Raw genomic sequence first — 72089 nt, 5'->3', positions numbered from 1 at the left:
GGAAAAGTTAGCAACCCTTTACATTGACAGCAATGTCTCCACAGGGGTACTTTGGCTGATCAACACACAAGAATGATTTAGAATGCTGATGTAAACTATTTGAAACAGAAAGGAATACTTTTTCTGACACTGATAATCACAAGAATTAAATATGGAGTGTGACTTTTTTTTTTTTTTGCTTTTTAATATTGTTAATGGATGTTCGCACAGGAACATGTCCAATGAGTGAAGGTTAGGTCGGTAACTTCAGTTGTGGGACTTAAAAGTAATCTACTGGCTTGGTATGAAAGTGGTTTAACAGTAACCTTCTAAGGGTTCTAAGAAGCTCACTCGCCAGTCTGTTTCAAAGACTTTAGTACCCATTCAAAGGAAGCATAGGGAGTCTGGACTACCTTTTATTTAAGATGACATACATCATCAAAATAAGAATAAAAACGTTATGATAGATGTATCATTAAAATGGGATGAGTCACTATGTCTCTTATTAGCCTACCCCATAGTGTTTAATTCTTAGCTTAAAATGTCTAGCTCTGCAGCCATAAGTGTGGTCTCTTGCTCTTTTTATCTACACACAAAGGTGTATTCTGATCTAGGCTGACTAGGCCTAGGTCAACAGCCTCTTTGTTGCTTAAGACTAGGGGGTGGTGTCCACCCTTTTGGGCAAGCAGGCTCATTTTTGTAATGGCGAGAGGGATCATGTACACTATGGAGATCTGAGCTTTGCTGTCTTGGTCTATAGAATATTGTATCTGTAAATAGGGCCGGCCCAAGACATAATGCCGCCTGGGGTGAAGTGTAAACTGCCGCCCCTCCCCACTATCTACTCTTCCTATCCCCCTCCCTTTGTACTTACCTTTCAGCAGTCCTGCAGCGAGTCTCCCTGCTCAGTCTCGGTGCCGGCTTGTAATGCTGAGCGCCGGAAATGACGTCATCTTCCGGCGCTCAGCATTACAAGCCGGCACCGAGACCGAGCTAGAGGGCTCGCAGTGAGAGAGAGAGGGGCGCCGAGCGGGTACTGACAACATGGTAAGCGAAAACCACTCGGCGCCCTCTCTCTCTCTGCGAGCCCTCTAGCTCGGTCTCGGTGCCGGCTTGTAATGCTGAGCACCGGAAGATGACGTAATTTCCGGGCAGTTGCCCCACTCGGCTCCATGGTAGGGCCGGGCCTGTCTGTAAAGATAATGGAATATCCTGGTGCGCTTTAGAAAGGATATTGATGTTGAGGCCTGCCTTCATACACCACTAACCACAGCCATGCTTTCAATGATAAACCTCCAACAAATACATATAAGGAATATGTGCATCTGTCTACAGGTAAATAAGGTAAAAGTGGCGGCCTATGCCCATTGCAATGCTTATCCAACAAGGCAGCCACATGCTGCAAAAGTGTATTATGCAGCTGCACATTAGTGAATAAAAGACTACTGAACCAGGGCTGGAACAATCACTGAATACAATGTGCAACTATATCATCGGTTGGGACAATGTGTGATTGTAACTAATATAAACAAACAAAATGAGCTAACATGCTTCTCGCAAGAGCTTGCAATGTAACACATCAACAAAACGTAGTCTGAACATAACCATGTCTACTCTAAATATAAAGCAAAAGAATCCAACAGGAGTTTTACAGCAGGTAGGTAAAGGCTGTCTGGATAGATGGACTAAAAACGTTCTACCTGATGTCAGCTCAACCTGCAGGAATTCTAATTTTGTTTCAACCTGGGGTATTATTGAGTATAACCTCTATAGACAGCCAGACTTCCTTCTTCCAAATAAAAAAAATGAATTTAAATCTCTTGTGCATTCATGCATTCCTACATAAAGTATCTGAGAGAGCTATGTAGGTTTGTCAGTATGCCTCTCAGCAAAACGTGGCATTAACCTGTCAAAACGAGATGTTTTACAGTACATGAAATTACTCTATTTCTATCAAACCCAAACTTTTACTGCAACTTCACAATACATTCTCTTTTAACCCATTGTGGATTACCTGGGTGCCCATGAAGAGTTACACAAGTTAAACCTTCTGATCACTTCTGAATGTAATTAGTAATTACCATTGGGTTCTGAAAACACTATGTATTTTTTTTATATAGCGCCGTCAAATTGCATGGTGCTGTACAATGGGTAGACAGGAAATAACAAGTAGTATATAACATAACAGTTTGACTCACAGAAACAACCGGTGATGATCTGTTTTATAAAACAGAAATTTAGGAATTTTAATGCAATTATAGAGACAGTAGACTTGTGCATGGCAAGCAAAATCAATTCAGATTTTTTTGTTTTACGTCAGCTTTAGTTTCCTGACCTTTTGGTTCAAAAGAAATTTGGATGCAATATTTTCAATGGGAGAGGACTCTGCTACCACCTGGACTTGAACTTCTCTAAAAATCAGGCAATTCATAAGAATTGATCTCTCAGAGTAAGGACGGTGATAGGACAGCAGTAGGGCACTGGCCATGCACTGGCAGACAGTTGGACACATCCAGCCATATGGTATGGGACTGAATTTTTTCAAAACCTAGACCGTTTAGATGAATTGATTCCTCAGAGTAGGAAACGTCATAGGACAGAAGCAGTATGGCACTGAGCAGGGACTGGTAGATAGAGACATCCAGCCAAACGGTATGGGACTAAATTCTCAGTCTTTAGGACCACCGCTACCTGCCCCATTAATGCCTATTTCCCACTGCACATTGGGTTGGACACCTCAATGTTCTGCTCAGAGGACATGAAGTTGAGAACCCACTGCTGCTCTAGGATCCCAAAATATATATTTTTGATTGTCAACACAACTCAGAAGCAATAAAAAAAAAAAAAAAAAAAAAAAAAAAAAAAAACTGACATCTATGGAGACCACAGAGTGTGTGCAATGGCGGAGCTGGCGCTGGTGGACATAACAGTACAGTTGAAGGACCAAGTGGACACACAGCAAGTACATAAACGCCTGCTTTGGCATGCCTCCTAGCCAAATTTGTGAACAAACCGGAAGATCAGATAATAAAACTTGGAGCCAATATCCAGAAAGCAAAGCACTTAATGGACACAAGTCTACTGAACTCTAGAAGAGGGTTGCATCCAATTAAATAATGGAGAAAAAAATAAACTGGTGTGGGGCTTGTAAAGTAGTATATATATCATTAGCTTTTTTGATTTTTGAATCTACAACTCATTCTTGTTGTAGAGGCAAATGTACACCTAATGTTTTGCTACTAAAAGATGGACCCATCAGGCTAGTTGTAATTTAGCCAAAGGATAAGCAATCATGAAGGTAAAATGATAATTGAAGGTGATTATTCTGTAACACTAAAGAAAGTCTTATTAAACATTCTTTCATTGTTCTACTGCATATAGACATTTCATTCATGCTCACATCACCCCCTGGATCCTTTGTTAATCTCTTACTGTCCTCTCCCTCATTATTCACGTTATATTGTGCTACCTGCGCACATATGTCTGCTTTTCAATCCTCTATTATTCTCACCTTTTGTTATATTATTAAAAATATTGCCTATACACTATTCCAAAAACTAAATAGTTGAGTGTTTCTGCAGATTAACATGTTCTTTAAATACAAGGTCCTTCTCTGCTTGTTCTGATTTCTCTGCAATATGGTTCTTCAGAGGAGAGTGAGTTAATCCAACACCATAACACCAAATGCCCTAAGGAGTCAAGGAATTCCAGTCCAATTATAGCTGCCTTCCTTACTTAATAGTTTTAAAATCTTCATTTTAATGGCTTTATGACTTCTGCAAATGTCAGCGATATTGCTCATAAATCACCGTCCTTTCTGTTAGCCCTCTTAGATTAATATAAGATCCCTTTAATTACATTCCTGCTGTGGGCTATCATATCTAACCCCTTCATAGGGTTTACCGCGCTGGCCTTAAAGAAGCCACTGCTGCCAAGAAATATATAGCGGCACATGTTTGGGTTATGAACAAACCCCCCCCCCCCCATTATGGATACACATGTTCTAATATAAATACATAACATTTTGTATAAACAGAAATAAGAGTGCTTGGCGTGTGTAAGGAACATGCGTATTGTTTGTGCATCAAACAGGATAAGACCAGGTTTGACCCTTGGTCTCAGGGTTTTGCTCCAATTTCAAGGTCTTAGGGAGAAGGAGCATATTTTCAGGGTCACACAGTCTGGAACTGATTCCTTCGTATTCTCCACTGCTGACTAATGACAAGTCAACATATCCACGAGGAGTGAGAGTGATGCCCTTTTTGTTGCCTTTTTCTGAATTAATTTCACTTATGTCAATATGGACATGTGGCATGTACACAAAGGCACAGGGTAAGTCAATTTTTGACTCCCTAACAATAGTTACATCAAATCAGGCCTGGTGTTTCTAATGCTGCATTTTGTTATACAAGTGTAAAGGCTACATTTAAATATTCATATGATTCTAAATGTTCATGATCAATCCACTTTAGCCATGTTAGTCACACAGTCTCCGTGGAGAATTTGTATATTTTGGGGACATAACATATTATTATTGGAAATAAAGGTGAAAAAAAAAAACAAAAGAAGAAAAAAAATGGCTTTATCAACCAAACAGGATGTGGATCAATTATCTGGCAAATTAATAAAAAACAGAGTTGACATGTAAAGGGAAGAGATGTGAGAATGTATCATTGTTCATTTTGTTTGCCCTTAATATTAAGGATAGGATGTTCTGTTTGGTAGCCATCATACCTGTAAAAGAGCAAAAAACAGGACAAGGAATAACTTGTGTTAGAAGAACTTCAAGATTTTCCCCATCATGGTGTGACCGGTCATTGTTCTTGTAGTCTTTTCTGAAAGGACATTTGATGGGCCTATCTATTGTTATAATATAAGAATGAAAAATAAAGCAGAGTGCTTGTTTGTATAGCAAGAGGCGTTAGTAGCTGAAAGAGATAGGAGGTTCTGCACCTTTACAGACGTCTGGTCTGACCTCACCTACAGTATTGTGTACAGTTCCCGGAGACCCCATCTACAGAAGGATATTGACATATGAGAGGGAGGCGGACAACGAGGAAATATCAGGAAAGACCAAGGAATCTCAATATTATAGCTTGGAGCAAGTTAGAGCGAGGGGAGATGTGATAGAAACATTTAACAAAGTATAGGATGGAAGTTTATTTGAAAGGAGCCGAAATATTAGGAGTAATTCCATGTTAATTATTTTTCCAGAGAGAAGCATGAAAATAAAAAGAAGGAGTGAAGGAGGGAGGATCTAGAGGGTACAGGCAAAATGAAACAAAGTCATCAGACATTGCCATTCTAATTTATCAGAAATAGATACACAGGACAAGCAATACAATTCCAAACATATCAATTTGTTTGAGATTGCAGTGTCAGTACGTACCTTTTGCAGTCAAGTTTATGTTTTTATAACAGAAGCTTAATTATGTTGGCTGTACAGTACTAGTCTAAATTATTTTTCTACATTTGGAAGTGTAAAATTACAAAACCTTGGGAAACCAAATCATTACTGGCTACTAACCTCTGTGATCCCTGCACCTTTTTGTACAGCAGGAATATTAATAATGTGTGGCACCATGGGATAGGCATCTCTTAATTAGCCCCATGTGGGCAATTTAGTATTATGGCTAATGGAGCTTATAGTGTTATATTCCTATGTCATCACTGATAGTAGGGATACAAGAATGAATAACCCTTCCTGCCTCCACCCTTTCAGCTGACAGGTGCAAAAATATGGAACGGATAAGGCACAAAACTTGTATTCGGGTGAGTACAAAACAAGGGCATGCATGGGGCCATCAACCACTTTGGTGCCAAGCCGCTCAAACAGCTGACAATCTATGCCATGTCCAGGTTTTTCAGAGGACTGTCTAAAGAAGCACTTATTTTGGCCATCACTGATCTCTATGTTTTAAGGTACATTTATTTATATAGTACCAGCAAATCATGTAGTTCTGTTAAAATAGGAGACATTGGAACAAAGACAATCCAAAATTGATAATAAAATTGATACATATTTTACAGTGGTACAGAAGAAGAAGAGAGCCCTGCTTTTGGAACCTTACAATCGATACAAATTAATTTATTGGATACCTAATAACATTGTGTGTAAATGTATTTATACTAAATGTATTTTCATAATTACTATTACTTTGTATGCTTATTTATTTCACTTGCCAAACTATAACTTAGTAGTGCGACCATTTGAAAACAGAGAATTACCGAGTAGCTTCCCAACGGTAACAGAACAATTCCCTATGTTCAGAGTACAATGAAACCAATACGTCTTTTAAGCCCTTTAAGTGCAAACAAGTGCTCGTGTTACATTAATCTAAAACAATGTTACCTTAGGATTGAAGACAATTAATGGAGACATAGCGTACGGTACAATTTATTATAATATGATTCAAGCTAAAAGCTTTCTCTGCAAGTATTGCTCTTTGTATTAGGAACATTATGCATTACAGCGATATAACTGTGCTTGACAGAAACTGCTAACCATAGCATGTGCTTCATAACAAGAACATTACTGGAAGTCATTTTACCCTTGTAACCAATGGAAATAACCTGGGCAGAATGCAACAAGAAGACAGGCAAATTCCACGGGCTCATGATCACTCTCTCTGTATCTTGTATTGGAACATCCAATGATCATGATCACAATATCTGTATTTTGTGTAGGAACTCTTAGAAACTTATACAATAAATAAGAAATGGAAGGAAAGCAATCTATTGTGTAAATTACCATATATATAATACAGAGGTAGGAAAATCTGGTCATCAAAATAATGAACATGTAGCTAGATCAAACTCCTCCTAAATCGTGATATTTGTGCTTACCTCTTCTATAGCACATAATATACTTTCCTCATTAAATATCCCATTTCATACAAGGTCTCACCCATTTTAATTTTCCCAGTTCAGTAGCATCCATTGACTTCAATGGTTCCAACTAGCCGTTGCAACTGGGAAGCAACTTGTGGGTTAATGATTTAGCATCAACTAAAAGTGACGTCAACTCGACTCTCCTACAATCATGTGTATTGAATTTGTGTGTGTACATTTTTGAAAATACAATAATATTTTGGGGAATTTTCAAGATGCTGCAATCTCACATTTTTAGCCAACTTGCGTGCAGGATGGCATCAGGAGAAATGAAAGACTCTGCATCTAAATGTTCCATAAAAACACACTAACATGATCCAATCAATTCAGACAAAATGCGACGTGGCCCAGATGATGCAACTAGATGCAGACACATCTACTTTGAGATTTGTGCCAAGCTTTACTAGAAAGCCCTGGCCCACACAAAAACCTTAGTTAGCTTGGCACCTTGGCCGCTTGGAATCTTTTTGGATTGTCTCCATTGTGTTTTGGCTTATTTGCTGCTCTTGCTCTTCTTGGCCTTAGTCTTCTTCTTTAATATTGTGGAGAGGGCCCTGCTCGCAAGCTAACAACCTTAAGGAAATGGTGTGAGGAAAACAAAGTATGGAGAAATGAGCCTTCACTGCCTGCTCTGACTACGTACCTTCTTACTTTATGTTTGTCCTATCTATTTGGTACTGCTGCTCTCAGGCTAATATGTTATTATTGGTTGATCATTGAAGCTCTTTTTGGATAACAGCAGTTGGCTCAGCTTTCTATCTGCTGCTGGGAACAAAAGCGGAAATGACAGCAGAAATGCCTGGAAAATAGCTGAAATGACCAGGCTAATTTATAGCAATAAAATGAGTGCTATCAAAGGATTTTACTTACTAATCAACTATAGGATGTAGGATAAACACAAAATTTTATCTCGCTGACCTAAAATGTGTTATGCAGGACCAATATCTACTATACTGGTCAAATGAGCCCTTCTCGCATCAAAACTTTACAGACTGGGCCCTCACAATGATTAACAAATAACGTGACTCTGATTAAACGTAGTGTTCACTCCAGTGACAAAAACGCATGCATCTAATTTATTGTGCAGACTCTTAAGTACATATAGGATAGAGTCTTGGCACACTGCAGTATATAGACTTCACAGAATAATATAGAATCTTCAGAACACTTTAATACAATGTAATATGAGACATAACTTGATTAATAAAGCCGTGGAGCCTATCCAGCTCCTCCATTTCACTCCAATTAAACACTATAACATATGACACCCTGATCTAGACACATATTCCTAATACAATATTTTCTCACCAAGGGCTTTATTTAATTGAAAGTTAACCCTTTGCACTCATAACCCCATTTTCATAAGTAATATGTGGTTATGTATTATGAGTCTTTTGCATATAAGTCCAAAACAATCAGATACATATTCTTTTCTCTAGACCTGGGAAAAGAGTGAAATTTGGTTTCCACGTGGGTTTTGAGAAAGGTTCTGCCAAAACCTAAATAATTTCTATTTCACCGGTCTGCATGGTTTAGGGATTTGCTCACGAACAGTGTAATGTTTCCACTGCGGCAGTCGTTAGTGCCGGCTATGCTGTTAGTAACACAAGTATCAATGGCATGGTGCTCATAGGGTTTTCTTAACCTACATCCAGCAATTTAATGTGCTAATACCGTACTAATTGTGAAATGTGGTCTTTGATATGAGGGTCAAGCATGGCATGATAACTCAATGCATTGTGTTGTTTGCGACCACTGGTAGCGGTGGCAGGCAATATCTGTGCACATAAGCAGGAAGGGAACAATACTCACTGCACCATGTCTATTCTCGTGGACACAACGGCTGTCAAATAAGTATTTTGCCCAAAATAATTTCTTCAGCTGTCTCTGTAGTGACCGTTCTAACAAGTACATGATTATATAATACAATACAGGGATAACCATTCTAGACATGACAAAAGAGCTAGGAGACCAGAGGTGTCAGTAATTGCCATAATCTTTTCTTTTCACCAAACAAAATGGTGAACATTCAGAACTGTAACATTTCTCATTGTTCTAAAAGAATAAAAAGTATTTATCTGCTACGCAGCCCTAGGCCTAATCCAGGGCATCATCACCCTGCAACCCTTAGTTTATATATTGTGGCAGGATGGCCCGACCAAAACAAGAAACTCTGAACGCCAGCAGCATAAAAGCAAAATGTGGTTTATTGCAGATTTGTATGGTCCACAGTGTGGCACTTCATAGTGTAAATAAACCAAAACAAAAAACAAATCCTACTCCATCTTGGAGACTAACTATACAAGGTTACACCACACCACACCACACCACACCACACCACACCACACCACACCACACCACACCACACCACACCACACCACACCACACCACATTTTGGACCGTACCTTTTTATACCATCTGAGGGCCTCTGGCTTGACTGCCTCTCTCCCTGTTTCCAGACAACTAATGCCTCTAACGGCCGCCCTTTAAACACCTGAGTGCAGGTTAATTGCTGCCACCTGCTGACCTCCCAGCAATTAACCCCCTCATGCTGGGAATAATGAGCGTTCCAACCTGCTACTGATATACACAGACTGTGTTACCTTGCCACAATATATATATATATATATATATATATACGTGCATCTGTGTGTGTGTATAATATTTGGGTATAATGACAGATCTGCCTTAGATCAGTGTGATTGTGTGAACACTTGAAGAATGAGACTAAGTGTGCAATAATGTGTCATGTAATATTAGAAGAAAACATCTGACTCTTCAGCAATGTACTGTTCCAAAGCCATTATTACAAGTAGCTATTACAGGATCTATTATTACAAGTAGAAGTGGTAAAGAAAAAAGCTACGTCTGCCTTAAAAGTTGTAACACATCATCGTCACCTTTATCATTCATCTTGGCTGCATAAGAATACTTTCTTTTATGAAGCCTTTCAGCTAACTCAAAGCTTCTTGCTAAAGAAATACACAACCATTTTGGCTCATCAACATATACTGGTAATTATGGTTTTTTTTTGTTTTTTTTTAAAAAGCAAAACCATTTGGAATAAATTACTAGCCTAAAAACTTATGTGTACCATTCCATCACAAAAAACTGTTAAAGCAAGGAAGGCCCTTGGATCCAAGTGGAGAGATAGTGGAATGGAAAACAAATGCAAAACCATGTTGTATATCTTTTTCATGCCACTCTTATAATTAAAGTAGCATTGGTTCATATAGTATATCCTATTATTGTTTACCTGTTAGCATTTAAATTCTATATTTAAAATGTTTTTTTTTAATTCTGTCGAAACAAATTCCCATATTTATATTTTATATACTATTCTGGCACCTGCCATCTTACTCCATGAATAATGTGTCCTTCACCAAGGTGTCCCTGGGAGAAGCAAGTGATTGATGGTGTCCCTGGAGAAGACAAAATGTGTATTTTATTTAACAGGTGTACACCCTAGTGTGAGCCTCAGAGCAAGTCAAGCAGTTGTTCTGCAAATCTGACAGTTCCTACAGATATACTCATCCCCTTAAAACGGAGTATAAAGAATGGTCATCTAGATCATTCTTCGATTTATGATAAACACATGCATGGTTGTTGATTTGCTGCTCAGAAGGTAGAACTCTTCAAAATAAAATAAGATTTAGTTCTGCGGTGAAATAAATAATGCCTTCTTAAATATACCCTTTACACCTCTAATAAAATGGTTATTTAACATATAGGCCTCATTCTGTCTAATCCCAGAAGCATAGACTTCTCTGCTTTTCGGCTCTAAAATAGCATCCTCCATGACGTCTTATGTTTTAAATAGGCTCCTGAACAAATGATATTTACACTTTAAATATGCAATTCTTAGTATACATACTTAAAATCAATAGATATAGACACTACCATGTTTGCTCGATTATAAGACGACCCCCCTTTAATAAAAGCTATGATTGAGAAAAATATTTTTTTGTTTTTATTTCCCTTTATTTTCCAACCTGCCCTCCAGTTATGCACATCTGCCCACAGGCTTGCCACTCTGCCCCAGAAATGCCTTATACCCCCTATATGCCACTGTGCCCCATGATATGCCTTTTGGCCCTCTATATGCCACTGTGCCCCATGATATGCCTTTTAACCCTCTATATGCCACTGTGCCCCATGATATGCCTTTTGACCCGCTATGTGCCACTCTGCCTCCAGAAATGCCTTATACCCCTATATATGCCCATGGGCGTAGGAACCCCTAAAAATCTGGGGGGGGATAGCATTTTTACTGGTAGGGTATATTCTTGTTCAGTAAACTGGGAATTGTTCATGGCAAATTTTATATAAATGTATGTGTGTGTGTGTGTACAATTTCCGCACAAAAAAAGTATCATGTTCAGTTTTCACAGACAAGCTCTTTATTAAACAAACAGGTCAAAGAAAATTAACCAAAAGTTTGGCCTATATTTCAGTTATTTCACTTAGAACAACCGGTAATAATACTTTAAGTAATGCACAATTGCCAAAATTTTAACAAAAGATCCTACAGAAATGCAATGATGCAATTAACCCTTTCCGCATTTGTGGTCTGGGAGCAGACAACACTTAAATGCTCTTATAGAAATATTTTATTAACTGTAGGCAGAGTAAGACCCTACAACCAACGCACTGTAGTGGTTATGGTGCAAAGTAGCTGTTTTGCACACTGGGGCACAGTCATGATCCCCAAAACTGTTCCCACAAAGTTAGAAGCAAAGTGTTGTCCAAAATGTCTTGGTATATCACCTTCAGCTCATAAAACGTTCTACTAGATAAATGGGAGAAAATTCTTACAACCACAGATGGACCGCACTGGACACGGCCACAGAGACTACTATGATGTATTGAAGGAACCATCTAAGACTCCTAACATGTCATACACACAGGATCATATCCACACACTTAAACACTTGAATAACATACACACGCATGCACACACTTACGTACACACACACAATGGGTTAAACATGTGTTACAGGGAATCATAATCTTCCCTTTAAGTACGACATGCCTGCTCATACCCACATATGCACTGCTCTTACGCATGCCTGCCCACAAAAACACACGTATACGCTGCAATTGCCTGCACATCCACACTTGCCAGTACTCACACTTATGCACTACCCTTATACACGCCTGCCCAAACATACATAATCTGCTCACACACACATGCCTCCCCATAAATATACACTGCCCTTGCACATACTTACACAGACATATACACTATAAGACAAATACACTCCTTATATACACACATATACACTGCCCATATAGACGTACACGTATACAATGCCCATACACACATACACATATACACTGCCCATACACACGTACACATATACACTGCCCATACACACATACACATATACACTGCCCATACACACATACACATATACACTGCCCATACAGACGTACACATATACACTGCCTATGCAGACATACACATATACACTGCCTATACACACGTACACATATACACTGCCCATACACACATACACATGTACACTGCCCATACACATATACACATATACACTGCCTATACACACGTACACATATACACTGCCCATACACACATACACATGTACACTGCCCATACACATATACACATATACACTGCCTATACACACGTACACATATACACTGCCCATACAGACGTACACATATACACTGCCTATGCAGACATACACATATACACTGCCTATACACACGTACACATATACACTGCCCATACACACACATATACACTGCCCATACACACACATATACATTTACACTGCCTATACAGACGTACACATATACACTGCCCATACAGACGTATGCACATACACGCACATATACACAGCTGCCCTATACACATATGCCTGCCCAAGTGCCCAAGACCCCCTCCCACCTTCATTCTCCACATCAGACCCCCCAACCCACCTTTGTTCTCCACATCAGACCCCCCCACAACCTTTGTTCTCCACATCAGACCCCCTCCCACCCACCTTCATTCTCCACATCAGACCCCCCTAACCCACCTTTGTTTTCCACATCAGACCCCCCCACAACCTTCGTTTTCTACATCAGACCCCCCCACAACCTTCGTTTTCTACATCAGACCCCCCCACAACCTTTGTTCTCCACATCAGACCCCCCAATAATCAACCATCCACCCACCTTGGTTCTCCACAAATCTTACCTTTTCTTCCTTCTTCCTCCTTTCTGCTTTCTCTTCCTTCTTCCTGCTTCCTCCTTTCTGCTTCCTCCTTTCTGATTTCTGTTCTAACTTTCCTTCTGTTTGCCGCTCGCAGTCTGTGCAGTGCGGCTGCGCACAGCTGTTTCTGCTGAGCGCCGGGGCTGGATATAAACGTCATATCCCGTCGCCCCGGCGCTCAGTTACAGACAGCTGGTGAGTGTGACCTTAATGCAGCTGCAGGACTGGTTGGGGAGATCACGGATTTCCCTAACCAGTCCTGCAGGCTGCAGCTGCCGATCGGGCAGCTGTGAGCACCCTCACAGCTGCACCCGAGTGCGCTCACCCTGGGGGGGATTTCTATATTATCGGTCCCCCCCGTCCCCCCCGGTTCCTACGCCCGTGTATATGCCACTCTCGCATTTAGGGGGTTAAAAGGCATATTATGGCACAGTAGTTCACAAGGGGGTTAGTGGCTGCGCTCTCACGGATGTGTATGAGATATATAAAAGAAAGAAAAACACAATAGTGCAATATGTCTCAAAGCTTATTTTTGTTTGAAATGAAGGCCACAAAGGGCTACTCACATTTGGTGGGGGCTTCTTCAGTTAGCCCCAAAGTATACGCTTGGGCGATATAATCCTCGCCTTAAAGATTTCTTTGGCAGCACTATGTAATATGGGCTTCTTCAGTTAGCCCCAAGATGTGCATTTAGGTGGTATAATTCTTGCCTTGGAATTTCTTTAGCCTCAGCCTTTGAAGCAGTCTGGAGTGTCCACAGTTCCTTTTTGGTGAGCAATGATAGAATTGCTCACTCCTCAGCGCATAGGTGGTAAAATCCCCACCAAGGATATAGTTATGGCTGACAAGATATTTTGTCTTATAAATTAAAAAAGGTCCAGGAGCAAGATAAAAAAGTTTTTAAAAAAACTTATTTATTTTAAACTTTTGGTAATAAAAAACAATAAAAACCAACAAAGGGTTAATATAAAATAATACACAAACGCGTTTCGCCTAGCACAGGCTTCCTCAGAGCCTCTGAGGAAGCCTCTGAGGAAGCCTGTGCTAGGCGAAACGCGTTTGTGTATTATTTTATATTAACCCTTTGTTGGTTTTTATTGTTTTTTATTACCAAAAGTTTAAAATAAATAAGTTTTTTTAAAAACTTTTTTATCTTGCTCCTGGACCTTTTTTAATTTATAAGACAAAATATCTTGTCAGCCATAACTATATCCTTGGTGGGGATTTTACCACCTATGCGCTGAGGAGTGAGCAATTCTATCATTGCTCACCAAAAAGGAACTGTGGACACTCCAGACTGCTTCAAAGGCTGAGGCTAAAGAAATTCCAAGGCAAGAATTATACCACCTAAATGCACATCTTGGGGCTAACTGAAGAAGCCCATATTACATAGTGCTGCCAAAGAAATCTTTAAGGCGAGGATTATATCGCCCAAGCGTATACTTTGGGGCTAACTGAAGAAGCCCCCACCAAATGTGAGTAGCCCTTTGTGGCCTTCATTTCAAACAAAAATAAGCTTTGAGACATATTGCACTATTGTGTTTTTCTTTCTTTTATATATCTCATACACATCCGTGAGAGCGCAGCCACTAACCCCCTTGTGAACTACTCTACCTGTCTAAGCCAAGAAGAGGAAACCTTGGCAAGTGGTTCTGCTGCTACATCATCATCTACAATAACTTTGTTTTAAAAAGGACTTTTTTTTTTTTTTTTTTTTTTTTTTTTTTTGTTGCTTTTAGCGCTTTTATCCTATCCCTTTTAAGTTTAATATTATGGCACAGAGTGGCATATAGGGAGGTATAAGGCATTTCAGGAGGAAGAGTCGCTTATAGAGGGTTAAAAGGCATTTCTGGAGACAGAGTGGCATTCAGGCGGTTAAAAGGCATATGATAGAGCACTCTGCCTACAGAAATGCCTTTTGCCCCCCATTTAACACCCCCCCAACTTACCGGTGCTTCTGACTCCCTGGTATGTAGTCGGGGCAGCGGGTAGACGTCTACGCGGATCGCGTAGGCAACTTCCGCTGCAGTCGGAAGGAGGTGCCGTTAGCAGTGGGGGTTGTCTGCGTTCATCGCGCATACACCCTCCGGCTGTGAGAGAGAATTCCACGCAGCGGTGCGGGGAACTCTCCTCTCTGACAGCCGGGGAAGATCTCCGCGGTGGACGCAGACAACCCCCGCTGCTAGCGACACCTCCTTCCGGCTGCAGCGGAAGTTGCCTACGCGAATCGTGTAGACGTCTACCCGCTGCCCTGACTACACAGCAAGGAGTCAGAAGCACCAGCAGCGGAGGTTACCAGACAGGAGGATCCAGGTCCCCTGCAGCGCTGCGGGGATCTGGATCTTAGTCTCATAGTCAGACCTCTGTTTGAGGTCTGATTATAAGACGACCCCGAAAAAAACCTTGTCTTATAATCGAGCAAATACAGTATATTGCTGGTGACCAATGCTGGTGACAATGCATAGCCAATGCCAACCCAAAACAAGTATTGCGTGTGGAAAACAAGGAACAGGAATGGAGTGGTATGTGAGCGGTGACATTACAATGCCCCCTTGCCATCTAAGATTGCCTAATGTAATTTATTACCACAGTATCTGTCTTTTACTATATTGTTGGAACAGTCTTCTACCCCCTTTGAATCTTTAGGAATAACTGTTTCATGTGAACGCGGAGTAAATGCACGCACAGTTTTGTAACAATGAGTGCCTTTAACAATGCCTGTTAGGTACAATTTTCTGCCTTCAAAAAGTGTGAATAGGTATTTTTCACTTAACTTCCCAAAGCTTTTTAGCTTTTGTATCAGCATTTTCCACCCACCCCTTACTAATACATAATTCATACACAATTCCAAAATACTACAAATAATATCTGTAGAGTCCTGCTCTAAAGCTAGAGCATAAAGCAGTTAGAAGAACATGCTACATGGTGATTGGGTAGTGTTTTTTTTTGTTTTCCTGAGTCCAAGCAAGAGTGCTGTGGACCGCTATTATAAAATAATGTTAAAATGCTTGCTATAAGTGCAGATATATCTAGACATTGAACTGAAGGAAATAGCACTTAAACTAGAATGAAAATGTGTCACCACATTAACTAGATGGAACAATTGTTCCTTACGTGTTCTAAGGTTCATAGTTCCAAAAGTGTTGTTCAAATGTATTCATCTTTGGAAATAATGCATTTAATGTCAGGTGAACCACTTGGTCCACATAGTTTGCACATTCAACACTTCTGTAAAATGTTCTTTACACTTTTATATTCATTTAATTTCTTGATAGCCTTATGCTTGTAAGAAACATCTTAAAGGTCTGAGCTGCTGTTACCAGGAAACTATTCTATAACTCGCCAACCTTTCTGTAAAGTAGTAATTCCTTTTAATTGCTAAGTATGTTTGGATTTAACTGTCTGTTTCAGACACAGTGGCTCTAGCTAAGTCCCTGCAATAAGGAACCCCTGGTAGAGCACAACGGTTAAAGGGAAAATCCTCTAGAAAAAATATATGATATCAGTGCTGGCTGCTAATTGTAATAAGACGAGGGGTAGTTCCAGCTTTGGTGATTCAATTTGTAAATAAAAGGATTCTTTCAGTTATCCATGTCAATTTGGAAAGCATATTACTAAGGTGAGAAGGTTCTGCTTTAAAAAGGTAGATAATGTGAACTCCATTGTTAAACCGTATGAAGGATTTTCTTATCTATCCATGTTCAATAACAGCTCATGTTGCCCTACTTTAGGATTTTCTCCTCTAGTCCTAGCCTTGTGTTTCTTAAGTTCTAGCAGAATAGATAAATGTGGCTGGCACTCGATCTCAAATAATGAGGATCATGTTTATCATGTTGTTACAGTAGTCACAAAAATGGTTTGCATTAATTGCTGGAAAACAGAAAACCGTCTTTGCTTCCTTAAGTAGGTTCACTCATTTTGGATTTTATGTTTATGTATTTAAGAAAAAAAAACAAAAAATGAACAAACTGACAGTTTTTGGACATCCGCAGTAAAAAGCCCCCCTGTTTTGCTGTTTGGGACACCAGATAGGTAACCTACCAAATTCTACAGGATTCTAGTTGAGTTAAGTGCTGTTGAGCTTGAAATGTAGTTTCACTGAACAGCTGCACAAACTCTTCACCAGCCAGGTGAATCTACAGTAGGCAGTCAAACTCATCTATCATCACTTTTACCAGTTATCAACTTACTTATTTGTGAGAAATTAAGTTTATATTGCCAAATTAGAGTTATTTTTTTTCAACTCAACTGCCAGCTTGGCTCAACCCGAAGTTTCCGTGAATAGACATGCTGCTAAGCTTACATTGCGACTCAATATAAAATGGAAATAAAATCCAGTTGGATTTCAGGTTTACTAAAAATCTAGTCAAATTATTAATCTAGAGGCTGTAGCAAGATGTTCCATTTACAGCAATTTAATTGCCGCAACTCAACTCAAAGGCCAGCTTGATTGAGCTTGATTGTTAGTGATCAAATCCCAGAGCTCCATTTTTTTTCTCTGCTGGATCCAGTTTTAACTCAGTTTGTCTTGACCTTGCTGCTCTCTGGTATCATGACCCAGCTTTGTCCTCATCTGGTTTGTTTTGACCATGTAGTTCAGTATCCTCATTTGGTGTACGCTGCTATCTGGTCCCTGGTCAACTCTGCTCAGGAGGTCGTCCTTGAAAGCAGTGTCATAGCACAGACTTCTCTGATTTACACCACATTTAAGATCTTTGTGTTCTCATAATTAGTACTCAAAGACTATCTGCAGGTAGACCGAAAACTTTTATAACAGTCTCCAAAAAACTAATCATAGAATAAAATACACCGGTGTTTTTTTTTATGCCTTGATGATTAATGTGTGGAAGAGAGATGGAAAAAAATGTAAAATTTAGATTTTTGTTTCCCAAATATTATTGGATAGGAGCAAAGCAAAGATCTTTTATCTCCAAAGTCAATTTCAGGACCTGCTGATTTTAAAAAAGACAAAAAAACCCCAAAAACTCCCCTTATTTTGCTGATCTCCCCATTTCACTGAAGATGCTTCCAGGAGCAGAAAGGGCATCCTTAGCTGTCTGCAGAGCAATCGACAATATTAAACATACTTTAGATTACACGTGTAATTTATGCAGCTGCCGGATTAAGCCAATGTCACAGCTGCCAGGTTTGCTAATGAACGGAAGATCAAAAAGACGCTGGAATGTGGGTGGATTTCAGAGGGAAAAAAACATATATATCACTGAAGGTTTTCAGGTGGCTCAGATGGTAAATTCTGATTAAGGACAACTTTTTAATCCAGAACTTAATTCACCTTGTGGAAATGCACATAAAACATTTCACAGTCTTATTACTGCCAAACTGTTCTAAACCCCATGGACTCCGGATGACTCTGTCATTAAATAAAATAAAAATAAAAGCAGAGGCAATCTGTGTATTTTGATGACTTATTTATTAAGCTTCTAATTCCCTTTGTCCTTCTATCTACCTATGGTGATAACGCAGTCTACGTTCACTTTAGGCAAAGGAGAAATGTCTGGAAGTAAATTATTGATAGATAGAACTAGTTAAGGATATTAAGCAAAATACAGGCTGGATTTATATTTCAAAGGAGAAGAAAATCTAGGGACATGATGACAGTCTTACAGCATTGGAGACTAAATATTAGAATTTACTGTTTAACTTAAAATGTGGTAAGTGTGTGGAACAGCCTACATTTTAATAGTTTCATTATTTACAAATTATTTATGCTTTTTATTCTCAGACACATGGTCATTGAAACACTATCAATGGGGAAAGAGGTGGCCGTGTATTGGCCCCTGCACACGTTTAGGCCCTGTGCAGATGCCCATGTGGTAAACATGGCCCTCCATGAGATGCCTAATTGGCATCCTGGTTCCATTTTGCCCACCATATATCCTTTATACGTTTGGCACTGAAAATGTTAAACGATATCTTAGCATTAATGTTCGAAAGAACAGCATGATCAGCAAATTTTGCGAGTCCCCAAGATTTATAACGTCCAGGGATGTTATGACCTGCATTGGGTTTTAAGATGTTTTGTGCAAGTAATTCATAGCGCAATGCATAAAAAAAAGTAGTGGTCTGCGTGGAAACTGCTGTATCTCATAAAAAAAATTGAATAATAACTAAAATAAAAATAATTCTTCTTTTCCAGAAAACTCTTTTAACATGTCAGTGGCAAAGATACGATTAGATACAAAGGGAGCATCATGTCATGCAGTTTTCATTTGGATGATTATGTTTCTGTTTTATTGCATTGTTGTTTATATGTTAAATATTAGACTTGTGCGTCCGTTTTTGTACAAACTTTATTAATTCAAACTCGGCTGTTTTGTGCCTTCATACCCTCCAATGAAAACGAGGGCCATAATTCGTCAATACGTCCCCACGTGTAGCCGCCATTACAAGACGTCTTGCCGTTGATGACGTAAAGTGGCAGGGACTGAGATTGATGCTCATTACTCACCTAACATACTGCAAGTTAATTAATAGTTCATTTTAGTGCACAAAGTGTACTGTTGTGTGGTGGATTGGAGAAGCTGTACTGGCAACTGTAACGATTACGGGGGCTGCAGCAGACATTTTTCCCCTGTTCCTGATCAGAGTTTAGCTGATTGAGACAGTTAAAAAACAGGTATTGGTGGTGCAACCCACCAACAGTGAGCGGAGCGACAGAAGTAAATATAAACGTAACTCACCCTCACCCCAATGGGTTATATAGAATAAATGACATGAAAAAATGACAAGAAAAAAAAATAATAATAATAGTGCACTCTGTATGATAAAATATAGCGATTTTTTTTAAAAAAATGTATAAAATGTATAAAAAACATCCTGAGGAGTCAGACAAAGACTGACTCAAATCATCAACGCCTGGTGTGATTAGGGATCACACACCCAACTGTATTTGAATGGAGATATCTGCAAATGGACCCTTTAAGGTGATGGACAGCAAAGTGGACTCAGCAGAGTGTATGGAGTATATGTATATAAATAAAATAATATAAAAGGTGATGTAAAATGTAGAATAAATACTTTATTACATAAATTACAACACTATCATAACATATACTCTATTTAAGTGTCTCTGTGAATCCTCCAATATGCGTTTCGCCCGTGGACTTCCTCAAGTCGGTTTCGAAAATTGGGGTGAGGGTGAGTTACGTTTATATTTACTTCTGTCGCTCCGCTCACTGTTGGTGGGTTGCACCACCAATACCTGTTTTTTTTTATCTTGTTGAAGTGTGGGAGAGTGGGATTCCCACAGAGTGTTGTAGCGCATAATGGGAGAATTAACACATTGTATAATAAGGACACCAAATTGTAATAATCAGTAATTCACCTTCATACACTATTGTATAAAACAAACTGCATACTGTGAAAACCCAATGAAAATGTTTTGAAAGTAAAAAAAATTTCATGGCCACATTTACTTTGTGAGAGAAGCTGAAATTTCACTGATGTGTCAAACGTATTGGGATGGTAGAGTGTATGCTTCTCTGAACAGGTAGAGGAGAGTCTTTTGTTAGAAATATACTTAATCTTGGAGCAAGAAACTTTATATCTGAAAACATGAAACATTAAAATAATACAATAAATTATAGATTATTCTCATTGATTGACTTTAAATATAGCCGTATCTCAGGTGTGACAATTCCTATTTACACCCCAGTCTGCATATGATACATAAGCAAATGTAAAATGTAAGGCTTTTACACACCTCTATGTTCAAATAACATAATGTAGAAAGTAAAAAAACCAAACATTTGTACAGTTATTCATCTGTCCTATTTTTACACCTTTATTATATACTATATAATTTTTTCCATATGCTCTGGAGCAAATCAGTACAGAATATGAATAGAAGAAGTCTTAAGTCTGTGTCAGTGGTTTCGTCCGTCCCAACCACCCACTTAGGGTAGGATCAACGAATCTGCCAGCTTTGTAATGCTTGACAAATATCCAGGAATGTGCCCATAGCTCTGTTCAATTATGTCTCTTCTGCCATGAACAAGAGAAAAAGTTTAGTCGCATAAGTTTGGCATTGTGACATATGGCATATGAGTCGCTGTCTTCTATTTAGAAGTAACACATCAAGCTGACGCTATCTTTCTATCTCACTGACAACAGATAATATGAACCCATGGAAGAGCCAGCAAAACGCTGCATGAGAGTAAAAATGATGGAATCGAGGGAGAAACTAGAAAAATAAAGCTAGAGGAAAGATTGGTCAAACAGGGGGAAATACTTTTTTTTCCATGTCAGTTGATCAGTTTGTTAATTCATTTGTTCTAAATAGAAACGATCATTCATCCTTCACAATTTCAGGCTCTACTACATTTTATTTCTAAATATGTAAATAATTTTTATTTGAATTTATTTCCCTGTGAACATGAAAACACATACCTACATCATAACATCAAAAGCAGATAGTGAGGTAGGTGCTAAATCACAAACAGTAGTGAAAGAAGCAGAAACAAAGCTTCCCTAAGTTAAGTCACCAATAGATTTGGGCAGGGCCGGCCTTAGGGGTGTGCGACCTGTGCGACCGCACAGGGCGCCATGGTTGCAGGGGCGCCTGACCGGGACTTAGATTAAAGCATCGTTTTTTGTTTTTTTTTTTAAACTTTATTTAAACTTTATTTAACATCATTGATGTTAAATAAAGTTTAAAAAAAAAAAACGATGCTTTAATCTAAGTCCCGGTCAGGGGCGCCGAGCGGTTGCTCGTGAAGTTCTCGGCAACCGCTCGGCGCCCCTTACTCTCCGTGACTCCGTCGCGGTGCCAGCATCTCATGTTGAGCGCCGGACTATACCGGCGCTCAACATGAAATGCCGGCAGAGCGAGAAGACGGATGCCTCCCGCTCTTACCGCAGGACTCCGGCAACAAGGTAAGTGTGGGGGGGGGTAGTTTGAAGGGGCAGAGGGGGGGGTAGTTTGAAGGGGCAGAGGGGGGGTAGTTTGAAGGGGCAGAGGGGAGGGGTAGTTTGAAGGGGTAGAGGGGAGGGGTAGTTTGAGGGGGGGTAGTTTAAAGGGGCAGAGAGGGCGGGTAGTTTGAAGGGGCAGAGAGGGGGGGTAGTGAGGGGGGGCGCCAGAGGAGTAGTCCGCACAGGGCGCCACAACGCCTAAGGCCGGCTCTGGATTTGGGCAAAAACTGTGGATCGCGGACACCTGCAAAATCAGGTGGAAACTGTGAAAATGTGCCCACTAATGTCAAAATCTATGCAATGTATATTACTTCCTAAAACACTGCATGGATTACGATGTTAACCTGATGTGACAGGCCACAGAAACACAAAGTCTACCATTTTGTTTTCACCATAAAAATCATATAGGAAAACTAAGCAAATGTATTGGATCCGTCTCTGGGGGCTCCAAAATATGATAGAGGAGAAAAACAGTATATTGTGTATATACACACCTCAATAAAAATGCAGGCTCAAAAAAACATTTGTGCATTTGTACACGTATTAGTATAAATTTATTTATATAAGTATTGTTGGAACTTATTGATCTAAACATATATCAGTGTTCATCACTAGGTAGGATTAAGCTCACACAGCATACCTAGGAGGTTCTGAAGGTCTACTCAGAGCTCCCCTATTCTAGGGGGGGGGCGGCTTTGTAAGGAGGCAAGCCATATGTGGAGGTGGGCAGGGGATAGCCACAGAAAGACTTAAACTGAGGCTGGGTGTAGGAGTGGACAGTAAACAGGAAGTGGGCATGGTCTAATGCCGCCCCTCCCTGTCTCCCCCTCCCAGAGACTCTGTGTCAATCTCAGAAATTACCTAGGTATGCAAACAAGTGAATATGCTATGTCATGTTGTCAACAAAAAAAGGACAAAATATTTCACGGGGTTTCACATTGGGACGCAAAATATTTCACGGGGTTTCACATTGGGACGCTCATAATTCCTAGTATCCCAACAAAATAACAAATAACCAGGTTATAAATTACCTTGTGTGTACGATTATCTATAACTGATGTTTTTAGTGTTCTAAAACAGGCCAGTGGGATCAAATTTAAAGTATTTTCCAACATTTTCAAAATCTTTAAATGTTTTCTTTTACATCCAATATTGTGTAGTTTTACTAAGAAAGGAGGCTATGGATTAAAGCAGAAAAATACATATGCATGCAGTAATAGTTGATACTCTAAAGATGTTGTGTACGGTGGATTCGGTGCCATCCATCATATTCCAGAAAGAAGCATAAGCACTTATCCCATATGGTTCCCCTAAAGGAAGTTGTCATGGGAAGAACATTCTTGTGTATATCAGCTGAATCTGACACTTTCATGACACATTCAGATACACTGGCCCATTCAAGCATGTCAAATCACACAACCAAGCAGTGCAAGGATTATGGATGGGCAACATTTGGCCAGCTTTTTGTTAACCCAAAGTTCCCCCACCCTCTATGGCTTGAGGCTTTTGTATTGCATTTGCATTAAGGAAAAGATTTATATGGGTACTGGAGACGTATATGTTTTTTCTTGTCTGGAGGAAAACCATTTAGCTTTTGTAATTCTCTACTTGACTTATTTGAAATAAAAGAAAAACTATTTTGCTTCAATTTGCTTTTGTATATGAAGGAATTTTGCACATGAAATATTTTTATATTTTGAAAATAATCATATGGATGCTTAAAGAGAGACTCACATTGCAGCTTATACCTATACAAAATACCGTATTTGCTCGATTATAAGATGACCCTGATTATAAGACGAATATTAATTTAGAAAAAAAGAAAAAGCCTGAATATAAGACTACCCATATAGGAAAAAAGTTTTATTAGTAAATATTAATTCACATCTAAACTATTGTTATACCATATTTAATAAATATTTTGAGAAAAATGCATTTTTGTTTTTTATCTCCTTTTTTTGCCAACTTGCCCCCCCCCAGTTATGCACATCTGCCCCATAGCTTGCCACTCTCCCTCCCTGATATGCTTTATGCCCCCTATATGTCACTCTACCCCCATATATGCCTTATTCCCCCTATTTGCCCCCTGATATACTTTATACTCCCTATATGCCCCCCAACTTACCGATGCATCCCTAGACTTGCCCCCCTTGCTCCAGACTCCCTGGCGTCAAGTGGAGCACAACCTCCGGTGCTACCCGACACATCTGCCAGGGCTTCTATGACTGAGCACCGGAAGGTCACGTCTTGCTCCTTCACGGTGCTCCTTCACAGACGTGCCAGCGGAAGTGTCGGGTAGCAGCAGAGGTTGTCCAGAGCTGCGGGGCCAGATCCTCCTCTCTGGCAGCTGATGAACATCTGCATGATGCATGTAGACAACTTCTGCTGCTGCTGCTGGCCGGGGCTTCTATGGTGGAGCACCCGAAGGTCACATCACTCCGTCATAGAAGCCCTGGCAGAAGTGCTGGCAAAAAACCTTGTCTTATAATCAAACAAATACGGTATATCAATAATGTTTTTTTTTTTTATTTTATCAATATTTGTAAAAATAGCTTTGCAGAGGAACAATCTCTAGTTTTAAAGATGTACAGTCTACAAAAGCAATTCACATATAGTCCATGGAGTGTGGTTCTGCTTGGACCAACAGTACAATGTACTGAGGTATTTGGCGGAAATGGAGGACAATTTAAGAAAAAAAATATATTTATTTATAGAGCCCCAGCAGATTCCATATAACTATTACAATAGGAGATAGTGAAATTTAACAATAACATTAAAACTGAAAAAACATTAACAAATGTTAAGACATTCTGGTAGAGAAGGAAAAGAGGTCCTGCTCATTTAAGCTTACAGTCTATTAGGAATTTGATGAGAAATGAGACAGAAGGTGAAGGACTGCTTGGATAAGGAGGATTTGATGTGGATAATGCTAGTGTCATAGAGATCTTGAAGGTGGAGAGGACAGATGGTTTATTCTGGATGCCGAGGATATATTGCATGCTCTGGATTTTTAGTGAGTACTTTAAAGTTAGAATTAGGGGTTTAGATTAAAATTATTGGGAGGAGTATGACTCTGCTTTCAGCAGAAAACAGATTTAACTTTAGTGCTCTTTAATGCATTTAATATCATTTATTGTAATGCTTTTATCCAGGCCCTGACTGTCAATCTTGTACTCTTGCCAAATGTGGATGTTCTCTCTCTCTCTCTCTCTCTCTCTGTCCTTCCCTTGCCCAAAGTGTGCCAATAAAATGCCTTCCACACCATTACACAACCAGCCTAAACCATTGTTACAAGGCAGGATGGATCCGTGCTTTCATGTTTATGCCAAAGTCTGACCCTGCCATCTGAATGTCGCACCTGGAATCGAGACTCATTAGACCAGTTAACGTTCTTCCAGTCTTCCATTGATCAATTTTGGTGAGTCTGAGTGAATTGTAGCCTCGGTGTCCTGTTCTTAGCTGACAGGAGTGGCACCCGGTGTGGTCTTCCGCAGCTGTAGCCCATCTGCTTCAAGGTTCGACGTGTTCTGCGTTCAGAGATGGTATTCTGCATACCTTGGTTGTAACGAGTGCTTATTTGAGTTACCGTTGCCTCTCTATCATCTCAAACCAGTCTGTCCATTCTCCTTTGACCTCTGACATCAACAAGGCATTTTTTATCCACACAACTGCCTCTCACTGGATATTTTGGACCATTCTCTGTAAACCCTTGTTTTGCGTGAAAATCCCAGTAGATCAGCAGTTTCTGAAATACTCAGACCAGCCCGTCTGGTACCAACAACCATGCCGTAAATTTATAAAGTTTTAGGAGGATATTTATTGGCTACAGCATCCACTTTTATAAAAATGGTATTTATTCAGTTGATTTATCTAATCATATTTATTTTCTTATACTTTTTTTTCTTATTCAATATATCTTTGTCTATTTAATGGAATACATTTTTTTCTATATTTTTTTTCTATATATATATGTACTTTAATAAACATGATGCAGCCATAGAATGTATGTAATTAGTTAAGAACATCAGAATTTAAGTGAAAGAGGTGATTTAAATAGAACATGAAGGCAAGCGAAACGCATCAGTGGCTGCTACACTTACGTGCCAGAAAGTGGGAGAGACATGGAAACAACTAACTCTGCAGGAGCTCTTCACACAACCCCTTCAGCGAGGAAACTGCATGGAACGTATGAATTAGACTATATATGCAGATGTATGTGTGAGTCTCTGTGAGGTGTACTTTTTCTAAGCATATTATTATTTTAATATTTCCGTAGGAGGAATAACTATTATTTTTTTATTGTAAGCTTCACCATTAATACTTAAGAAGTGTTATATATAAGCATGATATGCATGCTCTACTCCATGTGAGTGAGATTCCTTGAATTTTCTGAATCAATTTACATAAACAGGTTGTGCTATGTTATAATAAATTCTTTTTTTGAAATATCATGATTTGGGACAGAAGATATTTATTTATAATATCACATGCTGTAAGTATCTACAATCATTTTGTTGTTGGTGTCACTTTATTTTATTTTTTAGCTCATCCTTCATTAGTTATTATATATATATATATATATCTTACCCAAGTCACATCGTATAGGCAGTGGCGGAACTACCGGGGTCGCAGGGGTCGCGACTGCGGCAGGGGGGCCCAAGCCAAGTGGCCGCCCGAAATCGGGCCCCGGCGGCAGGAGGGCCCAAGCCAAGGGGCCGCCCGAAATCGGGACCCGGTGGCAAGGGGGCCCAAGCCAAGGGGCCGCCCGAAATCTTTTTTACGTTTTTTTTTTTTTTTTAAATAAGGCAAGCCGGGCCACGGAGCTGGCGACGGCCGCCTAGTCATTGATGCAGCGTGAGGGGTGAAAGCTCCGCCCCTCACACAGACAGCAGGAGCACTGGATCGTGCCACGAGAGCTGCATGAGGGGTGAAAGCTCCGCCCCATCACACAGACTGCTGGAGCTGGGGCACCGGATGTCGTGATCCTGTTTGAAAATAAAACGGCAGTCTTCATCTATCAGGGCCCCAAAGTGGAAGGAATAGGTAGGTCAGTACAATAATGTATTTTTTAAAAAAAAATGTATGTGTGTATATGGCATTAAATTATTATTTAATTATTATTTCAATTATAAACATAAAAATAAATATATGTGTGTGTCTGTGGAGGGGGACAAAACGCATAAAGTTTTTTTTTTTTTAATTCTTAAAATAAATCTTTAAAATTTATTTTTATATAGATATAATTGTCTAGACGCATATATAAACACTTGTATATAGATTAGACACACAAGTTCAGCTCCCCAGTGTCACCTTATAGAAATATACATCATTGACAATAACTTCACTAAATGTATAAAACAGGTTGATTAATGGTTGTCCTTTATATTTGCAGAACCACACCATCAATAGCTGTTACGTGTCACCTTTTACCTGTCCGGAATGCTGCATTGTTGAAGATAAAGTAAGTTGAAAAAATGTTCAATATGTAATTTGTTGAAAAAAAAATGTTGGGTAAAAATCATGTTTTTTTTTGGGGGGGTGAGGGGGTGGGGGGGCCCTTAACAGATTCTCGCACCCGGGCCCTGAGGCGTCTAGTTACGCCCATGCGTATAGGTCATATACATTATATATTTTTTATTCTTGGCAAAACTTTTGTTACTACTTATCTGTTCCACAGATGAATTTGGATTATATAATGTAATATAAAATGCATGTGACTCATTGGCAGTCATTGTCAATGCCCTCACAGCTTCGCTATTTCGCCTGCATTTAGATCAGAGCTTTTCTTCGAACTACAGAATAATTATGTCTTAGTCTGATGTGGTACAGTTGGAGCAGTTGGGATTACAGTTTACTTTAATATATAAAGATAATGCAGAATTCTGCAGTAATTTCTAAAGTGGGTCCTGGGGAGACCAGAGAGAATCAAGAGTGTCCATTCATAAGCTAAAATGATGCATGAGTCAAGGTCCCTTTTCGCCAACCCTGTTGTGTTGTCATTCGCAGGCACATCCTGCAGACACATCTCCGAGAGGAATACATGACCGTATTGCTTGCTGGTTGTACAGTGCAGGGAAATGATGGGGGTAAACAGTGCAGTCTCATTAGAAGCCTGAAGACTCCCCTGCTTTGGTGTCCGTGGACAGGATAGCAAATGATAACCAAAGGCAACAATCAGTGCTAATTCATTATCCAATCTATATACTGGCTCAGGCATCCACTTAACCCCTTCGACGTCATATTAAAAACACACAGCATAATGGAACAGGAAATCTGAGACAGGTAATTGTTCTGGCGCCACATCCACAGACGGAGAGAGAGATTAAGGCTGACTTTATTTTTTTGTGCTGATTAATCAGTACTGTTATGACAATATAAAAAAACACATCTCTTTGTTTTTTACATACCTAAGGTAGTCAGGGTTTTATTCTCTAAGCCATGAGTTGCAGGTGAGATGAAACATTGTAATTAAGCTTTACGAAGGGCTAACCCAGGAGACTTTGTCCTAAAAGGTCTGAGATGGGCAAGCATAATTCATAGATACCATGGTGATATTTCTTACAATGCAAATGGAGTTGGTTAGCTTGCCCTCCATAATACATAGCTGAAAGTTGACAATCGAGATGAGTGGTTTTGTTTTATTTTAATCTCCCCATTTAGTTAATATGACCCCTTTACTACACACAGAAAACAACTGTGCTACCTGCAATAAACACTGTAGCAAATCTTTGATGATTGAAACTCCTACAATGATGGCTACCTAAGTATTTTTTAAAGTAAATTAGGTCAGGACAGACTGACTCTGGGACATGTACTATCCCACTTGAAAAGGCTGAGTTAACATTGGACCTGTGGCTGCATAAAATGCTGATGGTATTTCAGGAGCCAGTGTAACGGTTTGTTTGATTAACACTTGCATGTTCCATATGTATTACAATGCTAAAAACAAACTAAAATGAGTCAATGGAAGCAATGGTACAAAAGAAATTTTACAGCCTTATGCAATAATTTGTTTGGGTATCATGCATGTTACTGGTTTCTCCTGCGCTCAAAAGCATATCTGCCCAGTAATCAACCACTAGAAGCACATTCTATATGAAATAGACTTGTTGCATTGCATTTCACACTTAAATTAACTGCAGAACTGGGAATGTTATTTGTCGGCAGTGTATTAATTAGGCATAATAAATCCTTTGACAGACACATTTCATGTACGTTGGGTTACCATATTAAGCTTTTAAAAGAGGCCAGTTCTTGGAGAAGATAGAGAAGATAAAATTGGGGAGAAAAGAGGGACCACCTCCTAAAGTAGGGTATTTCATACAGGCTAATATAGACCAAAGGAAATCTAAGAAAAAACCAAGGACCAAATGGTTTGTTGTCTAGAGGTACCCGGTCTTTATGGGGCTTCTGTCAGACCATAGCAGGCACCAAACGGCCAAGTGTTCTTTTATCTTTTTCAGCTTTTTTACTTTTAGGTCGAAAAATGCTAAAATGTTTCTGGTTTTTTTTTCTGTATTATGGAACATTAGCTTACATACATTTCATGGGACGCAAGCTAATGAAGTGATACCAGCCACTTCAAAAAGGTCTGTCTGTATCAAATTCTTCTATTTCATACATCCATTCTTCGTTTATCAATAATATGCATGTTATCCCTGCTGTAATGCATAGCAGTAATCTTGCGTATTATGTTTGCTATGCTTTTACTCTTTTATCTGTTGCAAACAGAACATTACCTTCTGTTTCTTCCCAGATGTATTTTAAAACACAGCTGCACGTCAATTTTTTTTTGGCACTGCCAATCATCCATTATTTACATGTATAAAGATGTACTAAAAAAAAATAATAATTGAAAAATATTCACTGAAAATTTTAGATCTGTTTTCCCATTTTCCCAAAGTCTGCATTTTGCAGTTTATTGCAAAGCAAGAATTCAGCGGGTTGCTGCTAGAATAATAATAACCAATAAGTACAGAAAAATTCAGCCCACTAGCAAATACTATTCCAAAACCATCTAAGGCAGGCATGTCCAAAGTCCGGCCCGAGGGCCAATTGCGGCCCACGTTCCGGACTGATAAGGCCCCACAGATAAGTTGCCCAAATATTGATCTGTTTTTTTGATATTAAAGGCAGAGTGATTTAACACTTGTTTAGATTTGTCATCCAAGCCACAAAATGAAAAGTATGCCGTTTTCAATAAACTTTGCATAAAATAGTTAATTTGCATTTAATTTTAATGGTTCAAAGAATGTCAGGCAAAATGGTCGGCCCTCGCACATGTTCACTTCATCAAATCTGGCACTCTTCGAAAAAAGTTTGGACATGCCTGATCTAAGGCATGAATATTGGGGATTCATCACATATATACATAACTGAGAACTTTCCGGGTTTGACCCGGAGATTGCCGCTCCTCCGGTTCTCCTGGTCAAGACCCGAATCCTCCGGGTCGCGGGGTCTTCACACACCCCGCTCCCCGCCCATTTTTTTATTAACGCTGATGTCAGTGTGCAGTCCTGGCCGCGTTCCCCCAAGGGTAGCCGGAGCCAAGAAGTTCCCAGGTATGTATATTCCTAAAACTATTTTTTATTTTAACAGGCAGTCGCACAAGACTTCTACATTTCGCTAGCATATCAATTTCACACTACAATTCTCTTTTGGAACATATTTAATATCTTTCAAATGAACTGTTAGAATTGAGAAGGCACAGTGATCTAGAGTTCACATTCAGTGAGACCTTGCTAAGTCAATTCAACTTTTCCTCCTAGTCTGAGCAAAATGAAATTAAATACTAATTTATTGCTTTATATTGATGAACCTTCATCATGTTATCTACCACTTTTAGGAGTTACCGGTACATTAGTCACTTTTTAGATAAACACTTCCATGGTCATTAAAAGGAAGTGTGTCCCAGTACTAAAGAAACAATCTGATCAGATTGTGTAACTTGAGCCACAAACAGTCTTCCCCTGTGGGGAAGCAATCGAATCCTCAATGTCCAAAGGAGTCTGGGTAGGTGGCATTCTAGAAGGAATGTCAGTATGTGTAGAAATGTCAAGGTTTGTTGGTACACTATATGGAAAAAGTAGTGGGACACGCCTTTTAATTATTGAATTCAGGTGTTCCAATCATACCCTTTGCCACAGGTGTACTTGTTCGTTTTTAGTGGAAAGCATTTAATAACTGTGAAATAAGCAGGAGAAGTGGTGGGTGTGGTAAATGGATGTAGCATGGAAGAGAAGTCCTGTCTGATAGTCTTGGTCTTGTCTTTGAAGTGGGCAGCAAGATCTTGGGCAGTGAGACAGGTTTGTTGAGTAGACATGGAAGGCCCATAGTTTAGGTTCAGAGAGAAAAAAACATCTTTGTATTGTTACATATTTTTTTGTAGTAAACTGTGGGATACCAAATTGCTACTGAATCTCCACCATACTCGTGACCAATATAGCCTTGTTAGATGAATTGAAACTCAGTTGCATACCCATGAAGTAGTAAGTTTAAATCTGCAAGCCTATTTAATCACTCGCATGTCTACATGGATATAGTTACATCCAGTTCAATTTGGGAGTTTCTGTAATTTTCATTGTAACATTCAAGGACTTATGACCTTTACGAGTATGGAAAATTGCAGATATTTTGCTTGTTGGCAGTTGAGTTACATTTAGTAAATTTGCGACTTGGACCATTTTTTTGCAAGCAGTTGCTCTTTAGTAAATAGAGGCAATAGAGTGGTAGCTGGCATGATATCTGTCATTTTCATAAGTCTGTATGAGAACATATGTGCATTTGTTTTATGCATACGTGTATTTTACTTATAGAAAGCCAAAAATAAAAAAGACTTAAAAAAAAAGCAATGGAAAAAATTGAGCCATTTTACACTAAGCATCCGAGCATCAGGTATCCGGAACGCATTTTCCCCATGGGAGGCCATGCAATTTTCATAGTTTTGCTACAGTTATATTTAGGCAACATCCTTGTAAACAACTTTCACTTTACCTAGGGAAGACTATACAGTATATTTTATTTGAACAAATACCATAAATGTCTAGGTTAAGGCACGGCAATACATGATAAAATATATATTTACCAAACCAATAAAAAAGTGGCAAAAAAACCCCACTGGTTCCCCTAAGTATATTTTACTAAAATGTATAGTCATACCTGGGAACTTCTGTGAGCCTACCCTTGCGGGACACAGCCAGCACTGACCACTGATGTCTGTGGGTGGTCCTGCTGATGTCAGTGGGCGGTCCTGGGAAATCACGGACATCACGGGAAACACCCCCATTTAAAGGGGAACGTGTGTAGTTGTATGTACAGGTAGATTGCACATAAATCATTTGTAGGGCGGTCACACATAAGATAGGGTTAAATGCCATACTTATACTGAAGAAACTCAATCAAGAGATATAATACACATTGCAACCAGAATGACACCCTTTTTGCTCTTCTTGTGGGTACATGTTGTTATAGTTTGGGAAGAATTATTTTTTAGTGTATATGGTGTACAGGTACAGAAGGAGAGGGGGGCAATCTGGAGAGGTTGAGGAGAAATGAAGGAAAGAGAGAGATGTAGAGGGTATGTAACTCCACAAAGGGGATAGCAGTGACCCTTCAGTGCAAACATTACTGGAATTTTTCATCATCCCAAGTTATGACGCTTTTCTTTTGCTCAGTTTGCATTGCTTTATCACACTGCACGAGAAACTCAAATATAACAGGTTGCTTACAGTGGTTTCTCTGTAAAGTAATGCTCACGAATATATAAGGACCTATTTAAAACGTGGCTCAGCAGCAAAATGAAGGCTGCTTTATGCAGAATGACATAAAAAAAAAACAGAAAACATGATAAATATTAATACATTGAAGAATGTAGATAATCTGCAATGTGTCATTTCATCTTTAATTTGGACCTCATTCAGCGAACATATAACTATTCCCTTCACCGTATATATTATTAAGCTGCCTTATATATTAACCTGTACCATGCCGGAAGCTGCCCCTTCTTTTCAAGGCGGTGCACAGCCCAGTGCTCCAAAAATGTAAGCATTATTTAAGGCATCAATGAGCCAAAGCGGCTTCTCCAACATCTTAAAGATATTTTACAGTAGAAGGCTTGGGGTAAATATGGGTCTATATACCTTACAAGACACTGATGAATCTGACATCGTATAAAGTTTTAGCCCAACTTTCATCGGCGTCTATTTCTGCAGAATAAAATCACTTTGCTGTTTGGGTGATTAATATCTGGACTGGCGTGATTTTTCTGTTTGGAATCAATTCCCGTCTAAAGATGTAGCTTCTGGTCCTCTCAGCGGTCATTAAATGAGGATGGATTTACACTCTATACACCGTGTTTTGTGTGCCTTGGTAAAGGTCCGACAAAACAGAGCTCTGCCGTTCATCACTGGCATATCTCTTCCTAGTATCCAATTATGTTTTTAATCCACTCGATTACAGGCTTTTTAAGAACGGAACAAAAAATAATATATAAAGAAACACATACAAACACGAACAGAACAGCACGTTTCTTTGCAGCTATAAAATCGCACACTAATCTTCCGGAAAGGCTGTGAAGATGACAACCAAATGACAACATTTATTCAACAAAATAACAGCCTCTAGCATGTCTTAAATTTAAGGGGAAATCTTGGGAAGTGTAAAAGAGAAACTCAACCTTTATCTCAGGACCATAAACTCATGAAAGGTACAAAGCCATTAGCTATTTGTCTTGATGAACGTGTTGGTGGGAGATTTTATTTTGCTTATTTATTTTTTTGTAAATCTGCATCGGTAGACTCTTGGCTAGGTTTCCTGCGGGTGTACTAACATTACTCACAAATGCCGCCTCGGAGTAAGTTAGCAAGTAGCATACAGATATTTACACAAATGGGACCAGGCATTTGACGTTTTCTTTTTAAATATAAATTTTCTCTTAGAGATTATGTTAACAACTGCAGTTGATTTTATCGGTTTTCAAAATGGGTGAAAAAATATGTATTCAGGGCCAGCAAAGCTGATAACAATATTCCCACTCAACCAGTTTCCCCCGTTCTCAGAACTGCTCACACTTGGTTATTCAAAATATTCAAAATTGATATTGCACAATGCAAAAGAAACATAAAATTCAGATTTCAGCCAATTTAGTCATTACAACTTGCTTCTGTAAAATGCTCAAACCACTTGTCTTACATTCAGGAGAGCTGTATCCCTATACCATCATCGTTTTACTTTATTCACCTCTACCACTTTTACCGGAAGACTCGCCCACTTATCTACACTTGTCTCAGTAAAGTCCTTAGAACCTCTAGATTAGACATCTTGTTCTAACATTTTTGCTCCTTTGAAATAAACCTCATGTATGTTTTTAATTCCCTCTATGCAATTAAATGTTGCAATCACACGCTCATCTTTGTGTCCTCCAATATGTACATATAGAGATTTTTTACCCCGCAAACCATTAACCATTTTAGTAGCCCTCCTCTGTCAGACTGTGGCATGATGTCAGGGCACCAACTACATAATGGGAATGGAGCTATGTATGATGTCACTCACCACTGGACATCCCAAAGAAGGAAACCCAACAACTGGCAAGTATAAGACAAAGTGGTTGTGTAGGAGTTTTAATAAACAGAGGGGAGAACCAAAATCAATGGGGGCTTCATCACGTCAGCCCTGCTCACTTCACAATTTATGGTATTCAAAGATAATCTGCTACAATTTTTGACATGGTAGTAGGGTAATTACATTTTTTCAGAGAGAGCCAAGTGGTGCTTACTTTGGCTGCTCCTGATCTATTCTCTATTATTGTTGTACAGATTTCAGAGTTCTGTAGATAGTGGTCCTCAATAGCAATCATCAACCCATCACAGTTTTAATGTCAGAATCATGATTAAAGAATAGCAAGGGCAATTTTTGAGGATACCTTAAAAGTCTGCAACGCTAGGGTCTGCATTAAATATTAATATAGTATTACTGCCCCCCAGCAGCAGGAGATGAGGAAACGGTAAGTAGGCTGTCTAGCTTCCACTCTAGTAGCTGCTTGTTAACAGACACAGAGCCAGTCTGGTATGTTAAGAATCATAGGAAAGTAAGGATAATTTGAGTGTCAAAGGTTAGTTTTTTTATATCATTATGGATTGACACTGCAGCTACCGTGAAATGCCCATCTCATGATTCTCAGCCATCCATTTGGTTGACTAAACATCATGGCTAATGTTACCACAACTGCTGGAAAAGTACCAAGTGTCCTGTTTTGGTCCTCAGCTTTTATGCCACTTTTTTACTCCCTTCTAACTACCCTCTTTTGTTGTTATACCTGCAATATGGAATAGTAGCTGTAGATTGAGCTTTGGGGCATCATGGGAATTGTAGTTATAGACTGGGTTTGTGGTGGCCTATACCAGGGGATGACAAATTTGGTTTGGATCTAGGAACCAGACAAAAAAGTTAGTAGCCAGAGTTGTTATTTTCCTGGCCCCTGGGGTTTATTGAGCCTTGCCATACACTAACATACTTTTACACACTCTAACGCCATACAGTAACAGACACACATGGACATTTTATGCTCACAGGCAGTAACACGCACACACATGATAACATTCTATGTTTATGTACACACATGCTAACAACATACACTAATGCACACACTCTAACACTATATGCTAACATACACACTCATGCTAATGCCATACTATAACACTATGGACACAAACACACTGAATCCTACACTACAATACAGTAGACATACTGACTGGCACTATACATTTATACACACACGGACTCTAGCACTATGCATATAGCACACTAATACTACAGTATATACACACTCCTAGACTGACTCTAGCACTATACATATACACACTGACACTACAGTATACACACACACACACACACACTGACTCCAGCACTAACATTTACACACATACACACTGACTCTGACACTACAGTATACACACACTCACATACACAATTTCCCCTCCCACACCCACTCACCTTGTGGAGAAAAGCCACGCTGTTGCCTATCTTCTGCCATCGTGACTCTGGCACCCTGTGCTTTTCTATGGGGGTGGGGTGAGGCGAATGCCGTGCATTATATGATCCCACTGGTAGCGTCATGGCACTGGCTACACCACGCCGCTGCAGAAGAGCATAGGGTGCCGGATTCATGATGGTAACCATACAAAACCGGGTTTTCTATTCGCCATGGTGACCTTGCGCCCGGGGGTGTGTCCTGGCCTACACTGCACACTTACTTCAGCTCCCATGGCTGTGCACCATCACATTACATTCCATTTATTTATATAGCGCCACCAGATTCGTTTGTTAGTCAGTTAAATAATTTAGAATCCCACAATTACAAACTAGAACAAATGGAGAAGAGGGCCTCTTGCAAGCTTATAATCTAGACTGGGGTAGTTGCGGCTAATCTTTACCACCCCAGTTATTGAAAACTAAAGTTCATATAAAAATATAAATGTTAGATATTACTATCATGGTCATATCATTTTTCCTATTAACGGGAAACTAACATTTGCTTCTCACCAGGAAACCACTTTTACTGAGCCAACACAGGTAGGCAATGGGGAGTAGATATGGAGGTATTGGGGTGGGAGAGGGGAAAGCTTGTAAGGATATTTTGCACCCCCTGGAAAAATCCTGAGGACACCCATGACTTCATGCCTCCTCAGAGGTTCCTCCTAAAGAACAGGAGGGAGAAGGCACCAGGAGAATAGACCTAACAAGCAACTGGTTATGTGTGTTCCTTTAATTGCTACTAATCTCTAGATATTACTAAAAGCATCAAGTCAAAAAAGTAATCAAAACCTTCCATTAAATTATGGTTTTTGCATGGACTGTACACATGTGTATTATTGGAACTCTGTACATTATCAATAACATATCTGAACAATAAAAATCTAAAATAATGAAACTAACAAAGTATTTTGATATGTATATCTTATAAACTTATATGTAAGCAGCAATGTGAAAAATTTCTTTTTCACCACATAAAAATGGAAAAAAAACTCTGGGTATATGATCCAATTTAACCCAAAAAGTACATGCTGGTTTTGGCAAAAGCGTCATTTTAAACTTTGTGGTTGATCGCTTGTTGTTGCCTTTAAGGGTCAATATTAGTCTGAGTAATTATTGAATTTTAAATGTGTTCCGGAAGCTGAAAAGTTAATTTCTGTTCTGTTCTTTATGTCTCCATAAAGAATACCAGGGAAACTGAGTGTGTTAACAACTCATGAGGTGTTTAATTTGCTTCAAGATATAATCATTAAGGGCTCAGCAAGGTGCCTGCCCTAGGAACTGGAAAACAATTTGCTTTTGATATATTTGTTAGTAGATCTGCATTGACAGTGTAACAGAGTGATTTTCCCTGCCAGATAATGTGGCCACATGAAACAACTGCCCTGCCTCATGACCTCTAAAATAGGAACCTAAAAATTCTGAAAAGAGGTCACCTTAAGTAACGGAGTTTCAACTGGTGAAAGGAAATTCACTATGATAAATATATGTTTGTGTTATGTCCTTTTAAATGTTCTTTTCATGTAGCCTATGCTAATTGCTTCTTATATTGAAGTTATCAGAGATGTATCATGGCTGCCCCCTATCACTTACTTTTGTGGCCACCGTCTCCCATGCATTGCACTGGGATATGATCGTACCCGGCTACCCTTTCCTTGCGGGGCGAGGCCAGGACAGCCCACTGACGTCAGCGGGTAGTGCCGTTGACGTTGGGGGGCGTTCTCGCTGATGTCAGTGGGGTTCCCGCTGACATCGTGGGAAACACCCCCATTTAAAGGTGAAATCGGCAGGGAGTGGGGCATGTGAAGACCCCGCGACCCGGATGATTCGGGTGTCGACCCGGAGAAGCAGTGCTTGACCCGGAGTTCTCCAGGTCAAACCTGGAGAGTTCCCAGGTATGGATATGATGTCCCATTCCAGCACTATGGATGTGCGTTGCATTTTAAGGTCACTATTGAGGCTGTGTTGTTTTGGCACAGTCCTCCACGGTGTATTTGGGCCAGTTACAAGGAGCGCCAGTTATGAGGCAAAGGGACTCCTGTTCTCCTGGAACTGCCACCCTAGGTCTAGTTGGCCTTGACGAGAATGTGCAACTGGGGGTTAGGTATAAAAGAGTGAAACTATGCAAAAAGTCACTTGGTGTTTTCATGTTTGCTCTTGCGTGTTAAGTATAGACTGTTGTCAGTGGATTCACATGAAAACGAAAAGAGGCAAAATGTAAATGTTTTTTATTCCTAAAGTAAGACTTGTTTTCTTTTTTTCAAAAATAAAGTGACAAATGTATAAAGTTACTTTGCCTCTGGGATGTTTAGATCACTTTTCTATAAGCAATAATCATTTCATAGACATTGTGATTGAATTGTCATGAAAGTCTGATACTATCACAACATATTCACTTTCCGTTGAGTACCATACATAGGAGATGTCTGCTTGACAAGAGTTCCCTAAACACGTTTGCTCTACATACAGTGGTAGACCATTGTTGTCTTTCCATGAGCACCAGGATGGACCTCTCAGCATGCATAAGATATCACTGATGACATACAAATCTTAATGCATAACACAATTGTATCTTTCCTTTCCTCCTTGCTTTGTATAAGAATACAGAGTAAATAGTTCATAATCTTTGTGTAATTATTTAACAACTAGCAATTGTTCGCAACAGCAAATGTGTAGGCCCTTAGTACGTTTTTTAAATCACTATCTACACCATAAATGAATTTCCAAAATAGGAAATAGTTAATATGCTTTGCAATCTTTCATTCTATTTACATTTTGAATCCATCCTCCCAATTGTATTTTAACCTATGTTCCTCTCTCTGGGCAGAGATTACTGTAATTGAAGATTAACCACAGCTGTGAAATTAGCAATATATCAGGGAATTCTTAACCCACTTTATTTTAAAATCTCCAAACCCTATTTGCAACATATTAGACATAAAGGGAAATATTAGCAGACAGGTCACTAATTTGAAAAACAAAGTTTAATGTCCTATTGATTCTAGAATACTTCTGTAGACATTTTGCTATTCCGTGGAAAGCTGCACAGCCGAACTTTATAATTGTAATTATGCTACGTTATTGATTTGTGCAGACAGTAATCTCCCTTTTTGGCGCACCCTAATTAGAAAATCTTACAATAAATGTACATACTATTATCAAGATTAATCTGTCTCAAAAAGGGACTGTCCATCCTAAAGAGAGACACTTGGGAACTATAGATATGGAGTTAAAGCAAACTGTTAGTATCTGTGAACACTTGGCTGTTAAACAAGGCAACAGTATCAGTTAGTCACCCTAAGGGAACCATTCACAAGTGGACAAACATAGTCACAGAGGAAAAGCTAGGAAATGCATCTGTGGTTATCATGTCTTCCTCCAATTTACCACTGCTGCATTCTTTCTGACTTCCGATTGTACAGCTCTTTAATCTTATGTCTTTGCCTGGTGTGTCACTGCTGTGTCCTGAAGCCCCTTTTACAACACTTTAACAGCCTGCCTCTGCCTGATGTCTCTATAGCCTGCTAACCTCAAACGGATAACTTTTGGTGGCCTCCTATTTGGTTTGATGGCAAATGTTAAAGGCTAGGTGTGAAAGTTCTCATCTTCCTGTATGTAATGAACTGATGTTGTCACTGGTAGGATAGTCCTAGAAACAAGAGTGAAAATAGGGTTAGTGGTGCCTTGGTGCAGTGTTTTTAAGGTTCCACCCCATGCATATGTATTCCTTCCCCAGTAACCAGCACACAAACTAACATTCACACACTCTAACACCATAACTAACACACACTCACGCTTATACCATACACTAACACACACATTACCATATGCTCACACAAACACACACACTAACACCAGGTGGTCACATACATGCTACCACCAAACACATTCCTTCTAACACAGTACAGTAACACATGTATATATACTAGCACCATAATTGTTATCCTTCTCTATCACACGCTATCCCTCTCCAACCTCTCTCTCCCCACCACCCTCTTCCATCTACAGTGCACCATTACTTCATCTTACCTCTAGAGGAACATTTTCTTACAGTGCCATGCTACTACCACAGAGTCATAGAGAAACTACCTAAAACTGTAACACTGTTTCCTACTTGCTATTCCCCAAGGCACCTTTATCGTTCAACTCACTGATTCTCCCTCCTTCACAACCACCTCACTGCAATCTGCCATGTTCTCCAGGACTAATAATTTTCACATGTTACTGACCAGCACAGGTGGGGAGGTCGAGTCACTAAACGAGTCAGTGTTTGCGACTTACCTCCAACTCACAAATTCACTAAAGCCAACTCTCATTTGCACTTGCATACACTCACCTGTAGGAGAGCCAAGGGTATGTGAGCTAGTGTTATGGGGGGGAGTTAAAATATTTTATATTTTATATATACTATATATTTCCCTGTGAACCAATGGCCCCCTAGACCTGAAAAGTGTCAAAGACTTGACTTCAATAGAGCCCATCCAACTTAGTGGAGGGTGCAGTCACACACATAACTACAAATGATACAGTTCATTAAGAACACTGTAGGGTCATGACTAACATAACATGTGTTATCTCACCTGTCAAATTAGCTCAACTCTGTACACTAATTTCTGTCCTTTAAATGTACACACCCTTTTATTTTAGTGCTAGTTTCCCTTTAAATCCATCTTATTGTATTGTGGTGCGTGCACGTTTTTCTTGACATGTAAACATCTAGTTGCATTAATTATGTTAGGAATCATCTCACAAGACATAGACAAGAAGGTCTGAAATGGTCTTGGTTATCTCTTTTCTAGCAGAATGACCTTAAACAAGGCCTTTGTGTAAGTAATTTACAATCCTGTCTGGTAGAAGCTGCTAACTCCGTGTCTGTAATAGTACAATAGATAGTGTGCCATTCTAAGACATTAACTTTTCTGTGTATAAAGGCATTTAGATGAATGTGACTGGTGTCTATGATTAAGTAGAGGTGATCTGAAGTGATCTGCATGGATTAATCTAATTAGCCATGGTATAACGGAATTCAGGCCAAATGACAGTCAATCAGAATTTACATCAGTTAAAAGCAGCTCTGTACAGCCTTACGAAATGTGGTGGCACTATATAAAACAATAAATAATAATAATAATAAATACTATACGTATCTACAGCCATCCCGCTGACCTTATACATCTAGCATTCACTAGCATTCAGACACCAGTGTTAGCAGTGTTCAGGATATCAAAGAAAATGTGATATGTGAATATTCCAAACAAAAGGAACAAAACTAAAGCCTCTTTACTTGGTCAATTTTTAATTATATCATTATTGTTCATTATTTTGTAAAAAATTATTATATATACAAAATATATACAAAATGTCCACGGGATATTATATATATATATATATTGTGTTTGTGTGCACACTTATCCATGTTCCCTAAAATATATATACATATATGTTATATAGAGAGAGATTTAACTGTGATTTAGCCTCTGATCCTCCCCTGTATATGGTTTGGTTCAAAGGCAACATTAAATCACTACTTTGTCTCCCATTTACAACATTTTCAGCTGTGACTTACACTGTGACACCGAATCAGACAAATGTGCCAATATCAGTTAAGAGACATAATTTCTGGTCACTCGGCACAACACAAGTAGTGTTTTCTTTGCGGCTTTGCGAGATGATCTTTCCTGGGTTAGAAGAGCAGTAAGGTTCCGACTCTAAACCTGCAGGACTGATCATTTGCTTTTTCCTATCTTGTGCCTTGTTTAAAGTATGAAAAGACCTCTCTCCAGAGACACTCTCCTGGCTTCTCTATTTGTCAGTGAACCCAACAGAAGCTTTCTTGGGACAACAGGCCAGATGAGTAATGGCATAAGTTTTATGGTATAAATGTATGGATTTTGTGCCTTATTGGGCACCTTGTGGTCTATTCAGTAAAGTGAGAAATTAGCCCTTAACAAAGGCTCCTTACACACTGCATTATGCCATTAAGTCCAGCTCAACCTTTCTTGCTGGAGACATTTGCTGAGGATGGTCCTTCTTAATGAGTTGTGAAGGGAGCAAAAACTACAACTCTCCTGCAAACTTTGCTGGCAACTCTCCCTTTAGTGAATAAACCATACTGACCATGACTGGATGGCATGCCAGGGATCAGCCCTGTGTCCAAGTGTCAGGCTGAAGCTACAAGCAAATGTCCATGGGTTCATTTCTGCTAAATTGGGAGGTGGCCGGTGATGTCACCTCCCTGAAATTATTTTTTTCAGGTTGGGATGTCTGCTTTAGGCTGAAGGGGTGTTCAGGGAACCCTCCTGGGGATGAATAAAAACTGGGGACAACAGTATCAGTTAAAGGATTGTGTCCTGTGAAAAGAGATATACCTGGTCACCTCAGTCCAAGGACGTCTGGGATAACTAGGAGCAGGTGTAAAATATGGAGAAATCAGGAGAATTATTCCATTGGTTGCCCCAGAACTGTTCTTTAGTGTTAAAATAAAGTAATAATTCTTATGTTAGCACATTTTATTCTCCATGGCATCGTTGCATCAGTATTTCTGTATCCACCATGCCAGATATGTGTAGACCTTGCAGCTGTGGGTTTTTTTTTGCCTATATAAACACTTTAGCCATACTCAGCGCAGCAATCAGAGCCTGAAGCAGTTGCCTTAAAGTACTCCCAAAACGTTTTCCACGGTCTGTTATCGCTGTACAAATTTATACTCCTCTCTGTTCGCACACAGATAGAAATCACCCTTGTCTTCGTTTAGATGGCAGACCCACTACATTAAATTGCACCTGTGCAAGGGAATGAACTCCCGAACTGCAGCAGAAGACGCTGAAGCTGGAGTTTAATGCGATGCTACAGGAGGGCTGCATTTGTGATTGAAAATTCATAGCGTGAACTGGCAAACCACTGTGTTTTTAAGCTCATGGAAAACACCATCATATTCATTTTTCTTGCCCCTTTATACATTTTTTTTCTGCAGGTGCCAAATGGAATAGTTTGTGCAATAGGCTTTAAAATACATATCTCTGAAAATCATGTAGTGGATTGAAATGTATTATCTTCCTCTATTTTTGTGATCTGTTCAAGTACATCCTACCCAGTTTTATCTATTTATGTTTACATATCTGGATCTTGGATAATCAGAAAAAGAATACTTCATTTTCTATACTCTACCAAGTTAAACTTGGCGAACAATGTATAGGTTTGCTTTGTAACCCACCCCAAATAGACTACATCACCCAAATTATTGATTGCACTGGTCTTGAGTGTTTCCAGGACTACTTACATAGCAATTATATCCATATCAGACCTATAGTTTCTAATTGAGTTGGGGGAAAATTATTTTGTTGAGGTGGGAAGAGTTTACTTGCATGACTAATCGAATGCTTAACTTCCCTTCCGTCTTAAGGCCATATGCCTCACAAAGCTCTCTTGATGCATTTGTGCAAGCAACCACTCAGAGACAAAAACCAGATAATAATGGCCAAACAATATGCAAAATATGAGAGAAGCGCTACTACAGAAGCACCATGACCACACGTCCACCACAGTATTAGAGCTACCTCTACCCATGAGAAGACACAGCCCAAGACTCCAAATCATAAGCCAGGGTTAGAGAGGTCCAAGCAGGGACGGCTGAACTTGTAGAGATTGTAAATACCTAGTTTCTTTTAATCTTTAATATTTAACATACACAGTTGAGTGATAGTGACTATTTTACATAAAGCGATTTACTCCATGTTCTAGAACTGCCCACCCTAATTAACAGTACCTCACTATCTTACTACAAAGTGATACAAGAGGTTAACCTAACAGACACGTTATCTAGATGATGTATGTCGGTTTTACTGTAAGATTCATGATCGTGATCACAACACATGATTTCAGTCCAGAATAAACAGCACATATCAGCAGATATATTTAAAATACAAAAAAAACTTGTGAAAGCTGTCATTTTTGATTCATTGTTTCGTACACAAATCTGAAATACAAAAAAGCAGTTTGTACAAACTCACTCACAGTAATTTTTCTTAACAAGCGTATCCATTCAAGCCGATCACGAATTTCAATACAATATTTCAAGACCTCAGTTAAATAAATGGAAGGTTTATAGGACGAAAATACTGTTTTAATGCGATATGATTTTTTGGACACGGTAACAATTTTCTTCAGCAGTGTGAAGTGACACGATGTGAACATTTGCTGATCAAATTACTAAGATTTTTTTCAATAATATTTAGAGCCCTCAAAATTAAAATTCTGCCACTTTCCAGCTAAAGTAATTATTCTGATTTTGAATCTAATGATTCCCATGTTACTTATAGTAGTTTTATGGTAAAGATATATGTGAGAGCTAGAAAACAGTGAGTGGCTGTCTCCAACATAGTTTAGATAGATATTTTCTTTCTTGCAGTACGAGAAAACCCCTGATTTAGCCATATTACTTCTGCCCAACAAATGCATAACCTTCTTTTGGACGAGTAGGTCATCATTAGTGACCACTTGGATCTGTGGTCATATCTATATATATATCCAGATGGAAATATGAAAACTAATCTTGTTATATTCTAAAAAAAAAACTGGGGGTTAACATACAAATAGATTTAGATCAAGGGTGTCCAACCTGCGGCCCTCCAGCTGCTGCAGGACTACATCTCCCATACTCCTCTAGCCACTAAGCTGAAGAGGAGAGGAAATCAATGGGCGCAGGCCCAGACTGGCAATCCACTACCCAACATCATTCCATACCCACGTGATCTGCTGCTCCATTGTGCAGCCATGTGCTGGTTATGCCCAGGTAACATGCTAGGTGAGCATAAAAATGTAACATTTGGCTTTGATATGCGGCAGCCAGCCTTCATTATGTCATTAGGCAGCCATCGGCCTTAAAGTGCCAGGGCTGCCTCGTCATCCCCAGTCCAGCCCTTAATGGGAGCGCTTACCTGCGGATGTGGCCTGGGGTTTGTTACCTTGGAAGAAAGCCAAAAAGGTTCCTTAATAAATCCTGTGAAATCATTTCTTTAATTTTCTTTAACTTTTTGGCCAGCCCTAGCAGGCATGACCTCACATCCCCAAAGCGTAAACTAATTATTTTCTGTAATGTCTATATATGCCAACTGAGCCTATGTGCCGTTTTCAAGAATTTGTCAAGAATAGTTTGGGAGGATATTATAACCACTGGTAAACCCTCAGCTTATTAGTTTAAAACTATACTCAACTGTGACCAGAATGAGCAGCTCCAGGGATAAACTGACAGTGACTGATGTTTTTAAATATGGCAAACTTACAACACAAATAAAACGGATGCATTATTGGAGCAATAATTGTATGTGTTGTAATGTCATGGTGCAGAGGGAATTATGTTATTACCGACACAACGGTCCAAAATACAGTATCCAAGGAAGATTTAACTGTAACATCATCCATTGTGTCTACATGATCAAGCGCTTTCTCTCCCGTCTGTTCTGGTGAGACCAATCTAATGTTTAAAATGGGATATACTAAGCACAAATCACACATAAAGGCAACTAAGGCGAAGTTTGAGAGAAATCAAATAAAAGGTGCTGGAAATCCTCTAGCAATTGATTGTGTTCAAGTGTGGGATTTGAAAGCAAAGGTAATGGATAATGTACATGTCACCCTGGAGCGATGGATATAGAGACAGAACCAGAGACCTTTAGAATTCACACTCTGAATACTACATATGGTAAGAGCTTCAGAAGCAGTTTGAGTTCTAAAACTGCAGTTACATTAGATATGTCATTGCGTACTGCAGGGAGGACAGCTTAGTGAAGGAAAGATGAGCAAAGTAGATGTTTTGGTAATGGTCCAGACAGACACGTTTGCGTGTGAATAAAGGTTTTTGTGTCTCGTATGAAGTAGAGGACTGGCGTTGAGTAAACCCAACTGACCACTAAACTTGACTGAGCTCATCATTGCTTCTCCCGTTGTGAGTGACCCCACAGAGAGGAGAGAGGGGATCATATCTCCAATGTTCTGTGCTCTGCTTTCACTAAATCATATAGGAAGTATGAGCCTTTCTGCTAACCCTGGGGCTGCCAACAGAAAGACAACGATGGAGACGCTTCTCGTGGAAGGAATGATTTGACCCAGGGCAAAACATTGCAAATGATAACTACAATCTCCAGTGAATTGAGGCCCAGTAGAGATGAGTGTGAAACATGTATTGTTGCAGTAAGCTCATGTTTGGAGTTGGAAAACAGCTCATTAAATTGTAATATGGAAGTAACTGTGTGCAACTATAAAAGGTCATACCTAAGGCAGCAAAACAAACCCTTGAGATTTTGGGAGTTTTCATGGGAAATACACTATTGATTTGTTAATTTCAACCTCACATACATAGTTTTCTAGTTACATTTTCATGTATTGACCAAGATATGTCTAGTTTGCTGAAAACATTTTCAGCTCCAATAAAATTGATCCCTGGGGCTTTTTTTGGGCTGGATACAAGGGTTTGGTGTATGACTGTGGAATGAAATTATGGATTGCAATCTTTGTGCAACATAAAGTTTACATATGGGGCAGCTACAGCCCTTACTGTAGAGAATAGGAATGCTAAATATCATCTCCACCTCAAAGAAATATGTCTTTGAAAATTGTGCATTTTTGCTGGAGAATCAAGTACTGCCATGTTATATTGTTCAGTAGACTAGACCCACCACATGAAAAGTGATAGATTCTATCTCATGCTCTCGGAATTTATATAACATAGTGATAGTCGGGTTCCAATTCAAAGCAAAATCTGACAATTGCTACTGCTCTTTTTTCAGTCTTTTGCCCAGGTCGGAAGGGCCTAAACTAATATCAGAACAGTAATATTTTTCCAGTACTAGCGATCGTTTACATACAACTTCTCACCTCTTATCAGTTGGCAAAAACTCTTATTTTGGTTAACCTCTGCATGGTGTGTTTGGTCTCCGTAAAACAAGTGCATTGTAGGCATAGTGATGAAATGTATGCTGGGGCCTAAAAGTTATCTACGCATCATATTTTGGAGATAATGCCTTCTTAGAATTTTACTTTGGTGTGTCCATTGATTGACCTCTCCACCCCCCAGGGAGATGCAGTCAGGATGTCCTTTCAGTCTTCTACTGGTAACATCTTCCTTTGAAAGCTAACAATCCCCAGCTTGGGTAATTGAGTTTTATCTTGAGCCCTGGCTCCACAGAGAAAGGTGTGAATGAATTTTAATTAACTGAGCAATGCTGCCATATCCATGAACCCATTCTGTGCCCAGTACAAGTTCACTCATGCAATGGCATGACAGTTCCTGTTCTGTCACTGTACAAAGTGCCACAGAGTACTGATATTTACTGGCGCAGCAACAGAAGAGCCCTGTATAGGAGCTACGGATAATCATGTGAAGTGCAGGAATGTGTTGTATATCAGGCCCTTGGCTATAAGGACCTGGACACAAGTTTGCAGGAGATCTATGCCTCACTTTCTATGACACTAACTGTTACATTGCAATGCCAAACTGGAGACATTCATTTAATGGGCAGTTTAATGTAACTTATGAGTACTTTAAGATGCATTGTTTTTTTTTTTTAAATGAAGTATAATGTAACAGCTGCCCCCCTCTTTCATGGTCCAACTATTCTTGCCACTGATTAGCTGCTTCAAGGTGTGTGACTAGATGTCTTTACTGACACTACTGAGGCTTTATGGCCTTTGGATACTGCTGAATCTGATTAATGTTCTTAAAAATATTCTGTTTCATTTACACAATTAATGTGACTTTTAGGGCAGCAGAACATCGTGATACACTCATACCCAGCAAACAAAAAGAAGGGTAATCATAGGAAGAAAAGGAGAGTGAACTGGGTGCCAAAGATGGACTTTCCCTCTTGAAGGGAGATGTATACTCATGTCTTTAGTTGGTAAACCTAATTTCCAAAGCCACACACAATTTGTCTGGGTAAGGCTAGGTTTCCACTTGGGTTTTTGTCCTGCGTTTTTTTCTTGATGAAAAACTCCAAGAAAACTGCCACTGCATTTACCTGCATTTTTCTGGAGTTTTTTCTGGCGTTTTAGCCTTTCTGTGGAAATTGCTTTTTTGACCTTAGGCAGTTTTTCCAGCCTTTACACGTTGGAATTTTCACCCAGCTAAAAGGGATTAGGATAAATGGCAAGTATCTGCCCCCTCCTGATGTCATTTCCTTGGTAGAGTTCTACTTAAACGCCCCGGCGGACCCTTTTGTCTCTTTTCTGTGGTTTGTAAGGCATGCTTTATTCCGAATGTCTGCTCCTCTAGGAAGATTGGCCCCAAATGATGGTGCAAATTGTTTGCTGTTGCTTTTGGCATGCAGGATCCAGTTGGTTTGTTTGTAATGGCATGTTTGTTCCAAATGGTGTAAAATTCAATATGAACTTTGTTTTGTGTGAAACTGTTTGTTTCCAGCCTATTTATCGTAGGACACACAGATACTGGGTCCATCCTCTGCATTGTAACTGTGGAAAAAAAACGCCATAAAAAACGCCAAGGCAAAACCCACATGGCGTTTTCATGGCGTTTTTTCTCTCCCGTAGACTTCTATTGGAGAAAAACGCCAAGATTTCCTTGCAAAAAATGCCAGAGTGTCAACATGCTGCGATGCTGAAAAACTGCCACAGAGCCCCAAAAAAGCAGAAAAATGCCAGAGGACTGAAAAAACGCCACACAGAAAAACGCCAAGTGGATATGGCATTGTGCGATTTCCTATTGAAGAACAGCTAACATCTGGCCGCAGCGTTTTTTTCACTAATAAAACGCTGTGTGGCTGAATTGGCGTTTTTATGGGCGTTTTTAGCAAAAAAAAAAGTGGAAACCTAGCCTAAAACAGTATTTTATATAGTTAAACAATATATAGTTGTAAATGTATTGGGAGGTTTCAGTTAACATGATTGGTGTGCACTGCCTCCCAGAAGACCAGCAGGATCCAATGTTCACATTATAAATGGTTCTTATAGAAGGATAATAGCGTGTATATGACTGTAAGAAAGACATTATTTTTGCTCATTAGGTGTAGGGGCTTATATCAAGGACATAAAAGTCTGGCCATACAGAACCTTTCCAGGAGTACTTAACAAGCCAATACAAATATGACAATGTTACCAGAAACAACAGGATTAACTCATACCTCCACTTGCTAAAGGTTAATGAATGGGCTTTGCCTGCAGTAGCCGCTGAAAACTAATTACTAGCTCAACACATGTACTTGTTAAAGTGGTTGAAAAGGATATTCTCTTGTTAGCGGACTAGGGTCAGTTATAGAATACTGCAAAATGTGCTTAAAGTTTACATGATAAACTCAGATATTTTACCAATGTACTTCTGTGATTTTGCAAAGTTGTTATTTTTAAAAGGAATTGTCCTGTTTTCTATAAAAGATTATTTTTTTTCTAAAGAGTTCTATACTGATCCATTTAAATCAAACTGCCTATCAAGACAAAAACACTATTCAGACAGCTTGAAGGTGCCCCAAGGGCAGCTCTAGAGACTTTACCGTGGGATAGGCACTTATACCCGGACACTCACATTAACACACCCACCCGGACACTCACCCTAACACACACTTAAACACCTAGACACTACACACACTACAACACACGCTCACACTAACACACTTCCAGTGATCTCTATAAAACCCCTGAGCTCTTTCATGTAGGCGCTCAGTGTGTCCCCAGCTCTGTGCTCCTGTTCCTCTTATGACCTGTTTTTCCTCCTTTCTCCCTTCTGCCTATTTACTGACCTTGGATTGCCTATTGACCTTGCTTTTGGAACGCTGCCTGCCTACTGACCCCGGATTGTCTTTTTGACTTAGCCTCTGTAACGTTTGCCTTTCCCCGTTTGCCACGGACTATCTTGTCACACCTGCATATTGGGCTCCTCCTCCATACAAACTACAGGTACCTCACCGTACCTGATAGTTACATACCTAGACACTAACACACACAACTGGAGATACTCACAAAGACTCTCACCCTAATACACAATCCCAGACACACACAAACATACCCACACACATACATACAAACATACCCACACACACACATACCTAGACACACACGCCACTCACTTACCTTGCAAAGCTTCATCCTGTCTCCAGTGCAGCTGCTGTCCTACTACCATGGGGTCAAAGATCATTATGTGATCCCACTGAACCCTGCCTGCTCCATAAATTAGGGCGATCAAGAGGTAACTCTGGGACTATCAGGAGCCATGGAAGTTTAAACCAGCAACCCTGCCTCTGGTAGTTAGTACACCCAACCATTACACCACCAGATACCTTCTTTATGGCAGTCAAGGGTCCATAAATACCTGGGTATACTCCTAGCTCAATGCTAGAACATAGTATTCCTGGCCCTGTTTACATTATGTGGATTATCCATTTTGCTTATCTGGATTTTGACCCTTGACGTGTATATGGTACTGAACCTGGTTTAACCCTTTGTACTTTTATTGAGTTGGATCATCACCTGACTTCTCTTCCGGACCCCCTTGCTGTCTGCCCTCACCTGCCTATTTTTTTTTCTCTCATTCCGAAAATGAAAACTTTTGGCTTTGCAAACTTGGAAAGCTGGCATTTTTTGACGATTTTCAGTTCTTGTCCGTATATATGTAGACTCCCTTGTTGCGTGAACTCAGGTGAGTATCACATCTCTTTATTGCTTTTGCTGTGTTTAGATTTTTCCAGATGCGCTCAGCTATTCTGTTTTTGCTTTTTAAAAGAAAGAGGTCAGGAGAGAAACAGCTGTTCCCTTTTCTCCAGTCATTGTTCAATCTAAGGGGAACAGTTGTGTCTGTTGTTTTGTGCTTGACCCAGTTGTTCTATACAGATAAAAGTGAGAAGGTAAAACTCTAATGGAAAGTTTAATTACATCTAAAAACGCATTCTATATCCACTCGATTATTAGAATTCCTGTGCAGTTTAAACAATGTAAACCAGTAAGTGAGCAAATTTCCCACTAGACTGTAAGCTCAGAGGGCCAGTGTTTCCAATTTTCTGATTCTTCTATATTGTAGCCATAAGAGTAAATCAACCCCGCCCCATGGAACACTATAATTTGATTCATACTTTTTATGTAAAACAGCTGCAACAATAAAACAAATTGGACAAAATGATTTACCAAATAAAGCTTTAATTTCCTTGTCTATTATAATTAGGCACAAAAATGAATTTCTGTGAGACCTGGCTCCTCCCTTTCCCTGAACTTCACAACCATTTCAGTGGCTTTTATGCAAGTAATTCCAATCCATATGGTCTCATAGACACACCGATTTTATTTTTGGTGACCACGTTCATAAGGAAGGGAGGAAAGGTTAAAAAAAACACTTTTAAATTTCTTACAGAACTTAAGGATATAGGAACTTAAAATCAATATACCATTAATCTTGCCATTCAAAAAGGATTGGCAAAATTAAGACATCATAAAGCAAATCCAGGGCTGAAACTCATTCTTTCAGATCTGGAGGACCACTGCCTAGGTAAATTCTGTATGTCTCCTGCTTGGTGGGTGGCATTGTTGATGATTTTTATATGCATTACTTGAGTTTGCATGCTTGATTCAGTATATAAAGTGAGTTATGTTAATATTCTCTTGCATAATTCAGCCCAATCCCCCACATGCTAAGATCACATCTGTGTCACTGTCTTTCTTCCAGCTTTGCTGTAATGAGCAAAGACAGATTTATCTCTGATGGTCCCCTAGGCACTGACTCTTTGATGCCACCCATACACTTTCGTTTTACTGAACCCCTAGAAAAGCAATGAACTGGTAGCAATAGCTCTAGAACTGGACGTGCTGTGGATTTCGCTTACTTCCAAATAAAATTAGCTGAAAGTTTTATAAATATCTGTTGTGGCCAGGTTCCCTTTCCCAGCGCTTAGGAGCTATATGCACCTGACTGCATTATTTAATCATGGCATATACACTCCTGGTGCATTGTGAATTATATATATATATATATATACATGCACAGTATACAAATATACATACACATTTTATTAGCAATAACACACATTACATTATCTGTCTCTGACTCATTATTCATCTGGCTTATTCAATAGTAACAACATTTTAACCATTTATATTTCAGTTTATGTTCTATTTTTATTTGTGATGACAGCATTATCATTCCGCTGAAATAGGCCCAATTTAATGTTCATGCTAGTTAAAGATCACTCCTGGAGGCTATTTGGGAATTGATTTTTTTCTTTACTTTTTTGTGTTGTTTTGATAGTTTAGGTATTTGTTGATTACATCCCTCTGGACACAGAAGATTTGAAAAGACAAATTGCAAAGTTCTATAATGTGCTTGTGGCAACTCTAAAAGATTGAAAGCGCTCTGTACTGTAACATTTTATTTACCATATTGATTGCATAATTATGGGATTATTTCAAGGTCACAGACATTAATTGAAAGTCCTTATAGAGGAATTATTGGTTTAAGGGGCAAATAATGCAGTAATTAGATTATTCATATTATTGGATACATTTAAAGTAATCACACAGTTACACACCTAGCCACTAACACACAACAATTTGTATAAAACCAAGTGCCTTCATCAAGTTGAGGAGGCCCTGGCCAATTTGGGATAGAGTGCAGTAGACACTTGTGTCCACCACAAAGAATTCCAGTGTCCGCCACTTGAACTACCGAAAAATTAAAGGCTGCATTTCCAATTAGCAGGTTTGGCCATGTATATAGACTCCTGTTTAGCAGTTAAATGCATAATCATCATCATATGCATATACACTCACTGGCCACTTTATTAGGTACAGCTGTTCAATTGCTTGTTAACACAAATACCTAATCAGCCAATCACATGACAGCAACTCAATGCATTTAGGCATGTAGATGTGGTAAAGACAACTTGCTGAAGTTCAAACCGAGCATAAAAATTCAGAAGAACTTTGAACGTGGAATGGTTGTTGGTGCCAGACGGGCAGGTCTGAGTATTTCTGAAACTGTTGATCTACTGGGATTTTCATGCACAATCATCTCTAGGGTTTACAGAGAATGGTCCGAAAAAGAGAAAATATCCAGTGAGCAACACTTGTGTGGATGAAAATGCCTTGTTTATGTCAGAGGTCAGAGGAGAATGGGCAGACTGATTCGAGATGACAGAAAGACAACAGTAACTAAAATAACGCACAACACGTCGAACCTTGAAGCAGAAGGGCTATAGCAGCAGAAGACCGCACCGGGTGTCACTCCTGTCAGCTAAGAACAGGACACTGAGGCTACAATTCACACAGGCTCAACAAAATTGGACAATGGAAGACTTGAAGAACGTTGCCTGGTCTGATGAGTCATAAACAACATGAAAAGTATGTTTCCATCCTGCCTTGTATCAACGGTTCAGGCTGGTGGTGGTGATGTAATGGTGTGGGGGACATTTTCTTTGGGTCCCTTAATACCAATTGAGCATGGTTTAAACGCGACAGCCTACCTGAATATTGTTGCTGACTATGTCCATCCCTTTATGACCACAGTGTACCCGTCTTCTGATAGCTACTTCCAGCAGGACAATGCACAATGTCACAAAGCTCACATCTTCTCAAACTGGTTTCTTGAACATGACAATGAGTTCACTGAACTCCAATGTCCTCCACGGTCAGCAGATCTCAATCCTATAGAGCACCTTTGGGATGTGGTGGAATGTGAGATTCGCATCATGGATGGGCAGCTGACAAATCTGCAGCAACTGCGTGATGCCATCATGTCCATATGGACCAAAATCTCTGAGGGATGTTTCCAGCACCTTGTAGAAAGTATAAAGTATGAAGGCAGTTCTGAAGGCAAAAGGGGGTCCAACCCAGTGAGTGTATAAGTATGCTGTGTAACAGAACACTGTATAAGGGTGTTTTTGTCAAAGACCATGAATGACAATAATAAAGATTTGTGTACATAATACAAGACATATAGCACAATGGTAAGTGAATTATGTGTGTGACTTTGTGTGTTTGTGTGGTGACTATGTTTCTGGGTATGTTAGTGTGTGTCTGGGTATGTGTGTCTGCTTATGAGTGTGTGTGTTTAGGTATGTTAATGTGTGTGTGCATGAGTTAGTGTCTAGATGTGTGTGTGTTAGTGTGAATGTGGGGGGTGTTAGTCAGTGTGTGGGGGTGTGTTAATGCATGTGTGTCCGTATGATAACAAACGTACAGCTTTACTGATTTACTTCATTTTTTGTGACGGTGACAAAATGTTTCATCTCTGATTTTTATTTTGTTTATTACTCACAGAAATGGATATTTCTTGGAGTTTTCAAGCATTTTAAATCATGTCATCATTATTTGCAAAATGCTTAGCTTTACAGTATGTTCATTACTATTTTGGTTTTGGGCCTTTACAAAGGGGATAGAGTGATTTTATTATAAACACATGGTTAATGAATGCATTTTTAACCAAGGGAAACTATTAAGGATTGTTTTAAAGTAATAAAAAAATGATGGTGTGATCTAGTTGGTTTTGAAAATGTCCACTGTGAAACATGTCTGTGCCTATCCTTGATGGGGTGTCATCAATCCAAGTGTTGAAGTCTCCCAATATAAGCCATTAAACATTCCTTTCTCTATTCTGGGTTTTCGCTCTCTCTCCGCTTCCCTCCATTTTATCCCAATGCATAAAAAACATTTAAACTGTTTTACTTCCCTCTCTTTTTCGCCATCCCTCAATGTGTCTCTCATTTATTTTTTGCCACAGATGTCCCTAACATCAATTCCAATTTCCTCTCACATCCCTGCTTTCTCCCACCCCCCTCTCCTTTCTCAAACCTTATTGCCATCTCATGTTCCAGTCCTTATTTCCCCTTTCCCTTTTTTTACTTTAGCATTTTTTTCTGATATCTATAACTTTATTAGTCTGTCCTCCTCTTACCCTTTATTTTATTTAACCTCCAACCTAATATTGCTTCTTATCACCCACAGCTTTTCTCTTCTTCTAACCTATTTTTTCTGTTTTCATTGTTTTGGTGTTTTGTTTTTTATCTCTCTTCCACCTAGAATTCATCTAATTTTAGCCCATAAACCCCTCCCTACATTTTCCTCCCCCAGAGTAAATTGGTATTGCAGGTACTTGCTTTGGTGTGTATATATGTTGGTCATTTCAGCAGCAGCCCAGAATCTGAATGTCTATGCTTTTTAGGGTGTGCTTCTACATTTTTTTGATCAGTGCTCACGGTCTGTCCTCCAGCTGTGTTATGATTTTGATTATGAGATGGGTTTAACCACGGTTGCCCATAATCAGTGGCCCGTCCTGGTAGGTGTATCCCAGTGACGTGTCAGCCTCATGCTCCAAATGGCTACTCTGGAGATGCAATAGCTTTCATCATTCTTGACGATGATAGCATTGGACGGCCAAACAAAGAGGAGTTTGGATAGAGAACTTCGATTATGCTAATCACAATGTTGGATTCTAGTATCATCCCTCTAGAGTAGAATGAAGTGTTCTTATGACTTATTGTTGGCTGTGACTGCCCTTGGAATTTGTGTTTATAAAAGGTATTTATGTTTCATTAAAACAGTTATTATACAGAGATTTGAGTGCTTGAAATGTAGAGTGTTCTGTGACATAATACTGTCAAGTATATTTGAGTGTGTAATTGAAATGTTTATATCAGTGCTGGTAAGAGACCTTTGCAGGAAGTGGTTCAGGGCTCTTCCAAAACTGGGCGTAATGATGAACTTTCAATGATCTCCAACTTGAAAGATCATATCTAATCAACATAATTGAGTCTCAGAGAAAAGTACCAGTTACTTAAGAACAGTTATGCATGTAAAACACTTCAAGTTAGGAAAAGAAAATCACAAAGAGCATACATTTGATAATTCCACCATATGGACAGCATGATTTACTGAACTATAATATTAAATACCTATGATTAGCAAATTATATGTATATGTAAAATTGTTATTTTAGCAAAAATCACATCTACAAAAAGTATACACGCTATCATCCTTCATGTAAGATGTTGTAGTGATAATAAATAGAACGTTAGGGGTGTGTATAAAATATAAAGCCATAACATCATGACCACTGAGCGGTGAAGTGAATAACACTGATAATCTTGTTATCCTGTCAGTGGGTGATGTGTTAGAAGCAGGAAAAATTGGCAAATGTAAGGATCTGAGTGACTTTGACACGGGCCAAATTGCGGTGGCTGGACGATTGGGTCAGAGCATCTCCAAAACTGCAGCTCTTGTGGGGTGTTCCCGGTCTGCAGTACCTATCAAAAGTGGTCCAAGGAAGGAAAAGTGGTGAAAAGGTGACAGGGTGATGGGCGCCCAAGGCTCATTGATGAACGAAGGGGCGAAGGCTGGCCTGTGTGGTCAAATCCACACAGTCAGGGTGTCGTGTACACTGCCGAAAGCACCTACAATGGGCACGTGAGCATAAGAACTGGACCACGGAGCATTGAAAGAAGACGGCCTGGTCTGATGAATCACGTTTTCTTTTACATTACGTTGATGGCCGGATGCATGTGGGACACTTATATGGAGAACACATGGCACCAGAATGCATCCATGGAGGCCCCACCTCGCAACTTATAGGGCTTAAAGGATCTGCTGCTAATGTGTTGGTGCCGGATACCATCGCACACTTTCAGAGGTCATGTCTTGACAGGTCAGGGCTGTTCTGGTGGCAAAAGGGAGACCTACACAATATTAGGCAGGTTGTTTTAATGTTATAAATGTTATATAAAAAATTTTGTTTCCTATGCTTTCATACATGTTTAAATTCCATCACTGCATTAACCTTTACAACGTCTGCTCAGAGGCTGTTGCATTTATCCACCACCCTGTCAATGAAGTAAATCTTTCTGTCATCAAGTTCAAAGTTAGGATTATATTATAGGGCAGCTAAGTGAGGCAACATTAGTTTTCTATTCAAGCCACTGTCGGTTAATTTGGGGGAATCGTTGGGGGCCCTCCTAGTGATCAGAGATTGGTCTTCAACCTTACTAACAAAGTAACCAAATGATTAAATGAGCACTGTAATGTAATGTAATTGGAGCAGCAAACATGAAGCTTACCGTGCATTTGCCTTGTTTGTAAAAGACAGCTGCCCAGTTTTACATTATGTGGATATTACTTAAAATGCTGTAGTTTCAAGGCCAAGTCTGGCTACGTCTGTATTTTCCAGTGTGTATCACTCTATTTTCTCTAAATTATGTTTTTGTTAAATATGTAGGGTAGGGGAATGATCTAAGTCTCTGTATTAAAACTACTAAAAAAGAAACTAAATAAAAAACATTGCAGAGAAAATTCTTCTTTAATAAATTCAGTCTTTTCCTACAGCAAAATCCACTGCTTTTATGCGATTCAAGGCAAATTGGCCAATTTAGCAGGAAGCAATAGAAACTCATTAAAGCCAAAATATATAATTAGGTTTGAATGCGTTGCTATATTTGAATGACCAACTCATAACTCAGGATTATACCTGTCTCAAAAGTTAGCACTGTAACCCGTTCTATAGTGCAAAACCACCCCACTCAACACTGTATCCTGCTTATGCAGTCAAGAAGCTACTGTCCTCTCCATAAATCTTCTGTTTATTAATTGAAAGCCTACTAACATTTTATTACTGTTTGCAGAAATAATGTTAAAGTCGTTCTTCGTATTAGTGGGTAATGCGATGCGATCTGCTTGAATGATTGTGCTGCTGAGTAGATTTGGTTTGTTTATATAAACATACTTAAAGTTTCATTCTTCTCAGTATGGAGTGCAGAAGTTGAATATTTTTGTAAGGTTCTTTTTTTTTGTTAAAAGTTTATAAGATTTATGCAGGTTTGTAAGAAATAGGGCTTATTCATAGGGCTACATTGCACTAACTGATTTACTAAGTGAATTTGACATATATTTTTTGACAGCAAATAAGAACCATTGAGCCAATCTAGTCTGCCCATTTTTCCTGATGTAAGGGGTTTAAACCCCAACCAGTCCTTGGTCAGATTCTGTAGTGCGGATAGCGTTATGTCTATCTCATGCCTGTTTAAGGTCTCCTCCTGTGTTAGCCTCTACCACTTCTGCTGGGAGACTATACCAATTATATACTACCCTCTCAGAACTTCCTTACATCTAAGCCTCCTTTGACATAAACGTCTCCTTTCAAATCAACTTGTCTCTTGCACTTTGTTAAATCCTATTAAAGTATTTAAATGTTTCTAACACATCACCCCTTCTTTCCTCCAAGCTACTTACCATTTTTGTAGCTCTCCTCTGAACATGTCAATATCCTTCTGGAGATCTGGTCTCCAGAACTGTACACAATATTCTAGGTGAGACCTGACCGGACCTGATCTGTAAAGTGGCAGAACCACCTCCCTTTTCCTGCTACTAATGCCTCTCCCTATGCAACCCAGCACCCCGCTTGCTTTTTTAGATGCTTTATTGCATTGCCTGCTTACCTTTAAGTCATCAGAAATGATTAATCGTATGTGCCTCTCTTCCATTGTCACTGACATTGTCATTTGCCATTTGAGTTGTTTCACCCCTTTGTATCATCTGCAAAAAGACATACCATAATATTACCAACAAAAATATTAAAAACTACGGGTCCCAACGCAGATTCCTAGGCACCCCACTAAGAACAAGTCCTTCCTCTGAATATATACCATTAACTACAACCTTCTGACCCCTATCACTCAGCCATTGCCTTATCCATTCAAGCATTTATAATTTATAGTGTTGGGGGACAGTGTTGAATGCCTTACTGAAATCTAGATAGGCGATATTAACATCTCCTCCCTGGTCTATTATCTTAGTTACCCAGTTAAAAAATAAATTAAGTTCGTTTGACAGGATCTTCCTGTAGTAAACTCGTGCTGTTTCTTATCATGCAAATTTGCAAATTATTTATTCCCAGCTATTTAACAATTCTATCCTTTAGCATGGCTGCCATTACTTTGCTAACTGCTGATGTAAGGCTTACTGGTGTGTAGTTGGCAAGTCTTCCCTGCTACCTTTTTTGTGCAGTGATACTACGGTTGCCAACTTTCAGTCTTCTAGTCATTAGTGACTTGTTAAATAAGTCTGCCAGAGGTTTTGCCAGGAGAGTTCTACTTGAACTTTGGAGAGTTCAAGTGGAACTTCTTCCTCTGTAAACACAGCTATTACACATGTTACTATTTCTCTTGGCTAACAAGGGCCCCAACCCTTCACCTTTCTTTGTAAAAACAGAATAGAAGTATTTATTTAGGTAGTTGGCTAGATATTTGTCCTCATTTATATATTCACCTTCATTTGTCTTTAATTATTCCTGGTTTATATTTTCTTCTCTTATTTATATGCGGTGTCACCCGGTGCGGTAACTCATGGTGTCACCCCATGGATCTCCTTCCCATACCAGGCCATACAGAAGCCTTAGTTATTTTGGACTAATTGTCAGTGTATGTCTGCCGGTTTATGGAACACACAGTCTGTCAGCAACAGGTCATCAACGTACAAATTAAAAACACACAGTCTGCAAGCCACAAAAACAAATTTTGCTCTCCAAATATCTTGTCTTTGCCACTTTTGCCCCCAAACAACCTGCTTGTGCCATATTGGCCCCCAAATAGCCTGTCTGTGCTTTATTTACCTTCATTCACTCACTCTTTCATTTAAAGGGTTTCAAGGAAATGTCGTCTCTTATTTTTTATAATCATCGTGTGCCCCTTGTTTTAAAACATTACCCTACCTCAGTCTTGTTTTATTTCATACAAAATAAAAAGTACAAAACTTGTAAATATATAAAACAAGAGCACCCACCTAGATACTATAGGTATTGTTACTGCTGCCTGCCATCCTCATGAGTATTTTTTTTAAGATCAATTCTTTAATCACAATTTACATGATAATTGCAAGTACAGGTTTACTTTATGATTGATGGCTTCTTCAGCCAAATCAACTACAATGATTGCATCTGCCTATTGCGTAGTTTAATTTCGAACTGCAGTTTCAGAGGCCTAGTTGATGAAGCTGGATGAGTGGGTGTATCCACACCATTTTATAATTGTCTCTGGAGGATGGCATAGTTGTAGATGTCTTGCAACTAATGGAAGACCTCATATCTCATAGTGCAATAACATCTTGCCTGCCACAGGCTGACTGATTTCATTGTAAGTGCATTTTCCAACCGTTCTCTTGTCCAATTACCGGAGATCCGCTCACAGAAACTTGTTTGGTTGCCCGGGCTCTTTATCATTCCACAAATCAACTTCCCTTTTTTTTTTAAGACCACTGATGGTATCTGCCATTTAAGATCCTTGTCAAAGAGGCTATTTCAACTTTAATTAAACTTTCCTGCAGATGATAACTTCGGTTATTAATGCCCCAGAGACAGTGTGCCAGTGTATTACACAAGACCAGAGGCAAAATAATAAACCAATAAAAAAAAAAATGAAAGGAAGGAAGCCGTGGAAGTCGTTAACCATGTCCTGGCTGCTAACAAAAATGAGAAACAAAAGCAAAATAAACTGTTTAGATCCCCTAGTCCTAAAATGTATCTATTCTTTGGAAATCTAAATTTCCCTATAGAAATGCCCAAAAAGGACGACAAGGATTCTACTAGCGAGTGCTGACCATCCAAAGCAATCCCATGCTTTATGCAAAATGTCATTGAGAAGGTTGTTTTACCATATTCCGCTGAGAAAAAAGGACTTTTTGTGTTTTATACTTCTCATAATAAATATGCTTTAATTCTACCAGTAGACAATTATTTTTTTTTATTATTTTTAGTATAAATGTTGTTGCTTGTCACTACGTTACTATATATTTTCCCTCCTTCCTTTGGTGTGTACCTTTCCAGTGAAGCTCACACAGCACTGTAAAAGGTTTATTTTGTGTGACTATTAAAGATTAACACTTTACTTTGAATATTTTCTTCCTCATAGCATGCAGTGTGAGCCTACGATTGGATATATTAATAAAATGTGTACCCACTGAGAAGAAAGGGTATCTTTTTTGATAACTGTTTGTGCTTCCTGTACAGATCTATCACATACACAGCAAGAGTATATACTGCATGATTTAGGGGATAGGTTTTTAGTTGTCTCCTAGAGATATTGGTATTATCCTGCCTGGATTAAAATCCATCCAATAACATGAAATCTCACTGTGCAGTAAAAACACAATTTTAGTATAATTCTCTGCCTAACTTCTTAGATTGGGACAAAAGAAGAAGATGGTTGACACCATATCATTGCTTAGCGGATAAGGATGCAAGAAAAAAAGCAGAGAAAATGCTATATGCTAACATGGCAATGACCCAATCATTTACATTTATGACTAATTTGTTTTTGAAATATACTTTAAAAAATGCATAGTTTGTCCCTATTGTGAACAAAAACATAGAGAGCAGAAAAACATCTGGCAGGTAGGGCTGTGCAGCAGATCTCCTCCCCTTCCCTTCCCTCTGGCAGCTGCTCCTTCACAGGCACAGAGTCCCCTCCTGGTCAGAGACGTAGTTTGCATTCTGCAGACACAAAGTAGATTTTTTAAAACATGTATTGCAGCTAGAGTTAGTTAATACCCCAGATGCTGAGACTACATCTCCCGCGACTCTCAGCCAGTCTGGTATAGGATATTTGCTGTGGATCTATTAGAAATACTCAGCACATGTCGGAAACTTAAAAACTATTAAGATGTTTATTATGCGCTACTAAAATACATATGTTTATTTTATAAACTTTTTTCTTGACATAGTCAAGGGTCGTTAGTGATCTATACAGAAACATGAATACCTGTAACGGGACAGACAACTTTAACAGAACAAGAGGGTTAATAAAGGCAGCTTACACATTTTAGTGTTATAAAAATGACCTATTTAATAATGTCAATAGTCCAAGTTATTATGTATTATGCACTATTGATCCTGTTTTGCTGTTCCAGTAACTGAGCCCATTGAAAATTCTTTCTCCAAGCTCTCTCTATGGCTACACATGCCATAAACTTCAAATAGTGGGGATTTTTTTTTTTTTTTTTATCAACTGTACTGTTCGCTGAGTCTGTGAACAGATTGTTGTAAATCTGATGTCTTTATATCCAGAGACACAGATGCAAAGATGTGCATCGCATCAAAGGCAAACTGTAGGCCTTTCCCGCAATATGCACTTGTTTAAAAAGCGCTGAAGCAGTGAAATTACTTTGGGGAAAAAAAAGGCTTTTTATTTACCTGCTTTTTGAAGAGGATTGTAGCCATGTGAAGTGGGACTTAGCAAACTGCGGTTGTAGTAATATACAATAACCTATTCAGCGCTGTGAAAATGCTGAAAAAAAAGTATGCTTTTTCATCCTGAAATATGGTTTTCTCTGCTCTATTCCTTGCCAAATAGAGCTTACTATTTAATAGACGCTCCTAAGAACTGAGGGAAACAAGGCTTGTATTTTATGTAGTCTTTTTTTTACAGATACATCTTTTTATGGCCATGGCACAGGGGGAAATTATTCCTGCTGTCCATAAAGAATGGCGGTTTCAATGAACAGCCCTTCAGGTGGCAGAAACAATTTTATTGATATATGAACACAAAAGCCGAAATGTACCATAGTGGCTGTTAGTACCCTAAAGCAGGGAAAATGTCCCAAAATTTGGGGTTTAGACTTTGTATGGGAATTGATCTCATGGAGATTCTTCCACTTTAGTTACTCTAATTGGCAAAATTTGAGATGTTCCACACAGTAGGCCAAGTCATTTAGGGTTGTCCATTCTTTTTGCGTATTCATCTGCTTAGTTCCTAGTAAGGTTATGTCGTAGGAAACATTTTCTAATGGCAATCTACACTGAAATCCTCTAATCAAGTATTTAATACTCTGTGTTAGGAATAAATGCACTGCCTTTGGGTTGTATATCATCGCTACAAACATTGTATTTTTTGCGGATGAAATAATAAATATTTAAGCAAAGTCTTGGCATACGTGAAGGAACCTACTAACTATGTGGGATAATGTCTGATGGGTAAAGAGTAGAAAAGTGGAAGACAAAGCCAGACTCAAGCTCCTTTTCTTGTAAGGATTGTGGCCCTCACAAGTGTCCATCATTTCGCAAGAACTTTCCCTATGTTGTAGGTAGGTCCAACTTAGCTTGAACACGTTTGCTAATATAAACAACACATTTTCAAGGGTCAATCTTTATGCCAGTGCCGGACTGCACTGTTATTTGCTAAATCATTGAGTATGTATCTTGGTTAAAATTGCCGAGCTGTAGCTGCTCATGTGCCATTTGACTACTGCTAGGGTGACCTGATTGCCGGGGACAGTCCAGCAGTGGCACTTTATGTCCCGGGTCTGCCTCAAACTGGGATAATACTTCTCAACTCTCCTGATTGGCTGAGAGTTCAGAAGCCCTTCCTTAAGACAAAGCTCAGTGTAAGCTGCAGCCAGTACCACCTAATAAACCCAAGTGTGTATTTGTGTTACTGTGTGTGTATGTGGCTGTGTTTGTCTCTTTGTGTGAAATGCCTGATAATAGAGGGGTTAATTCTTTGAAACTGCTCCTTTCTGGTAATAGAGGGGTTAAATCTCTGAAACATTTTGTATTGTATGTGTACGTGACAGTGTTTATATGAATCAGTGTGTATGTGAGATGTATGTGTAACATTCGTCTGTGTGTGTAATCCCATCCGCTCCATACTCTGTCCCTGAATGGTAGAAATAAAATGCAGTCACCCTACCTACTGCTGACCAAGCATATTATACAGTCAAGGGAGTCTCCGACAGCCAGTTTGTAAGCTGCAGGTACCAAGGAAGCTAGCGCTACTCTGCTGCCTGCCTCTCTGAAACAACGACAATTAATAAAATAAAATACATATTTAAAGCCCCTGAAATACAACTTTTTACCAGCTAAAAACATTTTACAGATCTCTAAATACATATTACATTCTTCATTACTTCACAACGCACATTAATAGAGACATTCTCTTGTTGCGAAGTTCGCGAGGGCAAACAGTTAATATCACAATAATAATAAAAAAAAACAAAAAAAACAATAACTACGAGAGAAAATCTGGCCTCTCGCACAGCTTTTTCTCGGACCATATCATTTAATTAGACGTCTCTAGAAATAAACAGAAAATATATTCCAGCCGTGCCCAAGGACACCCTGGTGTGGAATAACAATATACGCCATCCAGATGCACAGTCTTGTAGAGGACAGATTGTGACATACCAAAAACTGGGTTTGCTTCCAATTTAATGCTCATATTTGCTGTCGTTCTTGCTGTTAAGTACGGACCTGTACGCCACAGTTCATATACTTTGTCATGTGGAACAAATCGAGGAAACTTAAGGGAGAGATTATTTATTATTATCAGATCCACGTAGGTAATCGCTCTCTCGTAGTCTTTTTATAAGCTGGGGAGTAATTTGCACACAGAAGGCCGAGCTATAAATCTACATAAAAAGGTTACTGGGATATATGTCATTAGCGAGGAGTAAACGTTTTCTGTTTTTATTATTTTTTTTTTCTTCTCTATAATTACTGTCGTTCCAAATGTGCCTGTTGCCATTAAAATGAATATTTTACAATGCAGACAGTGCAGCCTGCCAAAACTCTCAAAACATCTGTGCTTGTAAGGTTGTGATTGCAGAACCTAGAGGAAACGCAGGATACAGGACACATTAGCCTGCGGTCTCTAAATTGTTTTAATGTGTGTTCATCATTACTAACACGCTAAGAGTAGGCCGTGTAAGGCTGGAACAGCGTGTCGTTTTCCAGTAACGTATCTACGTTAAATAATTACGGATGCGTTATTCAGGGAAGATGCCCAGTCCTAGGACTGGACTGGCACGGTAAAATCTGGCATACTACATACATCATGCTGCAGAGTGCGTTAACCCATCAGGCAAATGCCCAGTGTGCCCAATTGCAAGTCCTGGTGTATCTGTCCTAAATCAGGGGGAGGCATATAAAAGGATCATAGTTGCTTGTGACCGGACATTGGTGCCCATGGGACATTTACTGAAACGACACACTTGTCCTAAACCACCCCTCGGAATCATTGCATTCTAAATGTAAAACTGTGCAATAAACTGAAATAGTGACTTCTTGCCATAAATACATTTTCTGGAGAGTAGCATGTTTATTATTAGAAAATTAATTAGTAACATTATAGCATGATGAGATTTCATTACTTGATATTATTGCATTAACTAAAACAATTAACTGTGTCTGCGAAGCCTAGCTCCCATTGCAGTCTGCGGTGATTGAGAGCACTAATATATATATATATATATATATATATATATATATATATATATATATATATATATATATATATATATATATATATATATATATATATATGATGCCCATAGGCACAGGGTCAGGCCAGAAGCACATCTGTGGTCATCTGAATCCACACACCTAGCTAGCATTTGTTTTAGAGGTTATGTCAGGTGTGTAGGGGTTGGAGCACAGAGCAGAGAGATGCCAGGCAAAGTAGCAGATGCAAAACCAGGGTATAGTGCAACAGCAAAGGTTTTATACCACTGTGCAATAATAAAAGGCAAAAACAGTACCGTACAGCAACCCGTGGTCTGGGGTATAGAGAATCAGCAAAGTCCGTTAAGCAAGCCAAGGTCAAAGTCCAAAGAATCCAAAAAACATGTATCCAGCAAGGAGGTATGGAATAGAGGAAGGGACTTGAACAATCAAGCAATGATGGATCACTGCTGGAGGTTTAAATAGCCCGCCAAAGCCTGACTCCTCCCCCAGACCTCCTTCTCCTATACCCATAGTCAATGGTGACCTGTCTGTCACCGCTTATCCCGCCCCCTGGTCTGCCCTCCTGCATCATGGGACCGCAGGGCCCCCCCTGCCGTCAATCTCTCTCCAGGATGCGCGCCGCACCAGAGGCCAGAGAAGCTGCCTGGACTTTGTTGATGCCGGAGGACGGAGGTAGGTACCTGACAGGTAGGTACAGTATGTGCTAAAGGCCAATATCTTACTAGAGGTTATCACTACACTTCCATAGTCATTTTTTGATATTAAAACCCATCATTAGAGAGAGACATTGAATAGGGTTCTAAGGAATGTACATAATATTGGCGCCTGTAATTTATATATTGTGCTTCCGCAGTACGAAATAGTTTTAATTTAAGGCAAGATTGAAAGTTTTGTTATGGATTCAAAGCATCCAAATCTACAGAAAGCTATGATGAATCACTGAATACAAAATACTCAAAGATGGCTCTCTAAATGTCGCTATTAATCAGTGCGTTGTGACAAATGTAAAAAACTGTAACAAAGTCAATATCGCACAGGACAGGGTAGAAAGGCACCAAGCTAGATATTTCATAAGGCATATTAGAGCAGGGCAAAGAGGTCCAACACATTTATTCTCCCTTTAGAATTGTGTCGCGTGTACCTAGAGGGTCCTGCGTATCAAGTGCGCATGTCCAGAAACCATGCTACGGTCCTCTTTACTTCTACTTTGGTTTGTGGGGCACTATGGCTGACATGCCCACCACTAAGGTATACTAGAAAATCTTATGGTGGACCACAAGAGCTACAGTAACTGCGTGTGTCGTAATGCCGGTCCTGCTCGGAACATGCATCTACCATAATCCAATCATTTCTAGAATATTAACCTTTGTGGGAACGATTTGTGTCTGAGATGTAAATTCAGAGACATCCTCACTAGCAAATATTACAGATTCCGATATTGCCTATTCCTCAAATTATATTGTTCCGTGGATTTTGCCCAGAAAAAAAAAAACATGTTTAATATACCAGCAAGATTCTAAGGGCAAGCAACCTTGCTTTCCATGTAAATGAACTGTTTGCAGAAATAGGATTTCATGAATGTAAAATGGATTGTCAACACCGGCAGCTGTTTCCTTCAGTGTTTCCAAACGTGGGGAAATAATAAAATGACAGATCTGCCTGACAGTTTGATAAACAGTGTTACAAGGTATACAGTTACGGCACAAATCATATGTATCTTGTCACAAGCCTTTGGTTTATATGAAAAGAAAAAAAAAAACAAGCGCTCACGTCTACACCTTTCAAACGTGTCTGGTTTTATTGGCATTTCCACACACAATATAAATATGTTAACAAAGAATTATTATACGCACCTGCCTAGTTAACGTTAAATCAAACAGAAACCTGCTGCTCACGTCTTTACCTGAAGCTTGCATGATCGCTTGCTCTGCAAGCAGTGGAGCCAAACGTACAGTAGCATACATAAAAAAAAAAAAACATCAGTGAATTATTACTGTGCCATATAAATAGCCATATAAAATGTCTTTAGATTATATTATATGTGCTAAGTGTTTAAGCTCCAGGGATAGTGAACTTCTGGCCTTCCCGATGCTGTGGAAGGAACACCGACGATGCGCAGGACAGAGGAATATCTAGGAAACCCCTGGTACTCTAAGCTGCTATGATGCGCTCTGAATGGTTGGCTGAGTCTCGTGGGAGTTGGAGTCCACCGATGTTAGTCACAGAGTTTACTTCCCTATGGCTCTTTCATCGTCTTGTCTACCACCTATTTATTTTTTCCTGCAGTGTTGACAGCTGATAAATTATGAATGGATTAAATAAATAAATATGTACGTTATTGGCTCATGTGTACATTTCCAACAGCGCCACGAAATATTATTTGGGCACTTTATAGCCGACCCCTAGCTGTTCTGTAGCATCAGAGTGCAGCTGTGAAACCTTGCAACTGTGGCTCTGTCCTTTACAAACAGTTCACAAATTCAATAACCTTGTGCCCGCCAGAAATGAAAAATACATACCCTGCCCGTGGCATTTCTACATTTTTAATGCTTTAAAAGGTATGGGCTATTGAATGCAGCATGCATTTCCGGAGGGTGCCCCGTCCTAATGGAGGAGACCTGGCTTATCAAAGTGCTAAAAATGCATTTGATCGTTGTTGGCGGATGGAGAGGGAGAAATATCTCCCGTGGGGAGCATTGCGTCCTGTTCATTTTCTACCAGCACCCACTTGTAAAATAAATTATGCATGTTGAACTTGTAGTGTGGTGTATTCCCAGCACGCTGGCTTCCTAATTATAAAGCACTGTGCGGCAAATATATCCTCATTATGTTGAGGAAATTCATATTGTGTTAGCACAAGGACACTGTGTGGTTTTAACCCTGTGCGTATTAGTTACAGCTGTAACACACCAATAGTTGTGGTTACTGGTCAGGATGCTGCACAGTTATAGACGCTGTACAGATATTCAGCTATAGGTAGTAGTTTTGATGCTGGGTTAATCTCCTGGCTGTTTAGGCAAATTCACTAAAGCAACTTGTTATTGGCTGCTCAGGGAGATGGAGGACTCAATATTATATGAAATACCCTTATGGGAGCCACGGACCCCTACTCATGTCTCCCCTTCACCACTCATCCTGTTCATGGTTGAAAGTACACACTGGACTTGCATGCCCTCACAAACAACCCTTAACTCAACCTCGCATTCAACTTCTTAGTGAACAAACCCACAAGTCTATACCCCCTTCTCAAATGTATTTTACCAGTCCATAACTCTTAGTCCCTTGACAGCTAGAACTCGCACCTGCATGTGGGGGATGTTAAGCCCATGTTTGCTAATAATGCAGTCCTTAAAGGGGAAATGTTCTCACAGTTTAAGTTTATTTGATGGAAGCGGAGTCTGCTTGTGGCAGGTAGAGATGTGACATAGCATCACCATACCCATTTCCTGAAGTCCTGAAGTTTTGTCCTCACTCCATACTTACAAACGCTGTAATAATGAACAACAAGCTACTTAACAATAGGGCAAAGAGAAGGTAATTGGAGAAAAAATCATGCAGATCCTGGGAAAATAAAGTTAAGATTGCTACTCCCATGGCATATGATGAGTCTGAACTCCATTTTTATTTTCACTAAAATTTAAAATTACTATACCTGGTATAGGTATTACCTATTGATTTATATAGTGCAATCATACATACCGTATTTGCTCGATTATAAGACGACCCCCCAAAATCTGAATATTAACTTAGGAAAAAAAGAAAAAGCCTGAATATAAGACGACCCTAAAGGAAAAAAGTTTTACCAGTAAATGTTAATTCATGTAAACTTTTTTTTTAATAAAAGCTATGATTGAGAAAAATATTTTTTTTTGTTTTTATTTCTTGTATTTTCCAACCTGTCCCCCAGTTACGCACATCTGCCCCCAGGCTTGCCACACCAATATGGCACTGTGGCCCATGATATGCCTTTTAACCCTCTATATGCCACTGTGCCCCATGGTATGCCTTTTGACCCCCTATGTGCCACTCTGCCTCCAGAAATGCCTTATACCCCTATATCCCATTCTGGCATTTAGGGGGTTAAAATGCATATTATGGGGCAGAGTGGCATATAGGGAGGTATAAGGCATTCCAGGAGGCAGAGTGGCATTAAGGGAGTTAAAAGGCATTGTATAGAGCACTCTGCCTCCAGAAATGCCTTATACCCCTATATGCCACTCTGGCATTTAGGGGGTTAAAAGGCATATTATGGGGCAGAGTGGCATATAGGGAGGTATAAGGCATTTCAGGAGGCAGAGTGCACTATTAAATGCCCCCTTAACGCCACTCTGCCTCCTGAAATGCCTTATACCTGTCACGGACTGGGTCCAAGCTGATGGCTGGAAGGACCCAGCGCGCCCGATGGTTGTTTGCAGGAGTCTCGATGCAGCAGTGGAGTCTGGGGCAGGGCCTGGTTGCAGGGTGACCACACTCACCCAGGCGATGAGCACCTAGGAAGTGCAGCCAAACACCAGCGCCCTGATATGGCAGCAGATGGAGTCCAGAACAAAACGAATCCTGCAGGCACCCTGGAGCAGGCATGAAGCATAGCACACGGATCACGAGCAGGATGCTGCAGGCTGGGAGAATGAAAGCTAGGCAAAGGGTTAATGTAGCAGACACGTAACACAGCAAGGGAAAGGGAGACCAGGCAAGAAACATGATATAGGATATACATGAGAAGTGGCTAGAAACATGACATGAATAGCGTAAAGTATAAACAGGCACAAGACAAGGAATAAACATAACCTGACAAGACATACATGGTACAGGGCACAACAAAGGACAGGGAAGAAGGCAAGGAACACAGGGGAAGGAGTGAGGAGCCGGAACCCTCGGACGCTTCTTCCTTTAAGCAAGGATAGGAAATCTTAACTGGGACATGGGGAGAGGAGAGAGGAACCGGAATCCTCAGATGATTCAAGGAAGAAGGGCAAAGGTACATAAAAGACACACAAACATGAATACAGAAACTAGCCTAGGACTACAAGATAACTATTGGAGATTTCGTCACATGATATGGCCATAGTATGCTTAGCCCACCACTACGCCAAAGTACTCCAATGACGGTGGGTCCTAACGCTAATCCGTGCTGACAAAGATACAAAACAAACCACACATGTAAACCAAACACAGCACAGAGACATACCTTAGACTGAAGACTGCAGACTGAGACAAACAGAACACAGGTGGGGCACACCTACTAAAGGAAGCAGAGCTGAGGCAAAGAGCCGGAGCAGAAGCAAGGAATGGAAAATAGAACAAAGCAAAAGGAAATCCAGGAATGGATCAAAGCAAAGCAGAGAAAATACAGCAGGACAGATATGCAGCTCCGCAGCCTGGGCAGAACGTAACACAATCCCCCTCCGAAAGAGCGGCCTCTGGACGCGAACAGAAACATCAACAGAAGGAAGCCCAGCTCTCTAACGGAAGACTGAAGACACAAGGCAACCCAGGAACCAGCATACGGAGTCTGAAAAACGTAGGAGTCCTTCGATGACCAGCACTGCCGCTAGTAGACCAATCTCCTCCAAAAACAGGAATCAGAACGTCTGAACAGGATTGAGGAAGTTGACTCTAGCTGACATTTAGTCCAAACGAAGGCAAGGTAGATAAGCCACTTGACAAGGCAGACACGGCAGGTAACCCACTTGCTGGGCAGACACGACAGGTACGGGTTCAGGCACAGGCATGGGTTCAGGCACAGGCACGGGTTCAGGTTCAGACAACAGGTTGCCCACTTGCAGGGCACACGGCAGGTTGCCCACTTACAGGGTACTCGACTTAGGAGTCCACTTACTGGGGCGCTGGCCGCAAATCAGGAAACCCTCTTTCAGGGTACACGGCAGGTTGCCCACTTACAGGGTACTCGACTTAGGAGTCCACTTACTGGGGCGCTGGCCGCAACTCAGGAACATGGCAGGTACTGGAACAAGGCAGGTACTGGAACAAGGCAGGTACTGGAACAAGGAGAAGCCCTCTTGCGGGGCACACGACTAGAAGCCCTCTTCCAGAGCACACGGCATGGCTAGAAGCCCTCTTGCAGGGCGGACGAGAACAGAGTACCACCGGGCCAGGCACAAGTACTGGTTCATGCAAGGGTACCGGCATAAGCTCAGGTAGTGGATCATGCATGCGTACCGGCTCAGGCACGGGTACAGGAACGGAGGCCCACTGGAAGGGCGGACGAGAACGGAGTACCACTGGGCCAGGCACATGTACTGGTTCATGCAAGGGTACCGGCATAAGCTCAGGTAGTGGATCATGCATGCGTACCGGCTCAGGCACGGGTACGGGAACGGACACAGGCTCAGGCAGGAACAGGCACAGGCTCAGGCAGGAACAGGCACAGGCTCAGGCAAGCGGGTACGGAGGCCCACTGGAAGGGGAGACGGGTACGGAGGCCCACTGGAAGGGCTGACGGGTACGGAGGCCCACTGGAAGGGCAGACGGGTACGGAGGCCCACTGGAAGGGCAGACGGGTACGGAGGCCCACTGGAAGGGCAGACGGGTGCTGCAAACTCCACTCCGCGAACTCCTGGCCGTTTACCTGCGGCCATGTGTCACGGACTGGGTCCAAGCTGATGGCTGGAAGGACCCAGCGCGCCCGATGGTTGTTTGCAGGAGTCTCGATGCAGTAGTGGAGTCTGGGGCAGGGCCTGGTGCAGGGTGACCACACTCACCCAGGCGATGAGCACCTAGGAAGTGCAGCCAAACACCAGCGCCCTGATATGGCAGCAGATGGAGTCCAGAACAAAACGAATCCTGCAGGCACCCTGGAGCAGGCATGAAGCATAG

The sequence above is a fragment of the Spea bombifrons genome, chromosome 4 (assembly GCF_027358695.1).
Source record: "Spea bombifrons isolate aSpeBom1 chromosome 4, aSpeBom1.2.pri, whole genome shotgun sequence".
Classification (NCBI taxonomy): domain Eukaryota; kingdom Metazoa; phylum Chordata; class Amphibia; order Anura; family Pelobatidae; genus Spea; species Spea bombifrons.
This window is presented reverse-complemented; position numbering follows the sequence as displayed.